The sequence below is a fragment of the Saimiri boliviensis genome, chromosome 9, assembly GCF_048565385.1.
Source record: "Saimiri boliviensis isolate mSaiBol1 chromosome 9, mSaiBol1.pri, whole genome shotgun sequence".
NCBI lineage: Eukaryota > Metazoa > Chordata > Mammalia > Primates > Cebidae > Saimiri > Saimiri boliviensis.
In genome coordinates, this window is record NC_133457.1 from 91,919,408 (window position 1) to 91,990,779 (window position 71,372).

At 47.9% G+C, this 71,372-nt stretch overlaps 1 protein-coding gene across 1 annotated transcript; it reads left to right on the forward strand.

Annotated features, from left to right (window-relative positions):
* The first annotated feature begins 32,147 nt into the window (after positions 1–32,147).
* Positions 32,148–60,428, forward strand: ADRA1D (adrenoceptor alpha 1D). The gene is made up of 2 exons (XM_010351844.3): positions 32,148–34,346; positions 58,938–60,428. Exons 1-2 carry the CDS (start codon positions 32,366–32,368, stop codon positions 59,555–59,557), a joined length of 2,601 nt encoding a protein of 866 aa, XP_010350146.3. The 5' UTR covers positions 32,148–32,365; the 3' UTR covers positions 59,558–60,428.
* Positions 60,429–71,372: the final 10,944 nt, after the last annotated feature.

Consider the following 71,372-nt stretch of genomic DNA (forward strand, 5'->3'; position numbering starts at 1 on the left):
ATGTCCTCTCCACTCAACTTCCTGACTAGCCCTGGGACCATTCACTTCTCTCCACCTCTGAAGCTGCTGTGCTAATCCAGACCTGACATCATGCCAGGTGCATGAACATCCAACAAAGTTACTTTTATTCCTTCCTTACTATCTCCCATGATCCAATTTCTCCAGGTCTTTACAGCCTTTCTGGTGGTACAAATAGGGTTCCCTTGGCAGTAAGAAGGTATATGTTACTGGTGCTGCTCATGAAAGACACCTCCTCTTTGCTTGTTCAGTGATTCTGAGAGTCCCCAGAGGGTCTCACAAGATAACCCATCAGCTACCTTTACCATGCCACATCCAGCTTGTTTTTCCTCTTCTGCCCCAGCCTCACTTCCAGGATCTACTAAGCCACTGTCTGCAGGATGGTGAGGGTGGCCCTGCCCATGGCACTGTCACAATGCTCCTTAACATCATACCTGCAGCATCTCCTTCCACCAGGTTTGACACATGCCTGAAGCAGGGCCAGCATGTGAGGGGAGCCTCTGGCCTCTCCCTCCTGCCTTCTCTGCTCTTCCTGAGTGGACCCTTTCCCTCACATCCACTCTGGGGTTCCCAAGGAGACAGCCCCTTTCCCACCTTCCTCTCCCAGTCTGGGAGCTCACTCAGAGCTCTCCAAGTAATTTCTGTCTCTCTGGCCTCGCGGGGGCTGGATCCCTACAGCCGCCAAGAGGCCAGAGTGGACAGTTTATTCCCATCGCTGCTTCCCTCTAAAGCTGAACTGTGACCAAGGGGAAAAAAAGAAAAACAGGAGAGAGAGACAAAAAACCATAGGAACAGGATGTCCTTTTCAGTTGCCTCTCCGATTCTGTCAGGGGCTTGGTCCAAAAGAGGCTTTAATTGGTCAAACTATGTGTTTTTCACTGAAAGAAAATGCCATAAAATGAAATATGATTCACATTTGTACAGAAGGGCGAAGGGAGGGGGACCCTGCCTTTGTCAGGCCCTTCAAAGGGAAATTGGAGTAGGATGGGGTGGTGAGGGCCCAGAACCCCCATGATTTCCAGGGGGACAAAGACACATCCGAAACACCCTGGAGCCTGCATACCGAGTTGGACTATGGTGGCCAGTGATGTTTATCCTCAGCTTCCCAACTGGACGTGCAGTGCTGACTTCACAGCAGCCACCTGTGCCACCCTGTGTGTATGGAAGACAGAAAGGGCATCTGCAGCCTAGGACCATGGGGCCACCATGGGAGAAGGCCAGGAGGGGCCCCCACCCCCAAGCAGAGGAGACATGTAGGGGGTGTGTCTCCTCCAGGTCCCTGGAGGAGGCCTGTGCAGGGAGCTTGAGTAGGAGCTGCTCCTCTGCCCATGTCTGCTCTCTTCTCCCATCTTTCGCCCCACTCAACAGCACCCCATTTAGATATCCCTTCCAAGATGGGAAACACACTCCATGTCTACTGTGAAATAAGAGCTGAAGATGAGACATCTCAAAATGACAGAAAGGTAATCAATCCGGTGCCACATATCACAAACCCAAATCCTCCATTTACGAATTTCAGGAGCTTCCAGATGAACTCACAACCTCACCCAAACATGCCCCAGCTGATGCCTGGAGCTCCACCACTGGTGCTGCATTTCATGACTCCAGATTGAAAAGACCCAGAGGAAGAGGTGTGTCAGTTCCCATAACATTTTGGTAAGAGGCGTGGGAGTAACCCTGAGGACACTGAAATCCACTGTGTGTGTACAACAGAGCCAGAGGAGAGAAGGAAGGTGGGTGGAGAAAAGGTGGAGAAAGGGACACTTCAAAAAAGTAGAAGGGAACTAGATGCCAGGGAGACCAGATGCTTCTGGTGGCAGGAATTCCTACCCTTGAGTGATATTCTCTAACTGCCTAGCAATGTAGGTGCAGAAGCAGAGTGGGTGGTTGGATTGATTTGATGTTAGACATGTTGAGGCTAATCTTGGTGGAGAGACAGTGGGGACAAGAATTTTGAGACCCCTCAACAGGGAAAGTGACCAAAATATGTGCTTTCCAATGATGAGGAGGGACAGCAGGTGGCATGTATCACAAGAAAAGAAATTTTTTCAAGGATATTTTCAAGTGATAGTATAAAAGTGATACCTGGAACCCAACACAGCTGTATGTTTGATGAAAACTGATATTTTACTCAAGGCAAGAAAGTCAGGGGAACTTTCTGGGAAAAACCCGATGCTGTAAGAATATTTGTTTGCCTAGAAACCAGGCTAGAAAAGGCAGAGTGAAGAGGTGAAGATGGCAGTCAGCTAAGGATGGAAGGGTGTGTGGGAGGTGAAGGGAATGGGCAGAGAGACCCTGGAGAGACCTTCTCCTGGAACAGAGCTACTGACATACAAGACAGCAGCTACAAAGAAGAATTCAGTCATGATCTTTTGCAATTATACTGGGAAAGATGGTCATTTGTTTGCTTAAATAAGTATGACCTCTCATTAAGTAAAAATATTTAAGCTTCTTATTGGAATATAATGAAGGATTTCACATTTGTTAAAATGAAAGGAGGGAGGAAGGGAGAAAGTCAAGCGTAGTGTTTTCTTTTTCACAGGCCATAAGTGCAAACAAAGAAACCACCACTACTTCTTAAAAGAGGAGGAAGAGAAGGGGGAGGAGGAGGAGGAATATAAACGAGAAGCTGGGGACCACAACCACATCAATTCAGCTTCTCAGTAAGTCACAAAAGCCCAAGGTCAGTGTGGACCAGAGCAATCAATAAAGGCTTCCCGGAGGAAGCAGGATTTGAGCAAGTCCTCCAAGGCAAGGTCAATGGGAAGTACACATCTCAGGATGACAGTTTGGGCTAAGCTGAGAGGGAGCACCATCCTGAATAGGCCCCTGTAAAAACAAACAGCTTTTACCTGCGGCCTTGGGAGATATTCTCTGGCAAACAGTTTGTTACATCCACAGAGAGCCGGATCCCAGGAAAGGGGAGATGGGACAGGGAGCTACCCAGGGGATGAGGCGGATGGAAACAGTGGGCCAGGGAGAGGGAGCCTGGGGCCAAGGATGAGTAGGAGATGTGCCTGGAACCAGTGGAGCTGGTAGAAAGGCTGGTTCTACCAGCCCCCTAGAGCAGGGAGCCCAGGAGGGGCACTGGAGACAAAGTGTGCCACCTCACAGCTATGCCTGGCACCAGCCCGCGGACATGAGGAGGTAAGATGCCCTGCAGACCTCTTCACATGTGGTACCTGCAAGCCCTAGTTCTGGCTCCCATCTCAGCAGGGGCGTGGTCCCAGGCTGGTGTCCAATGCCCTGATGTTTGCTTTCCTCTTCAGAACCTGATTCCCTGAACCCCACTGACCCTACCCAAGCTAACGTTCTGAAGAGTCTCTGACCCAGCCTCCTGCCCTGCAGGCCCCACCAGATATCCTCTCTCTTGCTCTCTCCCAGTGTGGAAAGAGCCCTGGATGAGCAGTCCAGTTCTGATCAGGGTCAGGAAAAGCCAGCGCCCATCTCTGGGCCTCTCTGTCCTCCACTGGCACAATGGGCGCCGTAATACCAATTCCGTTTATGTCACAGGGCGCTTTAGGATGGAACGAGGTAAATGTGCAGAAAAGCACTTCAGAAACTTTCGAATGCTGTGAAGGTTTATTATGATTATTATTCATGTCTGATTTCGCCGCCTCTGTGGAGCCCCAGCTCGAGTTTGTGCCTACGCGATGCCAAAACAACCAGTCAAATCCATCAAAAAGTCACTCAATTGAGTGGGAAAAAATGCAGACAGCTCTGTTGTGTATTATCAAAAAAATTAAGCTGCAGGCAGATCACTAGTGTTTTTGAGAACGTGCAGTGGGTTGTTCTGGGCACTGTTTTGAGTTTTTCTATCTAAGGCTTTCACCTCCCATGAACCAATTTTTTTTAAAAAAGATGACAATGGAAAAATCAAGGCCCTTAATTGTTTCCCATAAGCGAATATGGTTTCAAGATGTCAAGCTTAGGAGGGAAGGAGAAGACAGATATTCTTGCTGAGGAGGGCTTGTCTCTCTCTTGACCCCTCACTCACAGCAGGTCTCAGGCCAATGGGCTGTCTTTGGTTGGGAAGGTCAGCTAAGAAGCAATTTTGAAAGCTCCCCAACATGGGTTGGCATGGAGGTGGGGGGCAGTGGGTGGGAATGAGATACCTGAACAGTCTACCAAACCCACAAAGGCTGAAGGAGCCCTGGTCTTGGCTGCAAGGGGCCAGCACCCAGGAGCTGAGGACCAGTGGTATGAGGGGTTGGCAACTGGAGATGGAGAAGATTTTGAGATAAGAAGATGTTTTTAAAACACAGATGTCCCAAGGGGGTTGCTCCAAAGTGGCAGAGGAGAAACACAGGCCAGTTGATTTTGCTCCATGTGGGCAGTTCCACTGAACATTTTGCTGGGGGGAAAGATGGAATTTAATTTCTAAGAAGAGGTTTGGCTATTATTCATGAGTTTTATTTATGCAGTCCTCCCTAACACGTCATTCTCGTCAGGAGGTATCTGGCTCAAAAATGGCATTTCTAGATGGAAATGGGAATATACATGAGTGAAAACTCATGTTGCATCCTGAATTTAATTCTGTTGGTTAACAAGTCCCTCTTGAGCATCTGTGTGTTCCCAATCCTGTGCTCGGTGGGAGGTGGGAGAGGGGCAGGAGAGGGCATCAAGGAGGACAAGACAACAGACGAGAAGGACTAGCCGAGGCCATGCCACTGGACCACAGGAGTTCAGACTTGAGCGTGGGCTGGAGTCATTTCCATGGACAAGGTAGGTTTTGAGACAGTGTTTGGAAAAGAGATTTGGGGAAACACTAAAGCATCTCTATCCAAATATTATTTTGATGATGATAATTAGCGTGCTGTAACAGAACTTGAAGGATAGTTACAATAACAGATACATCACTGCTCCACCTGTATCCCATCAGAACCAACAATTTCCATGACTTCCAACTGCCTGCACCTGCAAATCCTTTCTCAGAGCTCCCCTTGGGCTGCTGGAGCTCTCCCTGCATCAGCTGGGGACAGGCTAGGAGCCACAGGGAATTAACACCTACCGTCAGCAGCCCACATCAATGACTGAGGGGAATGGGTGTGTAGATGGTGTTTAGATATCCCACCTCCCTGACCCCCCTATGGGGATAACTCGAAGGTGTGTGTTCTGTACTACATCCCAGAGTTCTGCAGTGGACAGAGCCCCAGGTGCCTACAGTGGTAACTGGCTTGAGAGCACACCTTTATCCACTGCCTTCCCTTCTGACTCCCTTCCCCACTCCCAAGCAGTACTTCCTCAGATCACCTCCCGAATAAACTACCTGTACTTGAAACCCTTATCTCACTACTTGGGGAACTCAAATTGAAATAATACATATCTTATCCCTTTGAGTGTAATTTCATGTCTTTTATCCTACTTAATCCTCCAGCTGTCTAAGGAAGCAGGAATTATTCTCATTGTTAGGGGTTGGAATCGAGATCTGAAAAGTTAAGATAACCAGCTGAAATCACATGACTAGTAGCCAGTGCATTTTGCACTGTTTAACATCTGATTTGCTAACTCCTAGCCTGTTAGTCCCTCCACCACACCCTACTACCTATGGTCATTCCCATCTCTAAATGAACCCTGCACACTAATTCAGCCCTAGAGCTCATCTTGGCAGCAACCTTAAAGAAGAGTTGTATAAAATCTTACATTGTCTAAGACTTTGTATATCTTGGCTATAACTAAATATAAATATACAAAGTCCCATTACCTTTACATATGAACAACTTAGTGGAGCCAAGAATTTTTGGGACACAATCCTGGAACTCCGCTGCTGAATAATTCCCGAAGTAGCAGTTTCTGAGATACTTTTCTATGCACATTAATAAAAGCATAACATTTTTTCTTGGAAGGCCATGCACAGTGGTTCATGCCTATAATCTCAGCACTTTAGGATCCTGAGGTGGGAGGATCTCTTGAGCCCAGGTTTTAAACAAGCCTGGGCAGCATAGTGATACCCTATCTCTACAAAAAATAAAATTAAAAATTAAATTTTTTTATTTTAAGATATGGATATAGATAAATATAAATCATTTTTTACTGAGTTAACAAGCTCTGTAAATTTCCAAAGGAAGGCTACAGGGTTTCCAGGCATGTCTGATTGATTAAGGTATCTTCCTTTCAGAGCATACCTCTCAGTCTCCCAGAACAATGATGGGCATAACATCTACCTAAGAATTGATGCTGCAGTATTCACCCCATTTTCTTGATAAAGGAGAAATACAAGTTCAGACTCAATTTCTTTTCTCATTTACCCAAAACATGAAATCTTCACCAGATGCATTAAAATATCAGATTGTTAATATTGTTTATATTTTTCAATACGTTTTATTGAAACACAGTTCAGCTCTTTTGATCATCCTTTCTCATCTCAGAAAAAAATATTATTTTATGCCTTTGCTTGTTACTTTCTTTCCATTTTCATGATGGCTTTCTGGTTTGCTCTTCAGGAATTGTCATGCTTCCTTTTATTAATTTCACCTTTTTGGCCTGTTGCTTGGCTTTCTAGAAGCTTTTCCTGTGTTCGCTCCTTCCATCACTGATTTTATGTTCCACAATGTCAGTTAGGTTACTTACTACTTTGAACACATACTGAAACACACAGGCAAACGGTGATAGGTATGTCTCTCTTCCAAACTTGCCGCTCTAGGTAAGAATTGTTACCAGTCTCTTAGAATCCTTCTAGAGATAATGTATATACAAATGTATGCATACACACAGGCACACATCAACACACGCACACATCTATATATTTATCTCTTTATATGTATTTAGTGGCAAGTCCCTCTGTTGTTGGGGATGTCAGTATGTCTGAAGATATATGTACATTTTCCAACCTCCTCCAGCCTCATGGTGTCAGTTATGACACTTACAGATCCAAATAACAGAAAGTCCAACTCAAAATAGTTTATAAGGGCATGTATTGTTTTCCATGACAAAATGGCAGCTCCAGGGCTGCCATTCATTAAGTAGTTCAATACAATCATCAGAAACACAGACTCCTTCCATCTTTTTATTCTGCCAGCCCCGGCATGCCAACCTATCAATCTGGGTTGCCTCATGGTCCCAAGATGGCTGCAGGCATTCCAAGCATTACATCAGAAACAATCATTTCTAGAAGTAGAAAACTGACTATCTTTTCCTTGTGTCTTTTTTAAACAATGATAAAATATTCCCAGAAGCCCCCAACAGATATTTTCTTACTTCCCATTGGACAGAATTGCATCAGTTGCCTATGTGTAAACCAAACTTTGGACAGAAAAACGGTATTTTCATGAAGTCTTACCCAATCAGGACTCACTCCCTAGGACTAGAGAAGGGACAAGCATAAGGCTTGAAGACAGATAGCTAATCCACCCCAAGGCTCCTTTAGGAGGGAAGGTGGCCTAGGGGAGAAGTCAGCTAGGCAGTCAACCATGTATCTACCCCGCACATCCTGATTCATATCGGCTGCCACCCAGCTTCCAGCAGCTCCCAAATCCTCAGTTCAGTACTTATGTGTACCTTCCTTCTGATAACGCACACCATGACCCCATTCTGTGCTCCAAACGTTTCCTGCAGCCCTCCCGCTCCATGAGAAGCACACAAGCCTGCACTGAATTATAGGCATAACCCATCATGCCCAGTCAAATCAGCTGTTTTCAGTGAAATGAAATAATACAAGCCATACAAAGAAGAAAATGCTGATACATGCTAAAACATGGATAAACTTTGAAAACATTATACTAAGTGGAAGAAGCTACTCACAAAAGATTATATGATTCTATTTATGTAAAAGATCCAAAATAGGTAAATTTATAGAGATAAAAAATAGATTTGTGATCTCCTAGAACTAGGGAAGATGGTTGTGGGAGGATGGGGAGTGACTGCTAATGGGTAGGAGGTTTTATAAAGGGATGATAAAAAATGTTCTAAAAATGACTTTGTTGATGGTTACACATAACTGTGAATTTACTAAAAAAATCACTGAAGTGTAAGCTTTAAATGGTGATTTGTGTGGTATATGAACCACACCAACAAAGCTGTCATTTTAAAATAAATAAGAAATAAATAAGACTAGACCACAGCAAAGAAGAGCAGCCAAAGAATGACTGTACAAAAAAGAATCATTCCTTTGCCAAATGCTACCTACCTGTCTTCTTCACACTCAAAGTGACCCTTCAAGAATTTGTAGTTATAAGCCTACATCTACCTTGACTTTATTTTTGAAGAAACTAATTGCAGATGGCCATAACCACTCCTTGCTCCCATTCAGAGTTGGCCTTCATGCCTTTGATGGAGGTCCACTGAGAAAGGGTCGCTTGCTGGTTCAAGTTTCAACATGGAACTAAAATGAAAACCAGCCAATATTCCTTTATTAATTACTTGAATAAATATTTGCTGGACACTTGCAATCAAAAAGGTTTAGATGCCCCTGAAAAGTCTCTAATGAAAAAGGAGTGAGAAAACATTCTGTTTCTTGATTTGGGCGATAGTTACACAGGTGTGTTTACTTTATGAAAATTCAGCAAGCTGTCTGCCAGTGATATGTGCATATTTCTCTATTTATGTTATAATTTTAAAAAAAGTTTACTTAAAATGTATTCCAGCCAGGTGTGATGGCACATGCCTGTAGTCACAGCTACTTGAAAGGCTGAGGCAGGAGAATTGCTTGAGCGCAGGAGTTAGAGGCAGCAGTGCGCTACGTTCATGCCTCTGAATAGCCACTATACTCTAGCCTGGGCAACATAGCAAGACTCTGTCTCTGAAGAAAAAAAAAAATACGTATTCCATTGCATGAAATATTTGAAGAGGGTGGAGGGATGGAACTGGTAGGGATGGGGTGTTTACAGGAAATGATGATGGTGAATATGGACCACTCTTTTTATTTAATTGTAAAATGTACAAAAATATACCCAAACATGTGAAAGCATATATGTACAGGTTTCAAATGATCATAAAGCATCCATATGTTTACACAAGAAAAAAATATAGGACATCATTATGTGTTCATAGGTGAAGCAATATTCATAGATTTTCTTTAAAATACTTTGCCGAAAGAGGGTGATGGAGAGTATAAATGAAATTTCCAGATAAGCTTAGATAATAATTTATCTTCTTTTTATTAAATTAGACTCTAGTTCTCTGGTGAAATTCTCAATCTTATCACTCATATTCTTAAACATGCTAACCATGATTATTTAAAACTCTAATACGTCCAGTATCTGGGTTTCTTGTGGGCTTGTTTTATTCCTTTGATTCCAAGTCAATTGCTTTGACCTCTTGATATCCCTGGTAATTTCTGATTGAATATCAGACATTGTTTAAGAAAAATTATAGACATTTTAGGATTATGTTATAACCCTTGGCTTATGGTGGACAGTAGAGAAAATTGCCTTAATCCAACCAGGGACTGAGATGCTTTGAGATCTCTGTACCCATAACTTCTCGGGTCTTAGCTGAAAGTCTGAGTGTTCACTGATGTCCCTCCCCATCAGAGGGCTTTGAAATTTTATTTTTGCCTCCTCAGCACCACGAGACTTCCAAAGGCTCTGCTTAGTTTCAGATTCAGATTCTCAATAGATGCAGAAAAAACATTTGCTAAAACTCAACACCTGTTCATGATTTTTGAAAACACAGTTAGCAAACTAATAGTATAATTTCCTTAAGCTAAAAACTAATATCAGCAAAAGTCCTACATAAAATAAAAAGCCGACGAATTTAAACCTTCCTACCATAGACTGAATCCCCTATCAAATTCATGTTTTGAAACCTAATCCCCTATGTCATGGTATTAGGAGGTGGAACCTTTGCGAAGTTATTAGGTCACAAAAGTGGAGCCCTCGCAAATGTAATTAGTACCCTTATGGGGGAAAAAAAAATCTGAGGGAGCTCCTTGGCCTCAGAGAAATTCTTGGCCTCTTCTGCCATGTGAGAACACAGTGAAATGATGGTTCTCTATGAACAGGGAAGGGAGCCCTTGCCAGACACTGAATCCGCTGGTGCCTTGATCTTGAACTTCCCAGCCTCCAGAACTGTGAGAAATATATTTCTGTTGCTTAAGGACCCCAGTCTATGGTATGTTGGTATGGCAGCTCAAACTGACTAAGACGTGTCCCTCCTGAGATCAGAAATGAGACAAAATTCCCACTGCTGGTTATCACTTTAGCTTTCTCCAGTGTGAGTTTTCTCGGTGCCTCTAGCTCTAGTGAACACACGGCAAACCTCCCCAGAAGGCTTGCTAATCGACGCGGACTAACTTTTTGTGTCCCTCCAAAATTCAAATGTCAAACCCCTAATCCCCAACCTGATAGTGTTTTGAGATGGGGCCCTTAGGAGGTAATTAGTCCAAAGGATAAAGCCCTCATGATGGGATTTAGTGCTCTAATAAGAAGAGATATGGACTGGGCATGGTGGCTCACCCCTGTCATCCCAGCACTTTGGGAGGCCAAAGCAAGAGGATCACTTGAGCCCAGGAGTTCAAGACCAGTGCAGGCAACATGGTGAAACCCCATCTCTGTCAAAAATACAAAAATTAGCCAGTCATGGTGGTATGTGCCTGGGGTCCCAGCTACTCAGGAGGCTGATTTGGAAGGACCACTTGAGCCCAGAAGGATGAGGCTGCAGTGAGCTGTGATTGCATCGTTGCACTCCAGCCTGGGTGACAGAGTGAGACCCTGACTCAAAATAAATAAATAAATAAAATATTATAAAAAATAAGGAGAGATGAGAGATGGTCTATCTCTTCATCATGTGAAGATCCTGTGAGAAGGTGGCTGTCTACAAGTCAGGAGGAAGGTTCTCAGAAGGCACTGAATCAGCCAGCACCTTGACCTTGAACTTCCCAGCCTCCATTAATGTGAGAAATAAATATTTGTTGTTTAAGCCACCCAGTCCCTGGTACTTGTTACAGCAGCATGAGCTGACCAAGACACTCACCTTGTGAGGACGCTGCATCCTACACCCCTCTCCACCGGGCATAAGTGCTGAGACCTCACACCAGAGCAGCGACACATTCCAAAGGAACCTCCTCACCCAGTCCTCTCTTCACTGTCTGGCCCTTCTTGTCTCCTTGCTCTGATTCTGGGGACTACGAGTCACCGCCCTGGGGACCATTTCTTTTTAAACTCTACTTACAGGGATCTGTCTCTGGGATGCCTCATCCGTGTCACTGGGGGTCCCAGACAAAACTTCAGTTTTAACATCTACCAAAAGACATTTTGATTGTTGGCCAATTAGATGGGTAAGAAATGGCATCTCATTGTTGCCTCCCCTGCATTTCTTTAAATACTGGTAGCCCTGTGCATCTTTTCACATGCATGTTGGCTCTTCAAGCTTCCTCTTCTGCCTGCGTGTTCCTTCTTCAGTCCACTTCAACCTGGCGCCTCCTCCAACGTGACAACCGAGATGTTCTTCTCAAGGTCCCCAGGGATGTCCACGTTACCAAACCAACGGATAATTTCCTTTTCTCAGCATCACTAAGTATTTTTGACCACATCTTCCTTTTTAAAGCTTTGTTCCCTCCTGACTTCCATGTCGCCACCCTCCAGGTTTTCACCAATCTCCCTGGCAGCTCTTCCTCCTTTATCTTGTACCTCCAGAGGCAGTTTTTTTCTATCTGCACTGTCTTCCCAGGTGATGTTAGCCATTTTCAAGGCCATCTGTGGGCCCTCCACTCCCAGATTACCTTCCCTCAGACCTCTCCTCAGGACTCTAGTCTGGATATCAAAATGCCTCCTGAGGGCCAGGTGCAGTGGCTCACACTTGTAATCTCAGCACCTTGGGAGACCAAGGTGAGAAGCTCATTTGTCCCAGGAATCCCTGGGCAACAGAGGGGACTTCGTTTCTACCCCCCTCCCCCCCAAAAAAATTAGCTAATTGTGGTGGTGCCTACCTGTGGTTCCAGCTACTCAGGAGACTGAGGTGGGAGGATCATTTAAGCTTGGGAAATCAGGGCTGCAGTGAGCTGAGATCACTCACTGGCCTGGACAACAGAGTAAGACCCTGTCTCAGGGAAAAAAAAAAAAATGCTTCCTCACTACCTCTACCTGGCTATCTCACAGTATCTCATATTTAATTTGTCCCAACACTAACTCTCATGTTCACTAAAAATGTCCTTCTTCCCCCTCTCCATTCTTCCCCATGTCAGTAAATAGTACCTCCCACCATTCAGCCAGTTATGTAAGTCAGAAATCCGGGAGTCATCCTTGACGCCTTCCATTCCCTTAATCCCCCTCCACATCCAGTTCATCAGGAGTCAGTTCACCTCCAAAATACATCTCAACTCTGGCCACTCCTCTCCCTCTCAAAACCACCATCAGCTCCTGCATGGTGGTGTACAAAGTTCTGAATGAATTTCAGTAGCTTCCCATCACATCTAAAATAAAGCCCAGGCACTTCATTACCACCCACGAAGCCCCCCATAGCTCACCCCCACACTCGTTCCTGCCCACAGCCTTGGCTTATTCTCCCAGCTCCTTCTTGTCACTCATATCATCGCTCAGATGTCACCCCTCCAAAGAGAGATCCACCTCGTTAGAAATCTCGAGATGCTGCCTCTGTGTTCTGTTAGCCTGTTTAGCTGTCTGCATATCACAAATCACCAGATGCACCCAACTTGTTCCTCCCCAAGAATGAAGGAACCTGCTTGGCTGTGTTTACCACATCCCACAGCTGAGAAGAGTGTGTGACATAGAGTAGGTGCTTCACAGGTATTTCTTTAATCAATAAGTAACTAATGAATGAGTTTCCAGTCCTATTCATGCCATTCGTAGCCTGGCACCCAAAGGAATAGGTTAAAAATAAACATCACGGTGAATTGTTGCTCCTCTTTGTTTACCTTTCTCTATTTTGTAAAATGTTTATAATGCATATGGTCGTTTTTATAAAAACAACAGTCATGACTTTGTTGTAGATGAGAGTTTATTTATTTATTTGTTTAAGACCGGTCTCACTCTGTTGCCCAGGCTGGAATGCAGTGGCGCAATCATGGCTCATGGCAGCCTCAACCTCTGGGCTCAAGAGATTGAGGAAGGTGAGGCAGGAGAATCACTTGAACCCAGGAGGCAGAGGTTGCAGTAAGCCAAGACTGTGCCACTGCACTCCAGCCTGGGCAACAGAGCAAGACGGCATCTCAAAAAGCGAAAAATAAGCCAGGCGCGGTGGCTCAAGCCTGTAATCCCAGCACTTTGGGAGGCTGAGGCAGGTGGATCACGAGGTCAGGAGATTGAGACCATCCTGGTCAACACGGTGAAACCCCGTCTCTACTAAAAATACAAAAAATTAGCTGGGCATGGTGGTGCATGCCTGTAATCCCAGCTACTCAGGAGGCTGAGGCAGGAGAATTGCCTGAACCCAGGAGGCGGAGGTTGCAGTGAGCCGAGATCGCGCCATTGCACTCCAGTCTGGGTAGCAAGAGCAAAACTCCGTCTCAAAAAAAAAAAAAAAAAAAAGCTAAAAATAAAAAAAGACAGATCCTTCCTCCTCAGTCTCCCAAAAAGCTGGAACTACAGGTGTGTGTCACCAGGCCCACACTGTTAGAGTATAGCTAATGTTTGCATTTTTGTAGAGATGGGATTTCACCATGTTGCCCAAGCTACTCTTGAACTCCTGACCTTAAGTGATCCACCTGCCTGAGCCTTCCAAAGTGCTGAGATTACAGGCATGAGCCACTGTGCCTGGCCATAAAATGAAACTACTATAAAGCCTAAATCTTGTGACACTCCTACTTAAACCCTGTGGCCTCTTGTTATATTTGCACCTTTCTGCATCTCCAAGTGACCCCAGCTTCCTCTCCAGCTGCACCTTGTGCCCTCAGTCTCATCCTCTGTGCTCTAAACTCACCAGCCTTAATTTGGTGCCAGGAATGCCAAGACTTTCCTACAGGTTTTTCTTTTGCTTGAGGTGTATTTGTCTGCTCTTCATGAACCTGGGATTTCATCAAAATCCAGTCTCACTCGACGCCCCACCCTTAGAGAGGTCTGCCCTCTCCACTCCACCTAAGTAATCCGCCCCCTCCATTATCCTGCCGTGGTCCCCTGTATGTGTTCTTCATTGCACTTTTCTTCCCATCACCTGTTTCCTATAATAGACTATGAGATTCCTGAAAGTGAAGGCTGTGTCCTACTTAAAATTTTATCCCTAATGACCAGCAAAATGCTTGATACATAGTTTACATCTGCAATAAATATGTGTGGCATGAATGAATGACGATGTAGAAAGCAATATTGGCTGGGTGTGGTGGCTCACACCTGCAATCCCACATTTTGGGAGACTGAGGCAGGTAGATCACTTCAGGTCAGGAGTTGAAGACCAGCCTGGCCAACACAGCAAAACCCCATCTCTACTAAAAAAAAAAAAAAAAAAAACATCTCTACTAAAAATAAAAAAATAAAAAAATAAAAAACTAGCCAGCGTGTTGGCATATACCTGTAATCCCAGCTACTCAGGAGGCTGAGGCACAAAAAGAAAATAAAAGAAAGCAATGTTCAGCCCAAAAGAGTAGAGCAATAATGTAGCCTCTTAGGCACTCTGGTAAGACAGTACAGTTACCCCTTAATTCAATCACCCTAGATTGGCAATGACTGAGAATTATGGATGATATTTACTCCTACAGCCAACGTTTCGTGAGAAGGAAATGCATTAAATAGCACAATGAAAGAAACAAAACCCCTTTCATTCCCACCATCTCCTTACACCCCTACCAACCTGAGAGATCTGCAGGTCACAGCATCTTAATTCTTAGCACAATGGCATGGAGGCAGTTCTGGCTTGTCAGAGGAGGGGACTCTAAGAGCACCTTCCTGTGCAGATGGGGTGATGCTTTTATCACACAGCAGGGAGAGACTGCAGGCTGCAATTTCACCCTGGTCCCCTAATATCAAAGGCATGCCACTTCCTCCCTGACCAAAGACTACATCTAAAGGAACTCCCTCAAGGGACCAGGTGCAGCTGGAGAAAGTTTCTTCATGCCAAAGGAAATGTTAAGGAAGTAGGAAGAACATAACCTTAAATCAGAGCTGGTCAGAGACAGGGATAATTGGCCAGGGTCACTGAGTCAGCCCTACACTGGTGACCCACCCTCTGAAGGAAGCTTCTGGACAATCCCCTTCCCCTACTCTGACACTCACCTATCCTCAGCCCAACGCTTCACCTGAATACAGCCCAGCCCTCCCTCTACCCACAGCCTGACCCTCAGCCTGGCCTCATGCAGATCCCTGATCCCAGGAACAGACACTCTTGTCCTTGAATGTACGTCTCATTTCCTTACCCTGACTGTGAGCTTTTTGGAGCAATGCAACAATACCTCCTCAGAGACTTCACATACAAATCCGCAATGGCCAGACTGTGCACAACAATAGAGTCTGCAGCAACCAGCCCGGGAAGCCAAACCCTTGCAGTAATCAACCCAGATCGGTGGTCAGGAATTGGTCAATGACTTTCTTTTTCTTTTTTGAGACAAGGTTTCCCTCTGTCACCCAGGCTGGACTATAGTGTCACACTCTCGGCTCACTGCAACCTCTGCCTCCTAGGCTCAGGCAATGCTCCCACTTCAGCCTCCCAAGTAGCTAGAACTACAGGCATGCACCATCAGGCCCCGCGAATTTTTGTGTTTTTCATAGAGATGGGGTTTCACCACATTGCCCAGGCTGGTCTCGAAGCAATCTACCAGCCTCAGGCTCCGAAAGTGCAGGGATTACAGGCATGAGCCACCGTACCTGGCCAGGAATTGGTCAATGACTTTCAGCTTCCCTATTTTTTGCCACTGCTTCCAAGTCAAGACAAATCAGAAAAAGTCAAATATGCTCCCCAGCCGACCACATAAGATACCCCTCTTCCAGTTAGCCTACCTCTGGTGTCCCCGTGCTAACCAGCCCCAATCACAGCACACCTGAAGCCTTCCCTTTTTTTTCCCACTGTGAATTTTTACAGTCTCTGCCTGCTTTCGAGTCCCTGCCAAATGCAAACGATGGCGGACTCCTTTGCAAGTTCTAAGTAAATAGCTTCTGTCTGTTCTCATGCGGGTGGTCTTCATTTGTTTCCACAGTTTTCCTGGAGGTCCTGCTGAGATACAGTCTGCACTGCCCATCACCACCGACCTCTGCCTCTGTCCAGGTGCAGTACTTGCAGAGGTTTCTTGTGCCTTGCTGCTTGTGGCTTGTCAAATCCACACCAGTGTGGGAAGTCAGTGCTGGGTCTGAACTCCACTCTCTTTGCATTGAGTTCTCTGCTATTTATTGTTAGTTTTGCCCCTGATCTTTATTATTCTTCCCATTTTTTTGCTTGTGTCTTTGGTAGAATGAGACCATTCTTTTTCATTTATTTTGTTCTTTCATTTTCTGCTGTGCTGTCAAAACTGTTGTTTGCCACAGGACAAGAATCACAGGGTGGAACACAGGCATACATCACACAGGCCTGTTGATCAAATCAGCCTCCTAGACTGGTGAGTTTGTGGTTCTCACTGGATCAGAATCCATTCAGACAAACTTTGCTGTGAGACACCAATAAACTTGGGTAAGGTTTGTCTGCCATCTTTTGTCCAGAGAGAATGTTCTCTCTGGTTTTCTGCAAGAAGTGTAAATTGTCAGGTCTACCTTTAGAGACCATTAACCATCAGGCTGGGGGCCCAAGACACAAAGTACCCAATGGCTCTCATGGGATCATCTGAATCAAAATCCTCTTCTCTTCCTGGAAAAACTCCTGATTCTTACAAAGACCTTCATTAGAATTCTAATTCTTGTGCCTCATCTTTCTAAATAACCTAACTCCATCAAGAATCATTTGGACCTCCAATGACCACTGTGGGGAATGTGTGACTTGAACAAAATTGTTCATTTGAGAGACACCTTAAAAAACTAAGAGAATAAGATACTTTGATCAGGGTGCAGAGGCCTGCAGATACAATTCTGATCTTAAAATTGCTTCACTAAAAGGTTCTCTGACCAAAGGTAATGAACAAGTTGGACAACTTAACAGTAGACTAGACATAGTTGCCTAGTCAATCTCCCGCTCCTTGTCCTCAAGTTGCTTCCCTGGATCCAGTCCTCCCTCTTCCCCCTTACCCTTCTAATTGCTTCCCTCTGCGCTTCTGCTGACTCCTCCCTTCTCTTCCTTTAACCAGTCTTCAATCATTTTTCAACAATTCTTGGTCAGGTATGGTGGCTCACGCCTGTAATCCCAACACTTTGGGAGGCCGAGGCAGGCAGATCACCTGAGGTCGGGAGTTCCAGACCAACGTGACCAACATGGAGAAAGCCCATCTCTACTAAAAATATGAAAAATTGGCTGCGTGTGGTGGCATGCACCTGTAACCCCAGCTACTCAGGAGGCTGAGGCAGGAGAATCGCTTGAACCCAGGGAGCGGAGGCTGCAGTGAACCAAAATCACACCATTGCACTTCAGCCTGGGCAACAAGTTCGAGACTCCATCTCAAACAAACAAACAAACAAAATTCCTAAATTCCTAAGATCCTTAAACACCAGGTGCCTCAAAGATAGAGCCCCTCCCATGAGCCACATATGCAAGCAACTGTAGAATATAAACTTTGGGCCACAATTAATAACCGTAAGTACAGACTTCCCTAAACCCAGACGAGACCAGCAACTAGTCACAAATAAATTTAGAATTATTTAGGGTACACATGACCCAGGGTTACCAGACCTCTATCAGTTTTACACATGTTGGTCAGAACCCCAGATGCTAAATGCTACTAAAGGTGATTGGACTGACCTGGATCTCTCTTTCCACAATAAACCTCAAGATGAAAAAACAGGCCCAAAAAGTAGGGCCAAATCTCCTAAAAGCCATACCTGAAATATTTCCAATAAAAAAATCTATTGGAGTATAATTTCATCATGCAAAAAAAAAAAAAGAAAAGCTAGGCTATGATGCCCCACTGTTTGCTCAAACACTAGTCTACATGTTGCTGTGAAGGTATTTTGTATTAATAGATGTGATTGACATCTCTAATCAGCTGACCTTAAGTAAAAGAGATTACCCTCCGTTATGTAAGTGGGCCTCATCCAATCAGCTTAAGAGGCCCTAAGAGCACAAACTGAGATTTTTCCATAGAGGAAGAAATTCTGCCTCAAAACTGTAACAGAAATTCTGCCTGAGTTTCCAGCCTGCAGCCTGCCCTACAGATTTCAAACTTGTCAGCCCCCACAATTGAGTGAGTCAATTCCTTAAAATAAAGAAAAAATGTTTTTAATTATATATACATATATATATGTGTATGTGTGTGTGTGTGTGTGTATATATATATATACACACACACACACACATATATATATATATCTCCCAGAGAAATAGACCCAGACCCAACAGGGGTGTGTGTGTGTATATATATATATATATATATATATATATATATATATATATATATATAATATATATATACATATAATATGTTATATATATATACACATATATATATATGTATACCCACACACACATATATATCTTGTTGGTTCTGTTCTGCCAGACAAGGGACAGTGGGAGAGCCCAACTGCTACAGCCCTGCAGATCAAAGAGCTGTAGATGGCTCACTTCCAAACTGGTCACCTGTACTAATGAGGACATATTTAGATATCATAAACAGAAGGGACACTGGAAAAATCATCCCATTTTATGAAAAAAAAAAAAGTCTCTCAATTCAGATGAATGGAGGTTCTCAAAAGAAGGAAAAAGTACTCAATATCCTGCCTTACTCTTAAACATCTAAGGCAAATTAACTATTATAATTATAGATGGTCAACCTCATTGATTCCTGGTAGATATGGATGCTGTTCTTTCTACAATGAATGCTGCCACCTTTGTTCATCCTCTTCCTTAAACACACCACACAGGTGGCAGATATGTCAGACAACTCACAAAATCTTCCTGTGTCTTAGCCGTTAAATATAACCCTTGGGCCCTTCTTAAATGATGGCCCTGAATTACTGACTGCCAAGTGGGAGTGGAGCTAAGAAAACCCAGCTCCTTTGCTCTCCTCGAGACATTTCTGAGGCATAACATATATTTCAGAGCTTCCCTGCAGGATTGGGTTAAAGCTTCCTCTATGGGGCATTGGTAATGTCCCAAACATTACCAATTTCTCCTGGAAGAATCATGGTGCATGGGTCAGGATCTGCTTCTGGGAAGCTGAAGATACACAGGGAGCTTTTTTCTAAGTTGGCCTTATCAGAATTCCACTTCCAGCCAAGATTGCTTAACAAAGATCAGGTTTACCTTCCATTAGAAGCAAAAAACAAAACAAAACAAAACAAAACAATACACTGGACATTTCAAGGCATTAGACATTCATAAGTAGCAACAGTGATCCCTGAGTGATGAAAAACAAATGAGTCCTAAAATTGCCTCACTCGTGACTCCCTTGAGAGAGTTTCCAGGCCAAGCCAAAGTGAAGGGACAACCAGCACCCAGATGGAGTCTCAAAACTCCTTGAGGTGGCCGGGCGCGGTGGCTCAAGCCTGTAATCCCAGCACTTTGGGAGGCCGAGGCGGGTGGATCACAAGGTTGAGAGATCGAGACCATCCTGGTCAACATGGTGAAACCCCGTCTCTACTAAAAAAAGTGCAAAAAAATTAGCTGGGCATGGTGGCACGTGCCTGTAATCCCAGCTACTCAGGAGGCTGAGGCAGGAGAATTGCCTGACCCCAGGAGGCGGAGGTTGCGGTGAGCCGAGATCGTGCCATTGCACTCCAGCCTGGGTAACAAGAGCGAAACTCCGTCTCAAAAAAAAAAAAAAAAAACTCCTTGAGGTGAGAAGACAGGGTAAGGAACCCAGGGAGCCAGGGAAGGTAGGATGGGTAGAATAGAGCATCAGAGAGGAGACTGCTGTGCAGAAAGAGAGCTCTAGAGATGTACAGCAAGTCCCCCTTGAACACTCAGCAAAGCAATGATCTGCGTATAAATGTAAGGAAACTATCCAAGCTGGGGGAAAAAAAAAATACCCTAAAGGATTAGACATACGATTTCTGACACTCACATATGGCCCTGAATAGTACCTGTTTCCACCAACCAGACCAGAAAACCTCACAATTCACAGACCACTAGGAATAGTACTGAAAAGTGTTTTGGCCTACATCAAGCCCTATATCAAGCATTGCTGTGGTCCCACATAAAAACAATATCTAAAACTATCAAACTATTTCCAAGTAGCTTAACTGCATCCCAGAACAAAATTCAAGAATATTTATAATAATACAAAAAATATCCAGTATTCAAAAAGGCAAAATCCACAATGTCTGAAACTTCAATCAACAACTAAAATTTACCAGGTCTTCAAAGAAGTAGAAAAACGTGACTCGTAATAAAAAGAAAAATCAGTGCATCAAAATCAACCCACAGCTGACATAGATTTAAGTGAGAAAAGAGATTAAAACAGTTGTTAACAGTATTTCACATATTCAAAAAGTTAAATAGATTCATGAAAAATATTTTAAAGACCCAAGTCAAGCTTGTATAAAGGAAAACTAAAATATCTGAGATAAATATATACTACAGGAAATTAACAACGGATTAGACATTGCAGAAGAAACGATTAACATGAAGACATGGCAAGAGAAACTATCCAAAATAAAACACACAGGGAAAAAATAATTGGAGGACAAGGAAGACAAAGAGAAGGAAGAGAAGGAAGATGGGGAAAACATACCATCAGTGAGATAGAATACAACTTCGGGTAATTGGAGTTCCTGAAGCAGGCAGGAAGGATGAGAAAAAGTATTTGAAAATATCGTAGCTGAAAAATTCCCAAATTTGATGAAAACTATAAACCCAGCAATCCAACACAACACACATCATAATCAATTTTTTGTTGTTGTTTTGTTTTGTTTTAGAGACAAGATCTCATTATGTTGCCCAGGCTGGCATGCAGTGGCTATTCACAGGCGCCATCCCACTACTGATCAGCATAGGAGTTTTGACTGGCTCCGTTTCCTACCTGGGCCGATTTACCCCTCCTTATGCAACCTGGTGGTCCCCCGCTCCCTGGAGGTTACCATATTGACACCGAACTTAGTGTGGACACCCGATCAGCATAGCGCACTACAGCCCAAAACTTCTGGACTCAAGCGATCCTCCAGCCTCAGTCTCCCAAGTAGCTGGGACTACCGGCATGCCCACCGCACCCAGCCATAACCAATTTTTGTAAATGTAAAAGAGAAAATCTTAAAAGTAGAATGCCTATAGAGGAACAAAGATAAGTATGACAGCACACTAAATTATAGGCTGGCTATAACAAATACATTAGGTTGGTGCAAAAGTAATTGCAGTTTTCACCCTTTCAATACATTCTATAAAGACAAAAATAGATTAAAGCAAAAGGATAGGAAAATATATACTTTATGCTATCATTTATATAATTAAGTTTAGATCTGTCATCTTGTTTTTAATTTGTTCCTTGTGTTTGAAATAAATTTTTGCTGGGCATAAAAGTCTAGGTTGCCATTTTTTTCTTTCAGTATTTTAAAGATATTGCTTCACTACTTTCTTTGCTGCATTGTTTCCAGTGAGAAGAAAACATAGGAGAAAACCTTTGTGAATTGGAGCTAGACAAAGATTTATTAGTTACAACATCAAGTACATGATCCATAAAAGAAAATTTGATCATTTGAATGTCAACTAAATTAAAAACGCCTGCTCTGTAAAAGACACTATCAAGAGAATGAAAAGACAAGCCACAGACTCAGAGAAACATCTGCAAATCATTTATCTGATAAGTGCCTTGTATTCAGAATATATTAAGAACTCTCAACACCCAATAATAAGAAAACCAACAACTCAGTGTTTAAAAATGGGGAAAGGTTTGAACTGATACTTCACCAAACATACACAGAGGGCAAATAAGCTACTAAGATAACTTACCATCATAGAAAATGCAAATTAAAACCACAATAAGATATTATCACATACCTATTGGAGGAGCTAAATTTAAAACATCAGAGTAGATGTAGAGCAACTAGATTACCCACACATGGCTAGTGGAAATTTAAAGTGGAAAAGCATTTTGGAAAACAGTTTGGTAGTTTCCTTAAAAGTCAAACAGCTACCACATGGCCATGCTACTCCTAGATAATTACCCAGGAGAAACAAAAGCCTGTGTCCCTACCAAAACTTGTACATAAATGTTCACAGCAACTTTGTTTGTAATAGCCAAACATTGGCTATGTCCATCAGCAGGTGAATGGGTAAATGCATGGTGGGATCTACACACTATGGTATACTACTCAGCAACAAAAGATGAATTATTGATACATGAAACAACATCTCAAAATAATTAAGCTGAATGAAAGAAGCCAGACAATAAAATAGTACTTACTGTATGATTTCATTTACTTAAAATACACACCAATTTATAGTCAAAAAAAGCAGATCAGTGAAGGATTACAAAAGGGCATAAGGAAATCTGAAGGATATTGTTGATTATCTTAATTATGGTGATGGTTTCACAGATGCACATATAAGTTAAAACTAATCAAATCGTACACTTTAAATGTGGACAGTTAACTGAATGCACATTATCTTTCAATAACGTTGTTTCGGAAAAAAAAAAAAAAAAAAAAAAAAAAAAGTCAGTCTTACCCTAGAGATAACAGCTCAGTCACTCTGATTGGAGCAATAGAGGGAGACACCTCCAAGGCCTCGCCCACTGCCTTAAATAACTTCTCAGATCCTCTAGACCCACCAGGTTCTGGGGCATCAATCTCCTTTTATCACCAAAACGAGTAGGAGTGTTGCCGGGTGTGATGGCTCACACCTGTAATCCTAGCACTTTGGGAGGCTGAGACAGGTGGATCACTTGAGGTCAGGAGTTCAAGACCAGCCTGGCCAACACAGTGAAACCCCACCTCTACTAAAAATACAAAAATTAGCCAGGTGTGGTGGTGGGCACCTGTAATCCCAGCTACTCAGGAGGCTGAGGCAGGAGAATTGCTTGAACCCAGGAGATGGAGATTGCAGTGAGTGAGCTCATGCCACTAGATCATAGACTCTAGTCTGAGTGTCTCAAAAAAAAAAAAAAAAAAAAGAGTAGGACTGTTGAGTCCAGCATGTGTTCTTCGCACAGAATTGCTAGCTCCTCGGGCTTCTCTATACCCTAAAATCCCAGACATAAAACAGGCCAGTCTCTTAACTTCATAGTTCCTATATCCGTGTTGCTGAATCTTATTAGAAAGCACGACAATTTCCTGTTCTCCAACCCCTCAGCTGGACTTTTGGAACTGTTTCCCAATCATATTTGCCCCTGGACAATTTTACTGACTCCTTTCTCATTTCTCACAATGGTTATTACAAATTCTTATTATTCTATTTAATTTATCTAACTCCCCACTACCCATATTGGGCAGGACCCTTCTGGATTTCTGATCCCAACAACCTACACACATCTTCATCTTCCTACCGTCTGTTCCAGTTTTCTCTCTGACGTCAACTCCTGCATCTGGGCTTAGAATTCCACACCCTGCTACCTGTCGAACACCTTACTCCATCCCTCTGCACTTCCCCCTGAACCTTCAACTTCTACCTCCTATTGAATCTTCTCTCAAAGCTTATAAACACACTCAAAGCTCTTCCATCGGGAAGAGTCCACCCCCCTTGTTCTTTCTTCTCTCCTTGCATCCCCAACAACTTTCTGCTTCTCCTTTCTCACTCCCATTCCCTCCCTGGCCTTCTGTGCTGTATTGGAGGACATCTGAGTTATTTCCAGGTCTAGTATTATGGCCGAAGCTGCTATGAATATTTTTATACATGCCTATGGGGGGACAAAAGCTGAATGTCCCCCTATACACATTTCTAGGTCACAGACTATATGTATATTAAACTTTAGTAACCGCTGCCTTGCAAATTAAAGGCAGTAAATAATTTCCTCAACTGTCAATGTCAAAAAGCCTGAAATTTAAAACACTGATTTTGCCTTGTATCAGTCAGCTTTTGCTACATAACAAACTACCTTGATATCTCAATGACATGCAGCTAGAAACATGTATTTCTCATTCATAGGTCTGCAGATTGGCTGGTAGAGCTTCACTCCAGTGTCTCATTTTGGTATCTGACATAAGCATGCAGTGGCAACCTGAAATATGGCATTTTCATGGCAATGGCAGTAGCACAAGAACACAAACTCAACCACACAAGCAAATTCAAGCTCCCGCTTTCGTCACATCTGCCAACATCCCCTTGGCCAAAGCAAGTCATAGGGCCAAGCTCAATGTCAAGTGGCAGAGACAATTATTGTTCCCACCATGAGGCTATGGAAGGGGTATGGATGTATAATATTATTGCAGGGGAGTGAAATGAGGTCCCAGTGACTCCATTTTCATGTACTTATAGACCAATCTTTGCCTCAGCCACAATTGCTTTGGGAAAAAAAAGTGCACTCACATAGTATGCTGTAGCATCTTCTTTGAGGTGAAAATCCAGTGTGCTAGGCTCCAGCCTCTCTGCTAAATCCCAAGCCTGATGAGCCATAAGCCTATTAACTGAGCCCCAGGCTTAAGCAGACTTATCACCCCACTCCCAGGCAACACTATTCCTACCCAGGCCTATCTACATGGAGGTAGGGACCACTCCCTAAGGAAAGGATTCCTAGGTAGGGCTCATGGCATACATCAGAGATAAGTTCTATTCCATGGGCCAGTCACCCCCACATTGACAGCAGGGACATATACTCCTCTGATCCAGCTCCCTATTCGTGCCTCTCAAAGTGTTCCTCCTGTGAGAAAGGTGCCCAGTCCTGCCCTAGACAAACTAGGCTCCTTGGGATGAATGAAGGCCCTCTCCAATCATCTCTTGCAGAAGGGCTGACACCTTGGCACAGAGACATAGAGTGTAACCCTCAGTAACACTCAGGTGCACAGTCCTTCGTGCCTTCATTTGTTTACTCGTCTGTTGATGCATGTTTTCATCGGCTGACTCAAAAAACATTCACTGAGCCACTTCATGAGGAGAGCACTGCACTGGCTGCTGCGCATAAAAAGATAAATATGTTACAATCACTGAAAAACCCAAGAAGTTCACTATCTCCAGATAGGAACAGGACAGGTAGGCAACTAAATTACCAGACACGACTCTGCAGAGGAATAAATCAAAGACAATGGGGACACAAAGGAGAAGATAAATGGGAGCTTTGAAGACACTTAATCCCCAAAGGGGGCAGGTTTATTATCACCATTTTACAAATGGGAAAATGGAAGATCAGAAAGATTAAGTGACTACCGACAGAGAAGAAAGGAAGGAAGAGTTGTTGGAGCCCAGAGAATCAGGCACAGAGAACTTCAGAGTAGGGAAGGCCAGCCTCACTTCCTAATTTTTTTCCTGGGACAGTTGGAATTTTTTGCTTTCTCCATCCTTCCATGCCTCCAGGGAATCATTATCAAGGGAAGTCCTCTTCACTGTTTCTCCAGAGATTGAACCTTGGCCCAGGAGAAAGGAAATGGAAAATGGCTCTGGGCCATCTTTTTCATAAACTGGAGGGTTGACATTTCAGCAGGAGTTGTCTCAGCCTCCTTCATTGGGATTGGAGTCACACAACCCTGCCTGGCTTCTCAAGTTGATTATAAGCCACTTCCTCTGAATGGACTGGCCTATTTTAATTCCATGTTAGGAAACCTCCCTAATTAGCACTTGCTGCTCCATTTGGGAGCCAGACCACTTGTCAGGTTTGCAAAGCTTATCCCTGGAACCTTCTCACCTTTCTTTCCATCACCACAGAATATCCCCATTGGATGGCTTCACTACCCCTCCTAGCCCACCACCCCACAATGGCTGAGCAGATCTAAGGGGCTGGAGGAGATAGTGACCTTGTATGTCACCTCTACTAGCAGATGAATTTAATATAATGAAAAACACACTGGTTCTTGGAGTTAGCTGACCCAGCGTATAGGGGTGGGATTTCAGTCACTGATAAAGGAAGGTGAGAGATTGTCATTGGCATGAGGTAGATTCCATAGGGAGGGATTGCTTACTCTCTATGGAGGTTAGAACAATATTAGCTGAGCCCCTGATGCCCACCTTAATTTTCCCATTGCATTCCCAGAGCTGAGTGAGTTGGAATTGTCACCTACTGTCACCAGCACATTCCCAAATGACATTACCAATTCTAGCCCTCTTTTAGCTAGCCATGCTAGAAATGTATATGTTGGGCCCGGTCTATAAGAAACAGCCATATGAAAAGTCATGGAAGAGTCCACTGGGGCTGGGTAGAGTTCTAGTAGGAGGATTCAGGGCAGCCAATCTCTCTGCTCTTTTCACGATGCATCTATAAGGCATTTCCTAGCCAAGACCCAAATTGAGTATTCCTGGGACTCTTTCCTGCAGCATAGACAGGCTGTATAGTTGCCAAATCATTCCCTATTCCTAGGCACCTAGCTAAACCCATTTCCCCTTGCAAGTAAGTGAGGGCATGGGACTAATGGGCTTAGACACAACTGTTGTACTTGGCTTCTGAAATATCCACGTAATTCTCCACACTCTCCCTTTCTTCTTTGGCTATCTTTTCTAAACAATCCAGAAGAGATCCCCAGGGCACTGGAGCACTCCAAGTCTCTAGAAAACAATGAAGTCACACACTGAAAGGAGCCTAGATCCCTGAGTTGCCCCATGAATGAGATCTGCCCAGGACAGCTGTTCAACCAGATACTTTCACGTCGGCCTTTGAATAAATTAGAAATGAAGGTTTATTGTGTTAAGTCACTGAAATATGCTCATTACAGGTTTTTACATATCCGGACTAATCTTTGCCCTGAGAGTTTTCCACTCTAGTGTGTTCTCCAATTTTGTTAGCTATCCTGCTTCCCAGCTTATCTCCTCTCCTGAAGAAAGTAAAAAGAAAAGAGTATCTCTTAGAAGCAGAAACAAACACAGCTGCAAAGTAAAGAGCCACCGCAAGGGTCCCCAGAGCAGTGGGCTGCTTGCCAGGTTCTGAATAGGGATTCCATTTCAATGCCCTCTGCTACCATTTCCATTAATTTCCAACTCTGTTAATTTTAGGCAAATATTAAATCATCAAATTATAACTGGCTCAAGTTCCCTCCAGCCTCTGCTGACATAGGGATGGGGCTGAGAGGTGAAGAAACTCTTCCTGCAGAACCACATTCTTTCTCCAGATACTCCCTGACCCATGACCAGCCCTGAGCACCAAACTCTGCTGTCCTGAAGGTATGGGAAGGTGGCACTGAGACCTTACCCTTCACTCAGTGCCCTTGCTGACCACAGCAAGGATCTAGGGAAGAATGGCCTAATTAAGGGGATCGGGAAGGTTATGGGTCAGTCAGTATTATGGGTTAGAATGTAGCCAGGGTTAGGATCAGGCCAGGGCTAGAGATCAATTTGCAGCTGAAGAATGGAATGGATGTGTCTATTCTTCATAGGAGCTGATCCCAGGAATTGGCAGCTTTAATGTAGTCTTCCAACGACACGCATGAATTTGTACGCTTTGGTCTGGCAATCAGCTCCCACTGCTATTCTAGGATGGGAAGATCCTGGAAAAGAGTTCTTTTAGATTTGGATTTTCTTTGGAGATTTCATTGCAAAGAGTCTTCAAGACCCAGATATCAAACCCAGAGAAAACTTCTGTCCATAGCAATGGGAAACTCTCCTCCTAACTCTTCTGGGTATCACTCTCTGCCATTTGAATGCAAGGCCCAGGATGGCAGAGACTTTGCTTATTTAACATTATGAGCTGGGCTCAGTGGCTCATTCCTGTAATCCCAGCACCTTAGGAGGCCAAGGCCAGAGGATAGCTTGAGCCCAGGAGTTTGAGACCAGCGTGGGCAACATAGCAAGGCCCTGTCTCTACAAAAAAAACATTTTTTTAATTAGCCGAGCATGGTGGAACATGCCTGTGATTCCAGCTACTCAGGAGGCTGAGGCAAGTGGATGGCTTGGGCCTAGGAGGTTGAGTTTGCAGTGAGTTGTGATTATGCCACTGTACACCAGCCTGGGTAAACAGAGCGGGACCCTCTCTCTCTCTAAAAAAAAAAAAAAAAAGTATATAAATATACATATATATATTGCTCCCTATGCCCAGAATAGTTCCTTGGCATATAGCTGGTGCTTAGTTAACTTGAGTTGAATGAGTGAATAAAGGCTGCCCAGGCTTGATGGGGTGGGAGGAAACTGGGGGTTGACCAGCTGGTTCTCACAAACAGGATACATCTGTCATGAATTTCTTCTCCACCACCGTCTCCCATTTGGCGTCCTGACTCTGACAGTGCCAACCAATCTATGGCATCTTCACAGGCAAGGATGCGGTCCTGAACTCCTCAATGCCTTCATGACCTCTTGCAGGGTTCCTTCAAGTCTCCTCTTTAGGGGCTAGAGTCCAGAGTTTCTCTGTATAGGAGTTAACTTCTCAGTTGTAAGAAAACTTTTTCTTTGCTGTCACTCTAAAGAAGTATCATAAGGGAGAAGAGATAATGCAAGTGCTTAGTCTTGCATCTAAATGGGGCGCCATACTGCTGCATCACAAAGAACCCCCAGACCAACAGGGTCTCCAGGGCTCACTGGTCTAGCAGCTTGCCCACAAGTCTCCTGGACCCACACGCCATCAGAATGCCTCAGGGAACAGGATGCATCGTGAGAGGGATCCTTGAGGATCTCAGGGCTTTGCCTCTGATCCAACTAAAGTTTCTTCACAAATACCTGAATGTTTATATTGGGTTTCTTGGGTTTTTTTTTTTTTTTTTTGAGACAGGATCTCACTCTATCACCCAGGCTGAGTACAGTGCCGCCATCATCACAGCGCACTGCGGCCTCAATCTCCCAAGCTCAAGTGATCCTCCCATGTCAGCCTCCAGAGAAGCTAGGACTTCAACCTGCACCACCACAGTCAGCTTTCTTTTGTTTTTTGTTTTTTGTTTTTTGTTTTTTTCTGGTAGGAACAAGGTCTCACTATTGCCCGGCTGGTCTTAAACTCCTGGGCTCAAGCAGTCCTCTCGCCTTGGCCTCCTTGCCCCATACTGCCTTACTTCCTTACTCCTTGGCTACCATACTCCAGCCTATCTTGGGCTTCTATGAAGGCTTCACTTAAAGAATTTCTTTGCTTTAATCTCTGTTCTAGTTAAATCCCATTTGCCCCATTTTATAAAGGAGACAACTAGGTCCAAAAATTTGGCAAAGACCATATAGGGAGGAAGCACAGAGCCAGAACATCAACATTTGGCTCTTACATAAGAGTTCCTACCAAAACCACTGATGACTTGCCTGCTGCCCCAGGAAAGGCTCTGCATTTAGAAAACATACTGCCTGCTAGGGACTTGACTCTAACGGGGACAGCTGAGAGGATAATTGATGGGATAAGGGAGAGGAGTTCATATCATATCACAATTGATGCTACCAGCAGTCCCAACCACTCTTCCTCTACCCACTGTGGCAAATATGTTACCCAAAGGAATAACCCAGCAGTATCCTTCAGCCAAGAACATTGACAGACCATACACATGGCAGTTTCAGAAAGCCTTCCAACATTTCTTTAGAGAAAGATGACCCCACTTTCACAGGCGAAACCAAAGTAAGAAATGATGAAGAATGGAAGATAATTCTTGAGCCAAAGAATATTTAAGCTCTCCCTGAAATCCACTTCCTCCAGGAAGCCCTTAAGGATGATTGGAGGGGACAGACTCCAGATCAAAATATTTTGGAGGCCAGGTGCCACGGTGGCTCAGCACTTTGGAAGGTCAAGATGGGAGGGTTGCTTGAGCCCAGGAGTTTGAGACTAGCCTGGGCAACAGAGTGAGATCCTGTCTCCACAATAAATAAATAAATAAATAAATAAATAAATAAATGCTGTAGAGATGTGCCTAAGAGTCTTGGTTTCTGGACCTTGAGCTCCAATAGGAAAGGTTCTAGCCATTTTTCAAGAGGATATCCCTCTGAACAAAGTTCTACTCATGTATGAGATGCTAGAGCATAAATCTCATGTAAGAATCATTTCAGGAACGAAAGCCTTTGACTCATATTCATTCATTTATAATCCACATAAATCCCAGGGTCCCATGTGCCCCAGATTCAAAGCAGCATCCATTTTAAAGAAACAACCTTATCATGCTTCCTGCAAGTAGCCTTCCAAACAACCTACTTTGAGCATTCCCCAACCAAAAAAAAGGTAAGAAACAGGAGAGTCCAGTCACACAAGACTAAGTGTGCTATGAACTTAAAGCACGGGTGAGTTATCAAATAAATATTTTTAAAAGAGTAAAATGGTCATATTTAGAAGGTCCATATGGCAACAGACTGGGAGGCATTATTAGAGTATGAATGAAAATCGGAGTGAGGCGTGACCGGGGCCTGACCTTCAGCAGAGACCTTGGAGAGAAAGGGATGTGTTCACAAAGTCAAGTAGGCAAACACAATCAACACTACTCTAGGACTGGCTAGATTTGGGGTGGAGAGTAAAACAGAAGGAGGAGTTTAGGTTTCTAACTGCAGCAATTGCATGGATGGTGGTTCCATTTTCAAAAGTGAATACAGTAAGTTGATTTTAGCATCAGAGATGGTGAGTAACTTAGGAACATGTTTAATCTGAGATGCTCATGAGGCATCCAAGCAAAGATCTGGCTATGAATGGTGTGTTTGGAGTGATATTGAGCTTTATCCCAGCCCTCCACCTCTAAGACCTCCCTTCAGAGAGAGACAGCTCTTTCTCTTGCTGCCCCTGCCAGCAGCACATGCTGTTGACCCCTTCCCAGATTTTAGTGTCTGATAAACAGGTACAGGAACCTACAACAATCTCATAACCACTGTCCTTCCATATTCATTTCCCAAGAGCTCCAGAACCTCTGGAATCATCTTGCAGACCTTCTGAGGACCACCAAGACCTGAAATGGGGAAAGACTTCCCCATCCTCTTCCAGGCATTCTATTCCACAACTCTTCCTATCCTGCTGGCAAGGACACCTCCAGCCAGCCTTCTGCTGGCTCTCCACACCAGAATCAGGCACAGATGTCTATGTGACACCAGTCCAGTAGCCCCCTAGACCCCAGCCCCAGCCTTAGGTTTAACTGTCTCCTCTTCCCAGTCTTCTTTGAAAACTGGCCAATCACACAATCAAATGGATTCCACCAGGATTGCACCTATCCCACATTATGTGACGGCAGCCAGCCACGGACACTGACCTGCCATGTAACACCTACTAAAGAGGAGCACCTGGCCTCCCCTTTAGGTTCCCACTGTCCCTTCCCTCTCAGAGAGGAAGTCCAAACCCAAGATTTTGCTTTTGGTCAGCTGCTAGCTAATCCTGAGAAGCCACCTTGCTTTCACTTCAATTCACTATGGTAAGTTTCCAAAAACCAAAATAAAAGAAGATGTAATGGGGAAGGCCTTGGAAGAGCTGCTTCCAAGCTATGATTATAAAAGCCTTAGCTTCCTGGACTGGGTAGTGGGGAGGAGGGAGGCCATCCGTCTCTCAACATTTCTCGGGTGTTTTACTTTTTCTCCAAAGCAACCTCTCATCTAGGACTCAGACGTCCTGTACCTGTGTCATCCCCAGTCTGTGGACACCGAGGCTATGGGCTTTCTGGCCCCTCCCAGACACTTCTCCAAGCAGGCCCTCATGTCCCTGGTAGGGCTCAAGCCCTCCTCATTCTGCAACTATGAGATGGCATTATCTGCCTTGCAGTGTTTCCAGCTTGGTGCCTGCCACGTGCCACTGCCGATATTTTTATGTCGGCTACCTGAATGATTTCTGTGTGCCTCTCCCTACCCAGTCCTGCTACTGCTCAAGAGGCTTCTCATACCCTCTCCCACACCTGCATTGGAGGTCCATATCAGCCCCACACCTCCTCTGCCTTCCATCCTCCCTGTTAAAAGCCTGCCCGGAACAAGCCCTACTGCCTTGATATACCCAGGCACTGCTCTGGGGCCCTTGCCCATATTTACTCAGTTACCCCTTAGGCCAGGAGGTAGACACCACTTCTTATTCTCATTTTACAGATGAGGAATTGAGGCACAAAGAGGTCCCACGGTTAATATGGGCGGAGCCTGGATTCAGATTCGGAGCCAGACTGTCTCACACCCGCCCCGCTTAACCATGTTGCCAAGTGCCCTTTCCCACCCTCTGGCACTTAAACCCTCCCTCTTAACAAGGCCAGAACAAGAACAAGGCCCCTTATTTAGGGTAGCTATAGAAAGATTTATTTCCGCATCTGATACAGAGAAAATTAACTGTGGCTAAGTTGGTGTACGTAAACCAGCGCGTCTTGGGCAGGGTCCGAGGTCTGAAGTCACAGCCTCCGGCTCCTGCGCCCATCGTACCCAGCCTCAGCTCAGCACAGGCTTCCGACCCTTCCTGGGCTTTCTTCACGCTAACGCACTGGACAGAGGTGTTTGAAACTCTGCCCTGGCCAGTGGCCTGAGAAGAAGAAGGTGCGGCAGATCCATGCGGGCAGTCCCAGGAGGCGACACGCAGCGGCATTGCGCCGTCCGGTCCGCAGTCCGCAGATCCCAGGCGCTTGCTGCTCTCTGGCGGCCGAAGTCGGGATCCCGAAGACCCAGAACTCACACCTTCTACGCACCGCGCGACCAAGGGCACCAGCGAGTGACCGAGAGACTCGGGAGAGAAGGCGGGAGGAAGAGGGACGCTGTTGAGGGCCAAGAAGGAGGGGGTCCGGGAGAGGAGCCAGAGGGAACGCGAAGGGCATCGCGAGGGGAGAGGGCGGGCTTGGGCACCTGCGGAGAAGCGTGGGTGGCTTCTGCAGGACCCGAGCGCCCGCCAGCGCCGCAGACCCCCTGGACCCCAACACACACGCTTGCCCTGCGCGAAGGGTCCCTTCTCTCCTGGAGTGTGGCGCCCCTGTCTCGGCCCGGATCGCCCCCTCCTCCTTCCTGGCGGTGCCCCTCCTCGGTCCCGCCCCCCCGCGCCGAGTTGGGAGCGCTGCAGCGGCCGCTGCCTGCATCGCCCGGTCCCGGAGCCGCCGCTTTGCCCGCTCGCCCGACACGCTCAGAGCGCCGCGCGCGTCGCCGGCCCCTGTTCGGTGCGACTCCACCGCCGGCCTCGAGGAGCCCGGCCGCCGCCCGAGCCAAGCAGCTCCGCTCTCGGACAGCTGCACTCCGCGTCACAGGAACTTGGGCAGGACCCGGACAGGACCCGCGAGTGGAGCTGCATCTGGGGACCCGCGAGTGGAGCTGCATCTGGGGACCCGCGCGCGGAGCTGCATCTGGAGCCCCGCGGCTATGCCAGGTGCTCCCCTCCCTGCGGGTCGTTCGTACTTCGCCCTGGCCCGGCCCCCGACGGCCGCGCGTTGAGATGACTTTCCCCGATCTCCTGAGGGTCAGTTTCGAGGGACCCCGCCCGGACAGCAGCGCAGGGGGCTCCAGCGCTGGCGGCGGCGGGGGCAGCGCGGGCGGCGCGGCCCCCTCAGAGGGCCCGGCGGTGGGCAGCGTGCCGGGGGCCGCGGGCGGCGGCGGCGGCGGCGTCGTGGGTACAGGCAGTGGCGAGGAAAACCGGAGCTCCGCAGGGGAGCCAGGGAGCGCGGGTGCAGGCGGCGATGTTAATGGCACGGCGGCCGTCGGGGGGCTGGTGGTGAGCGCGCAGGGCGTGGGTGTGGGCGTCTTCCTAGCAGCCTTCATCCTTATGGCCGTGGCAGGTAACCTGCTTGTCATCCTCTCAGTGGCCTGCAACCGCCACCTGCAGACTGTCACCAACTATTTCATCGTGAACCTGGCGGTGGCCGACCTGCTGCTGAGCGCCACGGTGCTGCCCTTCTCGGCCACCATGGAGGTTCTGGGTTTCTGGGCCTTTGGCCGGGCCTTCTGCGACGTGTGGGCAGCCGTGGACGTGCTGTGCTGCACGGCCTCCATCCTCAGCCTCTGCACCATCTCCGTGGACCGGTACGTGGGCGTGCGCCACTCACTCAAGTACCCAGCTATCATGACCGAGCGCAAGGCGGCCGCCATCCTGGCGCTGCTCTGGGTCGTAGCCCTGGTGGTGTCTGTAGGGCCGCTGCTGGGCTGGAAGGAGCCTGTGCCCCCTGACGAGCGCTTCTGCGGTATCACCGAGGAGGCTGGCTACGCTGTCTTCTCCTCAGTGTGCTCCTTCTACCTGCCGATGGCGGTCATCGTGGTGATGTACTGCCGCGTGTACGTGGTCGCGCGCAGCACCACCCGCAGCCTCGAAGCGGGCGTCAAGCGCGAGCGGGGCAAAGCCTCGGAGGTGGTGCTGCGCATCCACTGTCGCGGCGCGGCCACGGGCGCCGACGGGGCTCAAGGCACGCGCAGCGCCAAGGGCCACACCTTCCGCAGCTCGCTCTCCGTGCGCCTGCTCAAGTTCTCCCGTGAGAAGAAAGCGGCCAAGACGCTGGCCATCGTCGTGGGTGTCTTCGTACTCTGCTGGTTCCCTTTCTTCTTTGTCCTGCCGCTCGGTGAGTGACCCCTCTCCCACCAGCCCCTCCTGTTCTCTCTCGGCCTGTGGCGGTGCCCTCCTGGCACCCAGACTTGAACATGGAGGGTTCAAGCGACCCCCACCTGAACATGGAGGGTTGACTCAGCAAGTCCTGGGTCTCCTAAGAGGCAGGTGTGCATGTACCACTTTGTGGAGGGCCAAGGTGAGGCTCTTCATGCTTGCCAGGTTTGTTTCGCAGGCTTCTACCTTTTCTGTCCTTCCCTTCTTCTCGTCCAACTCCTGGACTTATGCTACTAGCCCCTCTAAAAATAAAACGTCTGTGAAAATCTGGGCGGGCAGCTGCCCATGTGTGGTGTGCAGCGTATGTGTCCCCCAGCAGAGACCCCTCCCAGGAGGTGGGTGCATAGAGTGGGTGGGCCTACATGTGTTCATTCATGGGCCGCAAGCTCTGGCCAGCCAGCAGGTACATCAGCAGATGCCAGAAGCCACCTGCTTTTCCCCAGCACTCATTCGTTTTGGAAGCTGGCCCCATTCTGAGGCCCTCACCAGTTGGTGTTTCTGAGTGCTCTGGGCCCTCATTTCTGAAATCTCCTCTTGGAAAGGAGGAGATTTTGCTTCTCTTTTGAGAAGCAAAGGGATAGGGATAAATTGTCAGACGGAAAGTTCACATCGTTAATCGTTATTTCTTGAGCTTACTGAGTCCTTGAGCTCTTCCAGGGAGCTTTCCTGCTTCTTTCACAAGCTGCCCTGCAGTCCTGGGATTTGGGCAGCAGTTTTTAGAGGCTTCCTCCTATCTCTTGAGCCCTCTCTTGGAAGCCTTGGGTCTGGGACTGAGGGCTGGACCAGTGCAGGCAGCAGAGGGGGAACAGCATCTCTGGGGACTAATTTGCTTGGAGTCAGATCCACCCATGGCTGCAACCTCCACCGGCCCAAGCCAGGCCTTCTCTGGCTTTCCCAGGCCTGGACACTGCCACACTGCCAGACTGAGTCAGGAAAGAGACAGTGGCCTCCTTCCTGTGCCCCTGAAAGCCCTCTCCACAATACAGCCACAGTGACCTTTATGCATTATAAATTAGATGTGTCACTCTCCTATTAAAAGCCCTCAATGCTTTCCCACCGTCCTGAGAACAAAATCCAAACTCTCTATCATCACCTATGAGAAGGTGACCTTCAAATTTATTATTGTTCATAACAAAATAGGACACTATGAATATTTACACTGGGACCACAGGCTGGAACTGAGGCCATACAGACATGTGGTCCCCCTTCCTACAATGGAGATCCCAAATGAGAACCACCTCCGCCTCTGCCTTCACGGCCTTCCTGCTTTTCTCTGCTCATGCTTGGCCCCTCTGACCTTCTCCCGGTTTCTTGCCAAATCCCAGGCCTGTCCTCAGGCCTTTGCACTTGCTGCTTTCTCTGTCTTTACTGCCCTTCCCAATCCCCCCTGGCCAACTCTACCCTTTAGGTCTTGGCTTAAATGTTCCCTCTTCAGAGGGACCTTCTTGGACCCATGACCCTCAGTCATGTCCTTGTTTTCTCCCTTGAAGCACAAGGTTCTCCTCCTTCACTAGATCATTGGTTGTAATTACATCTGTGTGCTGCTTGGTTTGTGTCCGGGACTTGCCCAGACAGTGTGTGAGGGCAGGGCTGTGTCACCTGTGTCATCACTGAGTCCACGGCACTCAGCATGGTGTCCTGGCATGTGGGAAGCAATAGAGACCACTGCAGTGAGGACCACAGGCTCTGGGCCACTCCCAGCTCTACCTCTCTCCCCCTAGCTGTGTCACTGTGGGAAAATCCTTTAACCCCTCTGTGCTTGCTTTTTTATCTATAACATATAGATGGGATGATGGTAATAATGCCCATCTAGAGGGCCATCGTGGAGCTGTAGCTTTTGTAACAGATACTCAATAGAGGGTAAGGAATAAATACGTAACCCTTGAAAATCATCCAGCCAAAGGTTGTTGCAGGACTGGGCAAGCAATGGACTCTAAGCAACACACGAGGAGGAGGAGGCAAGTAAGCAGGGAGGATAAGGTTGGTGCCCTCCCCTTTAGACACGCAAGCCTGTTCCCCAGGCCCCTCCCCCCAGCCCCTGCTCCAGCCTTGCCCGGCTGTGCTGGGCTCCTGGGTGCCCTCATTCAACCCCTGTCCCTTGGTTCACACTGGGCTCCTGTAGGGAACGCCCAACCTGTGTAGAATGCCAGCTCCCTCTTTTTTTTCTTCCTTGTAACTTCCTTTAAAATTTTAGTTTAATGCACAAATAAGGAGAAAACAATAAAACAAGCACCCACATACCTGTAATCACCTACATTGAACAGACATTAACATTTTGCCATATTTGCTTTAGATCCCTTCCTCTGTCTTTTCAAAGAAATAGAACAAGCCACACTAGATCCCCTCCTCCTGTCCCTTCCTCCTTCTCTCCCTCCCTCCCCAGAGATAAATCTGGGGTTTATCACTCTCATACAGATGTTTATACTCTAAGTACAGACATCTGTATCCATAACAATATATTGTTTTGTGTGTCTTTAAGATTTACACGAATGGCACCATGCCATGCATGTCACCATTTTTCAATTTGCCATTTCACCCAACATTATATGGCTGAGGTTTACCCATGCTGGGCCATTTTCACAGCAGTACATTTGAAAGTATTCCACAGTGCGTTGATCCAGTCCCCTGCTGAATGTTAGGTTTTTCTAACTCTTCGTTGCTCCAAGCAACATTGCAAAAGGCTACTGCTTTCTTTGAGGTCCACATCACATGACTCCCTCTTCCAGGAAGTCATCCCTTAATTTCCATGACCCTTGCTCCCTTCTGGCACGCACAGCTCTGTCTCAGTCTTTACATTTCTGCTGCGCCTCACATGTGGTGTAGGGAGCTGGGGGGTGGAGGAGGCCTTGCAACCTCCTTCCTAATGGTCTGTGCTGCACCAGGCTTCTCGGGCACCTCTCTGAGTGTCCTAGGGCAGAGCCCAGGGACACTGATGGAGTTGAATTGAGTTGAATCTGGCAAAGATGAGCAAACAGGACAGAGGCCAAACAAGGAAACAGGGAAACAAAATATTCTGATCTGCCCCAGTACGGCTTGGAGGGCAGCAGCAGCAGACAGGGAGGGCAGAGCCCGTTTGGGAGCAGGAGGGGTCTGGAAGCTGTGAAGGAGGGAGAGGGCGCCAGGAGGTCCTGACACTCCCAGCACAGGGCCCAGGGCTGGGAGGAGGGAGATGCCTTTGAAGGAACAGGGAACACCGAGCAGCACTTCTGGGGGGAATGTAGGCCCCCAGGGGCTAGCATATGTCGGTATGGAGATGCCAGGTATGTGGTAGGGGATAGAGGACATTGGGAAGTCGGATGCAGGGATCAAGGATGGGGATGGTTGCAGGAGCGTGGGGTGCAGTCTCCCAGAAAGAGAATGGGAAGAAGACAAGAGAGGACCTCAGAACAGAACTTTGGAGAGCACTGACATTAAAGACCCAAAGGAAGCAGAAAAAAAGGCAGTCAGGAAGAGCAGGATGGCTGTTCAGGTGGCACCTGTCTCCTCCCAGGTCCTGGTCATCACACCAGCTGTGATGAGCACCAGAGATAGAGGGATTGAGAAGGAGTATGTATGCCAGCAGGAAATGGGCCCCGGAAGTGAAGGCACCCAGCAGAGCCAGAGGAGACCTGGGGTTCCCTCACTCACATTTCTGCACACAAAATCAGGTAGAAGCAGCAGCAGCCTAGAGGGCATCAAGAACCTCAGGGAAGGGCCCAGAGTCCCAGAGGAACATTGGCATGGTAAGCCATGGGCTATCACCTGTAAACCTGGAATGCTGTGGTCAGGCCAGAGAGGCAGCACCACAGGCCAGCTGCCCTGAACTGTGGGGGCTTCTAAGGACCCAAGTCACTGCCTGGGAGAGACTGGGACACAGATGAGGGTACCTGAAATCCAGAGAGTCCCAGAGAGTGGCTGGGGATCATCCCCCACACCTCCAGCTGCCCCACTTTCCCTGCAGGGAACAACGGTAGCACATGTGCCTGAGGAAGGCAGAGGGTCAATGGGCAGCTTAGACCTTAAGTGCCCCAATGCTGCGATTTCAGGCAGCAAGGCCAAGGAGGGCAGCATCAGCTCCTCTGGGACCCCCAGGAAGCTGCTGGTGCTGGAGGTGTGGAGGTGCAAGTAGAGAGGGCACCCTCCCGCCCGCGTTCAGTGTGACGCCCATCTGAGCCATCTGCTCTGTGCATAGTGACCCAGAACAGTCCTGTTCCCTGCCTGTGACCGTTGGGATAGCTAGTAGTACTCCCCTTTCAGTCAGAAGTGCTCCACTTTGGAGAGAGAACATAGGGACACCAATCCTTGGGGCCTATGGAGGAGGCACTCTTGGCAGCCCTGCCCATGCCAGGTACAATCCCCTGTCCTCACCGCAGCAAGCCGGTGCAGGGCTGGGTGCCATGGAAAATCACAGGGAATTGTCTAAATCTGCCCTCCTCATAGAGATCTTTTAGCCAGATGCCCAGAGGAGCCCAGACTTGTGTGGGAGGGGCCACAGTGAGAGCCTACTGCCTGCAGACTTTCAGGGAGGACCCCGAGAGAGGGGATGTGGCCAGGGCAGGGCTGTGTCATTGGGACACGTGGGCTGGTTAGAAAAGTTCCTGATAAAAGCCTCTGCACCGAGATGCTTTGTGCAAGAATCCCCTGACCCTAGAGGTCTGGGCCAGTTGTTTGGCATAGAATGCTATTCACCCTCCCCTCGGGTGTGAGGGGACAGGAGGGGCTGGGGAAACCCCTGAGACCCAAGCAAGCACCCACCAGCAGAAAAGCTTCTTCCTCTCCCAGGCGCCTCCAGAGGCCTTGTTTTTCCTACGTGTTTTTATGGCGGCAGCATCTCACTGGGTTTGGCTTTGGGCTGCCTGGCAAGTGCCTTCTAGCTATGCCCAGAGGGGGACAGTCTGCCAAGACCTACACACACACACACACACATGCACAACAGCACCACCCCTGTCGTTCCTAGTGACCACTCAGACCCTAGGCTTTCACTCCCAGCTCTCTCTTTTTGGGCAGGTCACCGAGCATCACTGGCCTTGGGCCTCCAAATGTCATCCACTCAAAGCAGCCCAGACACTCAGAGCCCAGGGCCCCTCCCAAATGCACCTCAAGGCATACAAGCTGGACAGAAGCTCTGATATTAGAAGTCCCAGGACAGTCCAGCCAGTGTCCCCTCCAGCCATCTGTGAGCCACATCTGAACCTCTCTCCTACCTTGTCAGCCTGTATTCTGTGATAGTGCCTGCATCCCAGACCACCCCCAGACTTAGATATCCCATGTGCTCCTGAAACACTCTGCATGTACTTTTGTCACAATGCACTGTCATTGTCAATATTCATATATATCTCATGAAGTGTGAGGGCAGAAGGCCCTACACAAATCAGCACAAAGAAGTAGCAGTATTGGTGGGTTACTCTGTGGTTTGGGAAACCTAAAATGTGTAGCCTATGAGAAGAGGGGTCAAGAGAGGAGGCCAGATGCCATCTGCAGAAGAATGGATAAATAAACCATGAATCCATAGACTGCACAGCTGTACAACAGTACAAGGAAAAATAGCAAGCTACTGATGTGCACAAGGGTAAATTTCATGGACATTACACTGGGCAAAATAAGCCAGGTTGAAACTAAAAATGTATATAGTTTATGATTCTGTGTAGATGAAGTTCAAAAACAGGGGAAACTAATCAATGGTGATAAAATCCGGGATAGTGATAACCCATCTGTGTGTGTGCAGTGAGTGGTATTAACTGACAGAGCATGCTAGAAAACTTTCTGAAGGCCTGGGACAGTTCCACACCTGGACCTGGCCAGTGATGACATTGGTGCATGCATATGCAAAGCCATCGGGCTGTGTGCTTCAGATACACATGTGACTGTCTACATGTTATGCCTTCGTTACAGCAAGAGAGAAGGCAGGAGGAGGCAGGAGGGAGGCTGTGAGCCATGCTGGAAGGCAAACTTTGGTGGCCGCATGTGGAGAGTAGATTAGGTATACGTGTCTGAGAGTCGGCCAGGTGCTAAAGGACCCACCTTCACAGGCTGCCTGAGGTTGTGCAGGGGTCTGTGGATGAAGGGGAAGGGCGAGGGGTGCTTTGTGGTAGGCTCTCAGTAATAGCATCATTGTCTCCTGGCCCAAAAGCCAAAAGAAACAGCTGGCTTTACACCTCCTATCTGTGCTTTTGTGGCACCTGGCACATAATAGGTGCTCAGTAAATGTGTGCAGAGGAAGGAAACGGCAGAACCCATGTTCTGTTCCCATCCTGCCATGCCAAGGGTCTGGGTAGCAAAGCACAGTCCTCCATTTATTTATTATTTTCATTTTATTTTACTGTGGCAAGAGCACGTAGCTGAGATCTACCTTCTTAACACATTTTTAAGTGTAAATATCATATCATTAACTACAGCACACTATTGTACAGCAGATCCCTAGAACTTACCTATCTTGCCAAACTGAAACTTTATGCCCATTGATTAGCAATTCCAAATTTCCTGATCCCCTTTCTCCCTGGAAACCACCATCCCAAAAGTCCTACAGATTCTCTGTGAGCTCTGACTCTTTCTCTCAATCCTTTTTCCAAGAAGCCTTACTCTTTCAGTTACTGCTCAGCTCTCCTTGTCTCCTACCTCTCCTCTGCCCACACACACAGCATACTGACATGTCCAGAGCTTTCTTAAAGAGTATTCTCCCTCAATCCCATGGGGCCCTTTATCCTCAGCCTTTCCCCACTTAGCACTGAAATCTTTCCTCCCTTTCACTTACTTGTAAGCATATTCTTTGCTACTCACCATCTTAACTCTTTTTTTAAAAGATTAGTAGCTACTTTTTAATTTTCTTTTATTTTATTTTTTGAGACGGAGTCTCACTATGTCGCCCAGGTTGGAGTTCAGTGGCATGATCTCAGCTCACTGCAACCTCCCTCTCCCGGGTTCAAGCGATTCTCCTGCCTCAGCCTCCTGAGTAGCTGGGACTACAGGCCCCCGCCACCATGGCTGATTAATTTTTGCTTTTTAAGTAGAGGCAGGACTTCACCATGTTGGCCAGGCTAGTCTCGCACTCCTGACCTCAGATGATCCTCCCGCCTCAGCCTCCCAAAGTGCTGGGATTACAGACATGAGCCACCTCACCTGGCCAGGATATTCTTTTAAAAGTTAAGAGGGTCGGCCAGGTGCGGTGGCTCACGCCTGTAATCCCAACACTTTGGGAGACCGAGGTGGGCGGATCACCTGAGGTCATGAGTGTGAGACCGGCCTGGCCAACATGGAGAAACCCCGTCTGTAAAACAAAGAAAAAAAAATGAATATCCTAAAGGCCGGGCACAGTGGCTCACACCTGTAATCCCAGCACTTTGGGAGGCCAAGGCAGGTGGATTACCTGAGATCAGGAGTTTAAGACTAGCCTGGCCAACGTGGTGAAACCCCTTCTCTACTAAAAATGGAAAAATTTAAATGAGCTGGGTATGGTGGCAGGTGCCTTTAATCCTAGCTACTCAGGAGGCTGAGGCAGGAGACATTGCTTGAACCCAGGAGGGGGAGGTTGCCATGAGCCAAGATTGCGCCATTGCACTCCAGCCTGAGTGAAAAAAAAAAAAAAAAGAAGAATATCCTGACAGGCCAGGCCTAGTGGCTCAAGCCTGTAACCCCAGCACTTTGGGAGGCTAAGGAGAGTGGATCACCTGAGATCAGGATTTTGAGACCACCCTGGCCAACGGCAAAACCCCGTCTGTACTAAAAAATAATAATACAAAAATTAGCCAGGCATGGTGGTACACACCTATAGTTCCAGCTACTTGGGAGGCCGAGGTGGGAGAATTGCTTGAACTCAGGAGGTGGAGGTTCCAGTGACCGAGATCATGCCATTGCCCTCCAGCCTGGGCAACAGAGCAGGACTCTGTCAAAAAAAAAAAAAAAAGAATATCCTGACATTAGTCTTAATTAGAACGCCTTTTTCCACCTGCCACATGCATCAGCCCCACTCAGGGTAGCTCCTCCCATTCACACCCCCACCCAGAACTAAGGGCACACACTTCTCTAGGTCTGCCTTTGGCACTGTCACCCGTGGCTGCCAGATCCTCACACTCAGAGGGCTCTTTTTCCTTTTTTTCTTTTTTTTCCCAAGAAACAGGTTCTCTCAGAGCAGAATAATGGAGTGAAATTTTTGTTTAAATTGTTTTTTAAAAAAGAAACAGGGTTTTACTCTGTTGCCCAGAGTCTGTTGCCCAGACTCTGTTGCAGTCGTGTGATCACAGCTCACAGCAGCCTCAAATTTCTGGATTCAAGCAACCCCCGACATTTCAGCCTCCCCAGTAGGTGGGACCACACCTGGCTAGGGATCTTTTTTCCATCCTTTCATTCACCCCTGTATGTCACTTTGTCCCTCTCCTCTTTCTTCTTGTGATCCTTCAATCTCTCTCCCATCCCCCTCCTAGTCCTCTGGCTGCTCCCTAGTCGTCCTCAGAGACCCCTCTCCCCTTCAGACCCACATTTCCAGACAAGCCCTCTTCCGCTCCAGCCCCAAGTCCAGCTACCACGGTCCCAGCAGCCCCTCAGACGGCCTGTATTCGTTTCCAGTTGCTGCTGTAACAAATCACCATCACTGAGTGGCCTCAAAGAATGTATTACTTCCCTGTTCTGAAGTCAGGAGTCCTAACATCCAGGCCTCAGCAGGGCTGCATTTCCTCTGGAGGCTCGGGAAGAATTCTCTTCCTGGCCTCTTCCACCTTCTAGAGGCCACCAGCTGCCTCGGCTCGTGGCCCTGCCTCCATCCATCCGCCGAACAGTCCCACTGCCGCTTCTGTTGGCCTCGTCTCCCTCTCTGGCTCTGGGCCTCCTGACTTCCTCCTTCCTATCTGAGGACCCTTGTCATTACTTTGTCCCCACCTGGATTCTCCAGGAGAGTCTCCCCATCTCAAGACCCCTGTGCCATGGAAGGTGACATTCACAGATCTGGCCGTCTTTAGGGCATTATTCCATCTACCACATTCCCATGCCCCAAGCACACTCCTCTCCCAGGCCCACCTTTCTGCTTCTCCTCTCAAGCCTGCCATTCCCCGCAGCTTCTTCATCTTGGCAAATGGCATCTCTGTATGTCCTCTGGAGTCCAAGCCAGCCAGAAACCCAAGCATCAGCCTCAGTTTCTCCTCATGCCCCACTCAGACACTCTGACCTCCCAAACACCCCTTCAGTCTTGTTTTTCCCATTCCCACTCTCCCGCCTAAATTAACGAATTAATCACAAGAACAGATATCCTGCGTGACAGGTGCTATTCAAATCATTTTATCCCACTGACAGTCCTATAAGGTAGATGCTATTAGCAGCCCCATTTATAGATGAGAAAACTGAGGCACCAGAGAGGTTGAGTAATATGATCAAAGTCCCCCCCCCACCCCGCTTATAAGTGGCAGATCCGGCACTGGAACCCAACCACTTTAGCCCCAGAGTCCATGTTATTTCTTGCCTGGGTCAGAGGTGGGGCTGAGGCCAGGGTTAAGTGTTAGTTGGAAGCCATGTTTTCAGCTTCCCATCTCACCGAAGTCCACAGCCCCTACACACATCCCCCAGGCTCACTTCCATGCCTTGGATGCTGGCCACAAGGGGATTCTGAGGACTGCCATGGGACATGGCCCCTTCCTGCATGGCTTGATCCTCCCACAGACCCTGGCAGACCCCCAGAATCCCTGAGGAAGTCTCTGAGTTCCTAAGCCCATCTCCGGCCCTGCCTGAGCCCAGTCCCACCATGCACCCCACTGCCCCACCATGCACCCTGTGTATGCTCGAGACTAGGACTTGCCTCACTTTGCAAGTGGTCACCTAGGAGAACAGGGTCTTGAGTCCCTGAGAGCCAGTGTGGAGCACAATGGGCAAAGCCCAGGCAGCTCGGTGCTGGGACTCCTGGACAGCGCGGTCACTGCCTGGGAACTTTCTCTTGCCTGGTATTAGTGCTGCTTGGCTCACGCTCAGGAGCCATTTGTCAGTGTGGCCCCAGAGCTGAGAGGCTCATGCTTGGATCAGGATCCAGCCTGGCCATGGGGCACAACTGCAGCCTTGCTCACTTAGAGCTTGGGGTGTGGTCATTCAAAGACCACGGATCAGGAAATAAGTGAGTTAAGAAGTGACAACAAAGAGGAGAAAGAAGGGGGAGAAAGAGGGAAGGTGGAAAGAGAGAAGGGAGAAGAGAAGAGAAAGAGTCAAAGAGAAATGGGTAGGGCCTGGTGCAAGCCTAGAGGAGGCAAGAGGAAGCGGGACAGGCCTGTGGCTCATCTCCCTAACTTGAGCTCCACCAGGCACCTCCATGGCTCTAGGAGCTGCCCTCCCTTCACCTGCTCCTCAGCTACAGAAGGGAGTCCGGGGCCAGCCCCAGGTAGCTCAAGGATCCCGAGGTAAACGCGGGGGCACAAAAGGACTTCTGACCTACACCTGGTGCATCTCAAGTGAGGTGCAATTACTTGTCAGTTACCTCTCACCACAGAAAACTGGTGATGCAAGGAATGTGAGAGACTTGGCTTGGCACAGTAGGCCCCACGGTGCCTTCTACTCAGCCCTTCAAGTCCTCACCATCTATCTGAGATTTGGATGGTATCCAGATCACCCCTTCCTGACAGCCTTCCATGATTGCATCCCCTTAAAAATAGCCTTATCTCTCCTCCTCCTCCCCTTCTCCACTTTGGCAGTCCTAACTTTCCAGGTTTCTCTCCAACTTGTCAGGCACGCTGCTGCCTCAGGGCCTTTGCACATGCCCTTCCCTCTGCCTGGAATTTTCTTTCCTCAAATAGATGCATGGCTCACTCCCTCACAGGGTCTTCAGGTCTCGGTTCAAGTATACTGTATTAGAGATGCTTGCTGACCCTTTATAATATAGCAAAGAGGCCTGCGAGCGGCAGAGGTCCCAGCCTCTCCTGGGGACGGCTGCTACTGAGCTCCAGGGTCAGGGCCATTGCATGAGCAGCTGAGAGAACTGGGGGAGAGGAAGGGAGTCCGGGGCTGGGAATTCCTTCTCTCCTAGCCTGCTGACAGGGTGGGAGGAAACCTGAATATCTAGAAGGATGGGGTATTTTTACTCCTCTGTATCTCTGTGGCCAGGGGAATGGCTTCCTGCGGATTGAAAAGTCCCAGTGGAGGAGAGGGTAGGAAGATGGGGGAGGCTGGGGTGCAGCATCTGATATTTCATGGTCGTCTACAAGTTATGAGCAAGGCTGGCTGTGAATTCTGACAATCTGCCAAGAACAAGTTCCTTCTGGTGATGCCAAAAGGGCGCTATTAATCACACAGTCCGCCCCTTGACTTCAGCGCCGTCTGTCCTCAGCGAGGCTTGGCCAGTTGCTCGGCTCTAGCCATGTCCCTCCCTGCCTTAGTAGTGTCTCAGCAGCTCCTGCAGGCCTGGACAGTCCTGTTCCTTAGGAAAACGGACTGGCTGATGATAATCTGGGCTGTAAACAACCCGTTGCTTCAGTTTCCCCAACAATATGTAGGCCAGGCTGAATGTTTACAGAATGATGGCAAGGTTGGTGTGGACAGAATGCAGTGATTGAGAGCAGAGAGGAAGGAGATGAGGTTAGAACTCAACCACCCACCCACAGTGTACCCTCCCGTCCTGCTGAGACACCGTCATCACTTGCCTTGATGAATCCAGCAGCCCCCTCACTGGTCTCTTGCTTGTGCCCCTGCCCCCAGAATCTTTTCTCAACCTGGCAACTAGAAAGACTTCAAAGACTGGTCACATCACTCCTCTGCTCAGTTTCGCCAACAATATGTGGGCCAGGTTGGCCCAGCCAACGTGCCAGAGAATGGCTTTTCTTGCTGACACAGGAGAGGCCCCACCTCTTCTGACCAGAGGATGCCCAGCCCCCGAGACATTAGGTTAGACTCCTGACACAGGCACCCCAATAGAGGGAATGGGGAAGGCAGACAGGAGTGGCCCAGCCACCTCAATGGCTACTCGCCACATGGGAGGACAAGAACAAGGAGCAGAGAGGAGCAGGCGGGAGTCCTGTTTTGGACCTTCTCCTCCCTGCGTCCTTACTACCCCTCTTCAGAGGCAGGTTTATGCAGCCACCCCCACCCCCACCCCACTATAAGCTGCCTGTTGAATGGGGAGAAATGAATGCAAATGTGCACACCCCACCGCCTTTCCCAGGAAGGGGTAGAAGAGTTATGATGGCCACTAAGGACCAATTCCTGGTCCCAAGGTTTTGGGTATCGAGCAAAAACATTTGAAGACAAGTCCATGCACTGACAAAGAATGTCTTGGGTTGGGTTCCCTAGAAGCAGAATTTGAGATGGCGGTTCTTCTTGAAGGGCTTTTTTTTCTAACAGATCTCATGGTGTTAGGTGATCTTTTTTCTTTTTGAGACAGGGTCTCAAAAAAAAGGCAGTTGCCCAGACTGCCTTTTTGCCCAGACTGGACTGCAGTGGTGCAATCATGGCTCGTTGCAGCCTCAACCTCCCGGGTTCAAGTGATTCTCCCACCTCAGTCTCTGTTGCCCAGCCTGGAGTGCAGTGGTGCAATCATGGCTCATTGCAGCCTCAACCTCCAGGGTTCAAGTGATCCTCCCACCTCAGTCTCCCAAGTAGCTGGGGCTACAGGCATGCACCACCACGCCTGGCTAATTTTTATATTTTTTATAGAGATGGGGTTTTACCATGTTGCCCAGGCTAGTCTCAAACTCCTGGGCTCAAGAGATTCACCCACCTCGTCCTCCCAAAGTGCTAGGATTTATATGTGTGAGCCACTGTTAGAAATAGATGCTCCGTCCCGCAAAGAAAAATTAGCACTGAGAAAAAGGATCTTTTAGCAACACAGTTTTTACTTCCTGGATGCAGGAAGGGTACCCTCGCTAGCCATTGTGCCACAAGAATACAATGAACAAAGGAAAACACACAAATTTACCCCTTACGCATTTGGGGTCATCCTTACTGCTGTGTCTGATCTCCGTTGGCTGGAGCCAGAACTTGCAATCTAAACTGAAACCCGATTGAAATTGAAACCCTAACAACTTAAGACTTTTCTGAACAGGTAAAAGCAATAGAGAGCTGGTACATGCCTGTGAGCACGTCCAGCACAGATATCTTGGTTAAAGTACAAGGACCTGGAATGTACTAAGTCCCTGTAAGCATGGCATATTTAACAGCTACATAGGATACAGCTTAACAAAGTTATTATCACACTTACTCTTTAACAAGAAAGGAAACTTTAAAAGGAACTTTTCTACTTCCCACAGCCACCATACCCAGCCTGTATGATTTTTTAAATAAATATTTTATTTTATTTTTTAGAGTCAGGGTTTCCCTAAATTGTCTAGCCTGGGTTTGAACTCCTGGGCTTAAGCAGTCCTCTCGCCTCAGCCTCCTAAGTAGCTGGGACTACAGACGTGCACCACTGTGCCCTGCTAGGAATTTTTTGAAGGAGGGATTTCAGGAGACACCTGTGAGGGAGGTCAGGGAGCCAGAGGGGAAGAGTTAAACCCAGGGTGTGGTTGAGGCAAAGCCTGGCCTTAGCCCGACCCCACAGGGATCCCTGAGGCAAGAAAGGCAAAACTGGGCCCCACTGAGGCAAGGGGGCCAGCCTTCTCTATCACCACATCAGTCTGTCATTGGCTACAGGTGTCCCCGTGGGAAGCAGGTGTCATGGCCCCAGTTGAAGCAGCTCCCATTGACCAAGGGCAGTTGTCCAGAGAAGGGGCAACGGCCACCCTCTGGTAGCCAACACAGCACCTGGGGACCCCTGGGCAGGACACCAACAGCATCTGACTTCAAGCCTGAAAGGGACTAAATGAGCAAAGACTTTTAGTTGGTAAGAGAGATGGCCAAGCAGCTCTCTGGGGTTCCCCCCAGGAGTTTGGGGTCGTTCTGACACTCTTTTCAGCTAGCAAGCCCCAGCCCAGCCTCTCTGAGCAGTCTGGACAGATGGACATGGAGCTGAACCTGATGTGGCAGGCCCTGCAAGGCGCCCTTGAGGACATGCAGGCCAACAAATGCCACACAGCCTGGTGAAAGCAGAATGAAGCACACTCTGGGCACGCACACTCCAGAAGCTGCTATCTCCCCCTCAAACTCCAGCAGAGCAGGCAATCACAGGAACACCCTTGGAGAAGGTTCTAGGCTGAGTCCAGGCTGAGCTCCGGGGGAAATGCCCCCTATGCGGAAAGGAGGAGGACTAGCCTCCTCACCAGACCAGCCTGTGAAAACCCAGAGGCTGCTGGGCGAGGTGGCTCATGCCTGTAATCCCAGCATTTTAGGAGGCCGAGGTGGGTAGATCACCTGAGGTCAGGGGTTTGAGACCAACCTGGCCAACATGGCGAAACCCCATCTCTACTCAAAATACAAAAAATTACAGGCGTGGACGCCTGTAATCCCAGCTACTTGGGAGGCTGAGGCAGGAGAATTGCTTGAACCCAGAAGGCAGAGGGTGCAGTGAGTCGGGATCATGCCATTGCACTCCAGCCGGGGTGAGAGAGAGATACTCTGTCTCAAAAATAAAAATAAAATAAAATAAAAACCCAGAAGTGAGATGGGCTCACTGCTGGTGAGGCAGCTGCCAGGAAGAACTGAGGGAGTGGCTGTGGCTCCTGACCCGAGGGCCCCCAGAAGCCTGGGGGAAGTTCTGTTTCTATGTTTAGGTGATGTCAGAAGAGGACTAGGAGCTTAGATGTTAGGACTAGACCAGCTCAGATGCAGGTCCTGACCCTAAGTGCTACTTGCTCTCTGGGTAACTAGAATTATTCTGCAAACTGGGATGCCATGAGGATTCATTGAGAGCCACATAAAAGGCCCAGCATGGCGCCTAGAAGGTTCTGAACACTCAGAAAGCATCAGCTCCCTTTTCCTTCCTCTGCACATTAGAGGCCACCTATTCAAGTGCCATTTACTTGTTCATTCAACAGATATTTCACAGTCCCTGCTCTGAGTCGGGCATTTGTGCTAGAAGCTGGGATAAAAAGAAAAACATAGACAGTGAAAAAACATACCTTTTAGAAAATTTCTCAGTCCAGACGTGGTGTCATATGCCTGGAATCCCAGCACTTTTGGAGGCCAAGGCAGGAGGATCACTTGAGGCCAGGAGTTCAAGACCAGCCTAGGAAACATAGCAAGACCCTGTCTTTATTAAGTAGCCAGGTGTAGTGGCACCTGCATAGTCCCAGCTAATTGGGATGCTGAGGCAAGGGGATCACTTGAGCCCAGGAGTTCAGTGAGGCATGACTGCACCACTGTACCTTAACCTGGGTGACGGCGAGACCCAGTCTATAAAAACTTCTAAAAAGAAAAAAAAAATTAATCCCTTCCCTGCCTTCAAGAAACCAAGAGTGGCATAGAGTAGATGGAGCAATCACAAATTGTATGAACCTGTAGTTAAATGGGAAAGAAAAGCTAAGCCAAGCTGGGTGGGGAGACACCTGACCTGGGGCTGCAGGGACTGGGGGAGGAGGGTCCTGGGAGCAGCAAGATCAGGCAGAAAGGCAGAAGGATCACAGCCCATGTGGGAGGAGCTGCTTGGGGCTTAACGTGTCTGAATTTGGAGGAAGGCAAGACGAAGACTAGTCTAGAAACCTTGCGTTTCCCTGTGGGCAGCACCATGTTTCACTTGATTCCTCCGAGCCACACGAAGCCACTGACAGTTTTCAGAAGGGAAAGGAGAAAAACCAGCTTTTAAGGAAAAGTCTCCAAACAGCTGTGTGCAGAGTGGAGAGGACATGGGTGGAGGCCAGAGGCTGTGAGGCCAGGGGCTGTCGGGGGCCGCTGCCGCCATCTAAGCAAAATGAGATGACAGAGCAGGCCAAGGCTTAGGGAACACGGTAAAGTACCGGGACCTGCTAGAAAGGACGTCTACCGCATAGGACATGGTGACTAGTTGGATGTTTAGGATACTGAAGAGGGATTCATTCAGCAAACTCAGCAAGTGTTATGCACCTGCTGTGTGCTTGGTTTGCCTGTGAGGTTTTCTTGGCAGTAGGAGCACAGAACCAATCAAAACAGATCCCCCAGCCCTGCCCCAGGGATGTTCATTGCAGGGAGAAAGACAGTGGACAAATGAATTGTGACTCAAATGGAACAGTAGAAGGTGACAAGCACCATAGGACACAACAGAGCCAGCTGAGACAGGCAGGAAGCACAGGGTTAGGGGATATTGCAATTGTAAATACCAAGTCAGGGTGATCGCATAGAAAAGGTGGGGGTCTGAGCCACGTGGATATCAGAGGAAGAAGATTCTGGGGGAAAAGTGCAAAGGCCTGAGGTGGCTGTACATCTGGCATGTCCGAAAAGCAACAGGGAGGGTAGTGTGGCTGGAACAGAGTAGGCAGGGGAAGGAAAGGAGAGGAGAGATTTGAGGGGACATGGTGAGCTGTATAGGTCATAGGCTTTTGCTAGGAGGGGGCAGAAGAGCTGTTGGAGGTTTCTGAGCAGAGGAGTGACGTGACCAGTCTTTGAAGTCTTTCTAGCTGCCAGGTTGAGAAAAAATTCCGGGGCAGGAGCACAAGCAAGAGACCAGTGTGGGGGCTGCTGGATTCATCAAAGCAAGTGATGATGGTGTCTGACAGGGTGAGAGGGCATATTGGGGGTGGGTGGTTGAGTTCTAACCTTGTCTCCTTCCTCTCTGCCCTCAATCACTGCATTCTGTCCACACCAGCCTCGTCGTCATTCTGTAAGCATTCTGGGGCCACCTCAGGGCCTTTGCACTCGCTGTTCCCTCTGCTGGAATGTTCCTTCCCAGATGTCCACACACCTCATTCACTCACTTCATTCAGTTCTTTACTTAAACGTCGCATTCTCCTCAGGAATTTCCTGGCCACCTTATCCAGAATGTATACCGCCACCCCAGTCATGAATCATATGTGTAAGGTTTATTCCCTGTGAGGTCTATTGCAGAGTTTAAAATGAGGAAACTGAGGCCTGCATGAGAACAATTAGATGCCAATTTATCTGGGCGACGTTCCGGGGAAAGAGGCCAGGGAAGTCTCACCTGACTCCTCTCAGGCCTGTGGAGGGAAGGCACTCCTTGGCTGTGGAGAAACAGGACGTGGACGTGACAAGCTGCTATAGGTAGGCAGGATTCGGGCTGGACAGGGCAATACACTATTGGGCAGGTCTTGGTGGGGCTTCTTTTAAGTTTTGGCGGGGTTTTCCAACGGCTGGCTAGGTGCCGAGTGCAGAGTTTAGTGCCGAGTGCAGAGTTTAGTGCCGAGTGCAGAGTTTAGTGTCGAGTGCAGAGGTGGGCGTGTCCGAGCTCCCAGCGAGGCAACCGGCCTTACAATACGCACACTCATCCCCTATCTTCCTTCCCGCTTCATTTTTTTTCTCCTTAGTACACCTTTACTCTTTGATACCTGTATATTCTCCTTATTTGTTCTGTTTATTTCCTGTCTTCCCCAATGAAATGTAAGCTTCATGAGGGCAGGATAAGTGTAAGATCCACTAGACACCCAAGTGGAGATGTCTAAGAGGCAGCTGGATCTATGAGTCTGGAATTAATGAGAGAGGTCGGAGCTGTAAAGTCAATATTTAACAAGAGGAGCCTGGATGACATTGGCAGGAGAATCCAAAGACAGGAAACTGCAAGACTAAATGAGGTGCTCCTACATTTTAGCAGTGAGGACAGGAGGAAGGAGTAGCAAGGAATTTGACAGGGAGTAGGAAAAACCAAGAGACTGTCATCCTGGAAGCCACAGATGAGATAAGCGGCATCCAGGAGGATGAGGGTAGTGTCCGAGGGTTGGGGGCCTGGGAGGGGTGGGACATGAGGGGCAAAGCAGTGAAGCAAAGAGTGAGGTCAGGTGGGGAAGAGGAGACTGCAGGTGTGGGATGGAGAGGTGGAGAGAACGAGATGGTAGCCAGGGAGCCAACAGAGAGGCAGCAGCTATAACCAAGGCAGGCTAGCAGTGGCTTAAGGGTCAAGGGCTCCACCATGCAAGTGGGGACACTAATCTTGAGTGGGAGGAGAGACCCCTTCTTTACCAAGGAAGAAGAGAGGTGAGGAAGGCTGGGCGAGTGCCTGGCTTCTGTGGCCTCTGCTTTCCATGTGAAATAGGGGGTGAGATCAACTGCTCTGGAGAAGAAGGGTCAGACTGCAAGGCTTGGAGAGAGGGGTAAAGGTTTAGTGCAGGAAAGTTTAATTGCAGGTAAATATCAGTTTCCTCTCCATTTCACCTTTTAAAGCTAAGCTCCCCACACCATTCTTGGCACATAGCAGGTGCCTCACACATTCTTGGACTCCTCTTTGTATCACACCTTGCACCTCATCCATTACCAACTCCTTTTGGCTGCCAAACTCCCCCAAATTTGTACCACTTCCTTGATGCCACCTTGATTAACACTTCTATCACTGTCTACCTGCAATGCAGTAAAGATTGATATAGGAAAAAGGAGATAGCTGGCAGAGGACAGGAGCCTAGATCGCTGGAAACATGGGACATAGAGCTGAGGTCAGAGACCCCAAGCATGTTCAGCGAGCGGTTAAATTGCTCCAGAGTCAGGATCTGGCTGGATGAGTCCCCACACATCCGGAAGGATGAGGAGGTGGAGTGGTGGAAAAGAGAACAGTTGAGGAGCTGGTGAGTAGGAGTCTCAGCTAAGCAGAGAAGGAGATGACAGGAGGAATCTAAGGAGCTGGCAGGAGGTCAAAGTACAGATAAGGAATAGAGAGAGAAGACAGACAGTTACACTCAGTGGCTAATGGGTTTTAAGTGAAGAAATGAAATGCTCAGGCTTGTATTTTAAAAGGATCCCCAGCTGTGTATAGAGAACAAGCTTGGAGAGGGGAGGGTGAGGACACAAAGCAGGAGCAGGAAGGCGGCTTAGAAAGGCATTACAGGGGGCCAGGCGCAGAGGCTCACGCCTGTAACCCCAACGCTTCAGGAGGATGAGACAGGCGGATCACTTGAGGTCAGGAGTTCAAGACCAGCCTGGCCAACATGGTGAAACCCCCATCTCTGAAAAAAAAGAAAGAAAGGCACTGCGGGTAGACAATGATGGTAGCCTGGACCAAGGTAGTAACACGAAGGTGATACAAAATTGAGGGTACTTAGGGGCCAACAGGAGTTGGTGATGGATAAGGTGCAAGGTGCAATACACAGAAGAGAGTCCAGGAATGTATCAAGTACTTACTAGATGCCAAGCATGATATGGGGAGCTTAGCCTTTAAAGGTGAAACAGACAGGAAATTGATTGTTACCTACAGTGCTCTAGGCACTTAAAAGGGAGTGTGATGTGCTGGGGGTGGGAGGGGAGTAAAATAGCTCTGCTGGGTCAGGAGAGGGTGGTGTAAGAGAGGCTTCCAGGAGGAGGTGCCACTGGAGCCGGCACTACCAGATATAGAGGAAGGGCATTCCAGGATAATCATGTGCAAGAACCCAGAGGCAAGACTGGGGAGCGCCTTGTGGCCAGAGTGCAACGTGAGTCAGCATGGCCACTTGGCTGTTGCACGTGAAGACAGACTGCAGAGAGACACTGGAGCCACAAGAGGACAAGGCCCGTGGGCCAAATGGCCATGCTCAGGGGTCTTGGGGCAGTTCCCCATTTCACACTCATGGTATTGTATGTCGAAGGAAATGCCCAGCTGCCCTTTGGACTCCCAGAGATCCCTGCATGAGGCTCTGGGCCATGAGAGAATGCTGAGGGTTGCAGCCAAGAGAGTGGGGAGGTGCAGGGAGGTGTAGGCAGTGGACTGGAGCAATGTGGGCAGAGGCGGGTGTGAAGTGTAGACCTGCCATCTGTGAGTGGAACAGGAGAAGTCTCTTGAGAGCTGCCGCCTGTGGAATCTGGAGCCCAACGCACAGATGTTTGTATTTCCAGGCAACATGTCTGCATGCGGTGGGCAGAGGGCACGTAAAACAAAGTTGTGGCAGATGCCACTGGTTACCCACCCATCTCCCCCAGAGCTTTAGTGCATGAGGGTCAAATTCTGTTGAAGCACCTGCGTGCATTTCTTTGCCTAGGGACTTTCTCTGCACACTCATGTGGCAGGCAGAAAGTTTGGAACATTAGCACCCAGAGGGAGCAGCCCAAACAATGACTGATGGGGAATGGGTGTATAAATGCCCCACCTCCCTCACCCTACTGATGTGACAACACTGAGATTTGTGCTCTTCACAGCCACCCAGAGCTCCCCCATTGCCCATAGTGATCAATAAGTTGATAACACGTGATTTATTGGCTTCCTTCTCTTCCCTGTGTCTTTTTCCCACTACACTCAAGCTGTTTCATTTACCTCCCAAATTAACAATTTGTATTTCTATTCTTGTCAGTCTGCTCTGGGAGAGCTCAAAGTAAGACAAACCCTCACCGGGTGGGAAACCCTCAGGCTCAAGTTGGAAAACCTTGGGGCTGAAAGGCTGAGTTTGCATTCCAGCTCCTTGTGTAAGGACTTCCCAGCTCACAGCAGACTTCAGGTTGGTTGAGCATAAATTACCATATTAATGTTTACAGCATACTACAGTACACCATGTTGCCCACCAGTCTGAATAAAAACCAGGGTAATAACAATGCCCTTTGGCCAACTTGAGGCTCACCACTGAAAAGCATAGTCCACTGATTTGTCATCCTGGGCTAAATATAAAAGAATTGTAGCCTGAGTCAGAAAGCTATTTTCAGCACTCTGTCTTACTTCGCAGCCCTTGAGCGATGCTGTTCTTGAGGGCCACCTTCCTGGAGGCTGAGGTCTACACCGATAGCCCCCACATTCCAGGGATGGCCCAACTCCTCTCCCAGGGAAAATTATTTCCTTCACACATCCTGACTAATGCGCCAGTGGCCCCCAAACCCAGTAGGTCTCAGCTGCTATTTCTGGCTATTCTCCAGAGCTAGGAACTGGGTCCTTTCCCAGATCGAGTTCTCTTCGCTCAAAAGCCACAGAAATGGGGGTAAGTAGTAGACACCAATAGGCCAGACACGGTGGCTCACACCTGTAATTCCAGGACTTTGGGAGGCTGAGGCAGGCAGATCACTTGAGATCAGGAGTTCAATACCAGCCTGGCCAACATGGCAAAATACTACTGAAAATACAAAAATTAGCCAGGTGTGGTGGTGCATGCCTGTAGGCTCAGCTACTCAGGAGGCCAAGGCAGGAGGGTTGCTTGAGTCCAGGAGGTGGAGGTTAGAGTGAGCCAAGAGCATGCCACTGCAGTCCAACGTGGGCAACAGGAGAGAAACGCTGTCTCAAAAAAAAGGCACCAATACTTATTAAGAGCCTGCTAAGAGCTGGGACCTGAAATATATAAATCTTCACAAAAGTCCTTCTAGAAAAATGATGTTAAAAGGAAAGTAAGACTTAGATGGTCACATAACTTACTCAGAGCTACATGACCAAGGTTTCAGAAGCCTGTGCTATGTAATGCTATGGGACCCTCCTCCTCCCCTGTGGTGTCTCTCTTAGCGCCAGGAACTGTCTCTGTATGGTGGGGTGTCGGGTAATAAGCAAAGTTGCTATTCCCCACGTCAAAGAGAGGGGAATGGTGCCCCTGCCTCCTCAGTATGGATTCCTGCTCTTTTTTCTTTGATGGCAAGAGGAAGAGAGAGAAGGTCCCATAATTTGTCAAGGACCCCCCACCCTTGGCCTGCTTAATCTCATAGGCACCTGTAACCTCTATCCAGGATGGAACACCCCTGCGCCCACTGCTCTCTTGTCCCTACTGCTGCTGAGGGTGAGTGAGGATGAAAGAGTGGCCTCTGCTGCCTAGATGGTGCCTTTGCATTGGGTCATGTGCCTTGCTGGAAAAACAGCCTTTTCTGGGCCCATGGTAGGGATGTCAAGGGAGACATTTGTGGAAAGGAGGGTCTTCCTGGCACAGCTCAGATCTCAGTGCTCCTGCCCCATCCTGCCTTGCCCTTTCCTTTTTCAAAGCCATCCCAGAAGTCTTTCCTGACCACTTCCCCTGGAACAGCCCCATTGCCTTGCATTTCAACAGCCAATGGGCATTGTGTTTATGGAGGCTTAATTCCAGGCCCTATCTCTCACCAGCTTAAAGATACTCATGGCTCCCGAGCATCCACAGAATAAAAACTGAACTTCACAGCATGTAAGCCCCTCCACTATTTGTCTCAAATGAGATTTTTGAGTTTATCCTATAGGATATTCCCAGGATCCAAACTTGGCATTTTCTTTCCCACCTGTCCCTTCCACCTGTAACACCCTCTGCCCTGCCTCATCCTGGCTGACTCTTGTACATCCTCTAAGACCCCTAAGCTGTCTCTGAGCCTATGGCTCCAACCCTACATGAACACACAGCTGTCAATGGGAAGCTACAATGGAGGTTATGTTCTGTTAAACCTGTTGTAAATTGAAAATATCAGAGGCCAGGTGCAGTGGCTCATGCCTGTAATTGCAGCACTTTGGGAGGCCTAGGTGGGTGGATCATGAGGTCAGGAGATGGAGAGCATCTTTGCCAACATGGTGAAACTCCATCTCTACTAAAAATACAAAAATTAGCTGGGTGCGGTGGCTGGGTGCCTGTAATCCCAGCTACTCAGGAGGCTGAGGCAGGGGAATCACTTGAACCCTGGAGGCAGAGGTTGCAGTGAACCAAGATCATGCCACTGCACTCCAGCCTGGTTACAGAGTGAGACTCTGTCTCAAAAAAAAAAGAAAGAAAATATCATAGGTCAAAATGCATTTAATACACATAACCTACCAAACATCATAGCTGAGCCTAGTCTACCTTAAGCATCCTCAAAACACTTATATTCACCTACAAATGGGCAAAATCATCTAGCACAAAACCTATTTTATAATAAAGTGTTGCACGTGTCACGTAATTTATGCTGAAAGTGAAAAACAGGATGGTTGTTTGGGTACTTAAAGTGTGGTTTCTACTGAACACATATCACTTTTGCAGCACCGTAAAGTCAAAAAATTAAGTCGAACCATCGTAAGTCAGGGGCTGTCTACACTGAGCACCACCATCATCACCCCACCTGCATCTCAATGATATTTACTCACATTCTAGGTAGGAAATAAGGGCCATGTGTAATGCCTCCTCTTGTGTGTTAGCCCAGCACAGCGCCTGGCACAGAGCAAACCTTGGCCAACATTTAACTCCAGGGTTCTTATCCCTTTTTGTTACAGACTACTTAGGCATCTGGGGAAACCCTACCGGCCCCTTCTCAAAGTCATGCATTCAAAAACATGAAACAAAATACAAAAGATTACAAATGAAACAGATTTTATTGAAAAAGCCATCAAAATATTTTTACAGGAAATGTGTGACTTAGTAATGAATGTGCTTCTGCATTAAGGTATTACATACCAAGATCTAGTTCAATTGTTCTGGGACCATTTGTTGAAAAGACTACCTTATCTCTATTAAATTAACTTTGTACCTTTATAAGAAATAAATTGACTCTGTGGGTCTAAAAATAAAATAACAAGATCTAGTGGTGCATTCTAATGACTGTCATTTCCCAAAAGTGAGGAGCATGGAGACTATTTCAAAACATCCGCAACAACTGAAAGTGATAGGAAAATATCTATGGGGTCTGCTAACATTAGTTTGAATTATATGATCAATTAAAGAAAAAAAAAGCTTTTAAAAAATTAATGTTAGTTTTATTTAGAAGTCTTAATGAGGACTACAAACTAAGCCCTGTAGGCCAGCCCTTCAGAGAGGTTGTCTCAGACTGCTCCTGCACAGTATCTTAATCTACTGTTTATATATAAGTAGTGGGGGTAGTTCTATTAAAGCAGAATTATATTGAGTTTTGGGTGTAAGAGCATATCTGTTCATAGCAGCATAATTACTAACCTGTTCAGACGTTATCTTATGTGCAGGAAGAGGCAAGGACTAGCGTCATTTATCATTTCAGGAATACAGTGACTCAGACAAGAGATGTGGCAGGGAGGTAGGGGCATAATTCTATCCTATTTTATCTTGAAAACATCTTTCCAGAGAGCTGTACTTTGTCACAGAGTCAGAGACTTTAGGAAATTATGCTGGCGCACAGAAATGAGCAAACAGGCCGGGGGCAGTGGCTCACACCTTTTATCCCAGAGGCCGAGGAGGGCAGATCACAAGGTCAGCAGTTCGAGACCAGCCTGGCCAACAGGGAAAAACTCCGTCTCTACTGAAAATACAAAAATTAGCCGAGCATGATGGCAGGAGCCTGTAGTCCCAGCTGCTCGGGAGGCTGAGGCAGGAGTATTGCTTGAACCTGGGAGACGGGGGTTGCAATGAGCCGAGATTGCCCCACTGCACTCCAGCCTGGGCAGCAGTGTGAAACAAAAAAAAAAAAAAAGAAAGAAAAGAATTGAGCAAACATGGCTTATGTTTGCTACTTTGTGTCATAATAGGAAATTGCCAATATTGCACCAGTTTTGAACTACAAAATCAGCAATTGCACGTGGTTTTGTCTAACTCTACTCTGGTTTGTTGCCTATACTCATTGAAGGAAATCCTCAATATAGGTAGAGGTAAGTGAAACCAATTATTTTTCCCTATCCAAGTTCATAGACCTCCTGATTTACAGCACGGATCCCTTGAGAACTCCGAGGCAATGACTCAGCCAAGGATACTCAGCCAAAGTATCTCCCCTTTGTGCCCAGGGCCTGCCCGGCCTCCCCCTACCCAAGTAGCTAACCAGTGTCGGCCTCTGCCTCCTACAGGCTCTCTGTTCCCGCAGCTGAAGCCATCGGAGAGCGTCTTCAAGGTCATCTTCTGGCTGGGCTACTTCAACAGCTGTGTGAACCCGCTCATCTACCCCTGTTCCAGCCGCGAGTTCAAGCGCGCCTTCCTCCGCCTCCTGCGCTGCCAGTGCCGTCGTCGCCGGCGCCGCCGCCCCCTCTGGCGAGTCTACGGCCACCACTGGCGGGCCTCCACCAGCGGCCTGCGCCAGGATTGCGCCCCGAGCTCGGGCGCCGCGCCCCCCGGAGCGCCGCTGGCCCTCACCGCGCTCCCTGACCCCGACCCCGACCTCGACCTCGACCTCCCAGACATGCCCGAGATGCAGGCTCCGGTCGCCAGCCATCGAAAGCCTCCCAGCGCCTTCCGCGAATGGAGGCTGCTGGGGCCGCTCCGGAAACCCACCACCCAGCTGCGCGCCAAAGTCTCCAGCCTGTCGCACAGGATCCGCACCGGGGGCGCGCAGCGCGCAGAGGCAGCGTGCGCCCAACGCTCAGAGGTGGAGGCCGTGTCCCTAGGCGTCCCCCACGATGTGGCCGAGGGCACCACATGCCAGGCCTACGAGTTGGCTGACTACAGCAACCTACGGGAGACTGATATTTAAGGACCCCAGAACTAGGCCGCGGAGCGTGCTGGGCTTGGGGGTAAGGCGGCCTAGAGAGGGAGGCTGGCTTTGTTCAAGAGGCGCCATGCAAATCAGAGACCCGGAAACTGATCGAGGTAGCTGCTCTGTGGCCTCCCTGAGAAACTGGGCGGAGCTTGAGGCGGAGCCCTTGAAAGGTGAAAAGTAATGGGGCCCCCTGCTGGACTCAGGTGCCCAGAGCTCTTCTCTTAAAAGGGAAGGACTGCGGGCTCCGTGAGGCCGTTTGCTCCCAATCCGTGTTTGAGAAACACTGCCCCATCCCCCATGCCCTGAACCCTGAGCAAACAGCGCCAAGCATGGCCAGGAAAGCCTCCCTCTCCTCTTCTGGGGAATTGGAACAGAAGCTTTGTGGCCAGTTGCCCCAGTGCCTCCCTTAGGGAAAAAGTCAGTGGGGCCAAGGCTCCTTAGTGGACACATTCTTACTGCCGACTGGAGGAACCCAGTAGACCTACCACCACCACCCACAAGCTTTGGTGGCAGATTGGCCGTCATACAAGTCTGTTGTATTTATCCATGGGCCCTCTGTCCACCGCCCAGGCTCCTCCGTGCACCCCCATCACCTGGCCCTGCCCCTCATTACTTCCCCTCAAGGGCCTTACTGTTTACACTCTGTACATAGCTCATTGTGCCTGTGCCCATCACTTCTTGCTGGGATTCCGAGCCACCAATTGGAGAGCTTTATTTGTCATTTTGAGACATATTTATTGGTAAGAGTACTTCTATTTTGTCCACACTGTGCAAACTGTCCCTCTTTAGCCCGTAACCCATAAAAATCTACTTTTTTCCCCTAAAGTCTTTCAAGAACTAAAGGCCCACAAAAGAATAGATTGGATCTACATTTGCCTTTCTGGTTAACTTAACTGACTCTTTAACTGATGGCTGCTGGGACTTTTAGCATAACCAAAGGACTTGGGAGTTTGCTGGGCTTTAACACTCAGATGATCAGTCTTGTGAACCAAATAGTAATCCTAAGCACAAATATTCCCTTTGTCAGTCTCCCCAGATGCTTATGTGATGTTCTGAAGGCCTCAGTGAGGAAGGCAGCCATCAGGTAAATGGGTGAAACATAACTTTACATGAAAAGATATACAAGCTCAAGTAAGTAGATGTACATGGCTAGTAAAAGAACCCATACCTAGGAACCATATTTGTTAGCTTTGAGTAAAATGTCATATTCCCATTTGTCGTATTCCCATGAGGTTGCAGGCATTTTGGCTGGATAGTATCAACCACATATATCCAACCAACATGGAGGGTGATGGCGTGGCCCAGTGGACCCTTGGGAGGAGAGTGGGTTAAACAATACACTGGGGTGTCTGGGGGTGCTCTGAACTGGATGACCCAGCTGCTGGGGCCACATAGACCAGTATTTTGAGCCCAAAATTTCCATTTTGTACTAGGCAGGTAGTCTCTCTGAAAGATCACCCACAATTTCAGGCATCTCACCAAGTTTTAGGGTTAAAAAGGCAGCCAATATCAAGGCTTTGAAGCAGACATTTCACATCATGAATCTACAGTAGGTTCTGAGCTTTCAGGCCTGGCCCTCCCCCGCTCCCCACCCCACCCCACCCCACCCCAGCCCCTGAGGCGCAGGAAACCGGGAAGTTTATGGCTGGGAGCATGTTGGGTGCTGACAGAATGTCACATACTCCAAAGAGGCTCCACTTGGCAGCCCATTGGCTGCCCTAAAGCTGGGGACATCAGGGGACAGCCCTCACTGTCTTCTGGCAGAAGGGGACATCTGTCAAATCAGTGGTCAGTAAGGGGGCAGACCCCAAGTGTCAAAGAATTGAACATTGACCTCTGGGACAGGGGTGAGCCACACCTGTTTCAACAGCAGCCTTGGGTTTGTGGAGGGTTTCTAAGCAGATCAAAAGTTGGTTCTGTTGCCAGAAAGGGGTCCTTATCGAGACCCCAAGAGAGGGTTCTTGAGTCTTGCACAAGAAAGAATTCAAGACAAGTCCATAAAGTGAAGGCAAGTTTATTAAGAAAGTAAAGGAATAGGCCAGGCACGGTGGCTCACACCTGTAATCCCAACACTTTGGGAGGCCAAAGTGGGTGGATCACCTGAGGTCAGGAGATTGAGACCAGCCTAACCAACATGGTGAAACACTGTATCTACTAAAAATACAAAAAATTAGCTGGGCATGGTGGTGGGCACCTGTAATCCCAGCTGCTTGGGAGGCTGAGGCAGAAGAATCACTTGAACCCGGGAGGTGGAGATTGCAGTGAGCCAAGATCACGCCATTGCATTCCATCCTGGGCAATTCCATCTCAAAAAAGAAAAAAAAAAGGAAAGTAAGGGAATAAAAACGGCTACTCCATAGGCAGAACAGCAGCTTGGGCTGCTCAGCTGCTTGTACTTACTGTTACTTCTGGATTATATGCTAAACAAGTGGTGGACTATTCATGAGTTTTCCAGGAAAAGGGTGGGTAATTCCCAGAACTGAGGGTGTCTCCCCTTTATAGACCATATAGGGTAACTTCCTGGCATTGCCATAGCATTTATAAGCTGGCATGGTGCTGGTGGGAGTGAATTTAAACATGCTAATACATTATAATTGGCACGTAATGAGTGGTGAGGACAATCAGAGGTCACTTTCTTGGCCATCTTGGTTTTGGTGAGTTTTGGTCAGATTCTCTCCTGCGGTCTGTTTTATCAGCAAGGTCTGATTTTTATGGACCTCCTGTCTCATGCTGTGACTAAGAATGCCTAACCTCCTGGGAATGCAGCCCAGCAGGTCTCAGCCTCATTTTACCAGCCCCTATTTAAGATGGAGTCACTCTGGTTCCAGCGCCCCTGACAGTCCCACATGCCAGGGCAGCTGATCCCACAGAAAGTCAACAGTGGGGGCAAGAGGGGAGGATGGGAAGAGAGCCTTCATTAGGAGGATTTGTGGGCCTCCCTGCCCCAGTTAACAGAGTGGGAGTGGAAGCAGGAAGGCCACAGCTTGCCCTGTACTTGCTCTAGGCATGGTAATCAATCTGCAAATCACATCTGATATTGGAGCCTCAGCCCCCTGTCTCTGGGTGCAGGAGCCCCCTTGACACAGCTATCTCCTCTTGTATCCCGGCACCAAGTAGTGAGCCTACGGGAGGGGCAGGAGGGCTTCAGAGCCCCCAGCAAGAGCATGCCACAGCAAGGGCATCCAGGGACCTTGTTCTAATCATCAGTAAAGCACTGTGCTGCTATCATTGGTTCTGGGATGTGGCAAAGGGTCATAGTGGCCAAGAGGAAGGGAAAAAATAGCAACAGCCCTTCTGGAGGAGACAGCCTCTTGGGAATGATTTGGGGACCATCTGAAAGAAGTGCACTCACTATGCCAATTCCTGGGTCCTCAGGTGCTCAGACCCCCAGCCCAGCCCACATATCTGATTATAGAGACTGTCCCTGAGATGCAGTTAAAAAAAAAAAAAATGGGGCCATTGTCTCCAGCTAGTAGAAATTTCTTTACATGATCCTCAGGGGATGGGGTGAAGCCTGAGGGAGTTTGTGAATGGGAGAGGGATGGTCCTGTGAGATGTGACCAGGACAGAAGCAAGCCTCCGAGGATACTAGCATTCACCCAAGTGCCCACCCTCCATCCTTAAGGAGCCTCGTTCCTACTTCCCACCCAAGGACCCCAGCTCCAAACTGCCCTTCCTCTCCAGCTGGGCTCTCACTGCCCACCTTGCTTTCTTCCCACACTCTTCCCGGGACCTCTGTCCCCAGCATCCCCAGGGCTGCTTTTGCAAGTCACCTGGGACCTTCCATTTCCCTGCTCTCCTCCCCGCCTTCTGGGCTGCAGTCCACACTGGTGGCCGCCCCTGCTTCCTGGAATGTTCCCGCCCTGCCTCTGAGCACACCCGCTGGGATCTCTTCTGACCTGCTGACCCTCCTCTTTCTCCGCCTCCTCCGCAGGCTTCTCACTCCATTCTTAAATGCTCCCCAGGGTTTTATTCCTCTTTTTCTCAACTCTTCACACAATTTCATCCACTCCATGTCATCTCAATGACCACTTGTACAGAAATGACTCCCAAGAGGCTGTCTCTAGCTCCAGATGTACATGTTCACCCTTCCCCTTGGTGATCCCCCACACACCGCAAATATCCAAGGCCACTCACCTCCTGCAATATCTCCTATCTCTTCTGTTCCCTTGGGCATGATGGCGCCTCTGACCCTGTGGCCCTCTCCACTCCCTGTCTTTCAGAGTCCTCACCTTCCCCACAGACCCCCTGCTAAGCCCTGCACTTCCTGCAGCCTCCCTCATAGCTCACACCCAGTCATCCTGGGTTGCGACAGAATCTGCACCTGCGTTCCCGCAGGGGAGAGGGCTCTGTCCCCAGGGCTGCTTGGGGCTGCGCTTAAGTGTGTACTGAATGTTGGATCTGGGGAGTTGGCCCACCGACCCTTCTCTGGGAACTGCCCCATTACCTGTCTGGCGGCTGACTCGCCATCACCATCCTTGCAAGGCCCTCATCCCCGCTGGTCCCGCAAATCCTCTGAGGGCTAGAGGCTGCAAGGAACCAGCTGTGCCCTGGACTTTGGCAGGAACATGGGCTCCACACACCCTCCAGGTCACCTAACCCTCCCATCTGGAGCCCTACCCTGCCCCCAAAGGCTCCTCACTGCTATGCTGCAAGCCAGCCCCTTAGTTCCTCCTCCTCCGGGTGCTGACAGGTCCTGGAGAAAGTTTTGGGACCTCAGTCACCCTCCCCTCAGTGACCTGTCAGAGCTTTAGCTCCTCAGAGCCCTCCTGACCCTTTTCTATTCCCATCCCACTACACCCCCAGGGGTTACATGTTCACTGTCCACTTGGAAAAAAAATCCTTTTTTTTTTTTCTTCCTTCTTGTGGCTTCAGGAAAGCATAAAACCAGATGCTTGTAAAGGCTAAACTGCTCCTGCAGCCTCTGCTCAGAATGGCTCTCTGGGGAGCCCAGTGGACCGGTGCTCGCTGGGCCCATGTGGTGCTGGCGCCTTTGGGCAGGGGCACATTGCACTGCTGTCAAGGGTCTAGGCAGGACTTTCTTCCCTTCCCCAACCCCCAGCAGTGACACAAAGGGAATTCGGAACAGGACGCCAGCTACATTTTAAAATTGCTTTGGCCTGGGGAGGTACTAAGTGGAACTTGCAGGATATGCTTGGAATGAAGAAGAAATCAGGAGCTAGGGCCACAACAGGCTGAGCTGTCAGAGCTGGGAGTCGGAGGTAAGAGTACATCAGAAGCATCTGCAGACACCTCAGCCGTGACATTTGCAGATGTTTCTTCCAGGATTCACAGGACTCCACCATATGGTTTTGGCCCACCTCCTTCTGTCCTGCTGGAACCGGAAAAAGGAATCTCAGTTCCTTTTCCTGAGAGAAGGAATCAGCTTGGTCCCTCCCATTTATCTACTAAGCCAAGCCACAAAGGTCATTGGTCCCTGGCCAATCTATAGATTGGCTAACTTTGGATCAGGTCTGAACAGTGAGGGTGGGCACATGGGAGCCAGATGGATCATGTGAGGCAAAACACAGCTATCTGGGCACCAGCATCTGAGGGCGGGGGCGGGGCAGATAATGGTGACATTGCTAGCACACCGGATCAGCTAAGAGCACAGCTGCAGGCAATAAGCAAGTAGATCAGTAGCTGCTTAAACCTGGGGCATTATTTTTCTTACTTGATAAGTTATATGGTAGGTGGTTGCTGGTATTGCCAGTCAAGGACCCAGGCTCTTTTGTTTTGTTTTTTGAGCCAGAGTCTCACTCTGTTGCCCAGGCTGGAGTGCAGTGGCACTATCTCAGCTCACTGCAACCTCGGCCTCCTGGGTTCAAGCAGTTCTCTTGCCTCAGCCTCCCAAATAGCTGGGATTACAAGCATGCACCACCACGTCCGGCTAATTTTGTATTTTTAGTAGAGACAGGTTTCACCATGTTGGCCAGACTGGTCTCAAACTCCTGGCCTCAAGGGATCCACCCACCTCCGCTACTAAAGTGCTGGAATTACAGGCATGAGCCACCGTGCCTGGCCAGATCCAAGGTCTTTCTAACTGCTTACTCTGTGGTGTGTTGGCTTTTGACCTCTTTTTTCTTTTTTTTTTTTTTGAGACGGAGTTTCGCTCTTGTTACCCAGGCTGGAGTGTAATGGCGCGATCTCGGCTCACCGCAACCTCTGCCTCCTGGGTTCAGGCAATTCTCCTGCCTCAGCCTCCTGAGTAGCTAGGATTACAGGCACGTGCCACCATGCCCAGCTAATTTTTTGTATTTTTAGTAGAGACGGGGTTTCACCATGATGACCAGGATGGTCTCGATCTCTCGACCTTGTGATCCACCCGCCTGGGCCTCCCAAAGTGCTGGGATTACAGGCTTGAGCCACCGCGCCCGGCCAGCTTCTGACCTCTTTATTGTCTCATCATGACCATCATGTTCTTGTTCAAGGCAGAGAAAGGAGAGGGATCTGGGCTATCACATCCACCTCCTTTTATCAGCTTGCCCGGAACCGCCTCTCCCCCTGCACACGCAGGGTCTTCCGGGCCAGAACTGGGTGGCATGACCACTCTGCCCAGGAGACTGGTAAAATGAGAAACAGGATGGTGTGGTTGGCTTAGAGCAGAGGTGCAAAAATTCTACAGGCCAAATTCAGCCCACCACCAACTAAGAATGGGTTTTACATGTTTTGTTTTGTTTTGTTTTGTTTTGTTTTGTTTTGTTTTGTTTTGTTTTTTGTTTTGTTTTGTGACGGAGTCTCACTCTGTCGCCCAGGCTGGAGTGCAGTGGGGTGATCTCAGCTCACTGCCACCTCTGCCTCCCGGTTCAAGCAATTCTCCTGTCTCAGCCTCCTAAGTAGCTGGGACTACAGGCACATACCACCACACCTGGCTAATTTTTGCATTTTTGGTAGAGATAGAGACAGGGTTTCACCGTGTTGGGTCAGGCTGGTCTCAAACTCCTGACCTCAAGTGATCCACCCACCTCGGACTCCCAAAGTGCTGGGATTACAGGTGTGAGCCACCATGCCTAGCCAAAAAAAACAATTTTTCGTTACACTGAGGAATGGCAAAGTTGTACAGATGCTGGTGCTCCCGTATCCCAGTGGTGGGCGTGTAAATTGGTAAACCTCTTCCCAGGGTAATTTGAGAGTGTCCCACGTGGCTCACACTGATTGCAGGTTGCATCTTATATCCCTGAAGAGTTCATATCTGTAATATGGGTGCAAAAACTGTTTATTAAATGAAAGGCAACAGTATAATTGCTGGAAAGTACAAGTTTTTTTTTTTTAAATTAGTATTTAGTGGCACAAATAGTCGTAAAAACATTGCTTGGAGGAAAGAAAGAAACTTTAAGACCAGACGTGGTAGCTCATGCCTGTAATCCCAGCACTTTGAGAGGACAAGGCAGGCAGATCACTTGAAGTCAGCAGTTCAAGACCAGCCTGGCCAACATGGTGAAATCCTATCTCTACTAAAAATACAAAAATTAGCTGGGCTTGGCGGCACATTCCTGTAATTGCAGCTACTTAGGAGGCTGAAGCAAGGGAATCGCTTGAACCCAGTAGGTAGCGGTTCATTGTATGCCATGTAAGTATCCACTGTGTACAGTATGGAAAGGAAAGAAAAATAATAACTTTACAGGGAAAAACCTGATAAACACTATTTTAGCCAGTTGATCAAGTTCAACATCAGCAGTCATAAATCACATCAATAGTATGTACCCTTGGTATAAGATGAAAAATCACTTTACCTCTGTGACCTTCCTTCCAAAAAACCTCATTACCCAAGTCTAATTATGAAAAAAAACATCAGAAAAGGCCAGCCGCAGTGGCTTATGCCTATAATCCCAGCACTTTGGGAGGCCAAGGTGGGTGGATTACCTAAGGTCAGGAGTTTGAGACCAGCCTGGCCAACATGGTGAAACCCCGTTTCTACTAAAATACAAAATTGGCTGGGCGTGGTGGTGCATGCCTGTAATCCCAGCTACTCAGGAGGCAGGAGAATCGCATGAACCTCGGAGGTGGAGGCTGCAGTGAGCCAAGATCACTCCAGACTGGGCAATAAGAGCAAAACTTTGCCAAAAAAAAAAAAAAAAAAAAAATCCAGTAGAGGGAGATTCTATAGTATACCTGACTAATAGTCCTCAAAAATTTCCAGGTCATCGAAAACAAGGAAAGCCTAAGAAAATGTCACAGTCAAGAGGAACAAAAACCGTTTGTTACCCAGGTGCAGTGGCTCACAGTTTGTTTTTTCTCTCTACTCTCACAACAACACAGAACACTTCTGTGATCAGATGTGGTGGGCTTCCCTCCACACCAAGTAATTCTTCAGCTGACACCAACTGGCGTGTGTAATTCAGCTCCACTCTGGCACTGCCTACCTGAGATGGTGTCAGATCCCACAGATCAAGGGTTCAGTCCCGCAAGATGCCTCCATTTCAGACGCCAATTGCAAGTCCCAGGCTGAGGCCCGTGTTTCTGACTGACTGACTATAAATCAGGGTTCCCACGACCTCCTGCCTCAGGTTCAATAATTTCTCTTTTTATTTTATCTTTTTAAATCATTTATTTATTTATTTTTGAGACAGAGTCTTGCCCTGTTTTGCCAGGCTGGAGTGCAGTGGCAAAACCTTGGCTCACTGCAGCCTCCACCTCCCAGGTTCAAGAGATTTCCTTGCCTCAGACTCCCGAGTAGCCGGGACTATATGCACATGCCACCACACCCAGTTAATGTTTGTATTTTTAGTAGAGACAGGGGGTTTCACCATGTTGGCCAGGATGGTCTCAATCTCTTAACCTCACAATCTGCCCGCCTCAGCCTCCCACAGTGCTGGAATTACAGGTGTAAGCCACCGTGCCCAGCCATCTTTTTTTTATTTTTATTTTTTGAGGCTGAATCTCATTCTGTCTCCCAGGCTGAAATGCAGTGGCATGATCTTAGCTCACTGCAACCTCTGCCTCCCAGGTTCAAGGGATTCTCCTGCCTCAGCCTCCAGAGTAGTTGGGACTACAGGCATGCACCACCACACCCAGCTAATTTTTGTATTTTTAGTAAAGATGGGGTTTCACCAAGTTGATCAGACTGGTCTTGAACTCCTGACCTCAGGTGATCTGCCCACCTTGGCCTCCCAAAGTGCTGGGATTACAGGCATGAGCCACTGCACCTGCCCTCAATAATTTCTTAAAATGGCACACAGGACTCAGGGAAACACTGTACTTAAGTTTATCGGTTTATTATAAAGGATACAGATGAACAGCCCAGTGAAGAGATGGACAGGGCAAGGTGTGGGTGGACTCGGAGCTGCCATGCCTCCTCTGAGTGTGCCACCCTCCCAGCATCGCCATGTGTTCAGCAACCCAGAAGCTCCTCAGAGCCTGTTGTTCAAGAGGGATTTTTCATTTTTGTTTTGTTTTAGTTTGTTTTAAGAAAGGTTCTAACTCTGTCACCCAGGCTGGTGTGTAATGGCACAAACACGGCTCGCTGCATCCTCGACCACCCAGGCTCAGGTGATCCTCCCACCTCAGCTTCAGCCTCCTGGGTAGCCAGGACGACAGGTGCATGCCACCATGCCCAGCTCATTTTTTCTATTTTTGTAGACATGGGGGTCTTGCTATGTTGCCCAGGCTGGTCTTAAACTCCTGGACTCAAGCAATCCTGTAACCTGGGCCTGCCACAGTGCTGGGATTACAGATGTGAGCCATCATGCTCCACCCAAGAGCTGTAATAGAGCTCAATCTCTAGCCACCCTGCTTCCTAGGAATTGGTGGGTGGGGATAAATATTCCAACTCTCTATTCCTCTAATTACTTGGTCTTTCTGGTGACTGTCCCCATTCTGAGGTTATCTAGGAGTCCAGCCCTAAGTCACCTCATTAGCATTAACTCAGGTATGATCAAAAGGGGCTCATTATTAATAATACAGGACACTGAAGTCACTCAGGACATTCCGAGGGTTTAAGGAGCTCTGTGAGAGGAATCAGGGACAAAGACAAAATACTGTGTGTATTTCCTATTATACCCCAGAACCCAAGGAGACATGACAACTAAATATAATGTGGTATTCTAGGAGAGAAAAAGGACATTAGGGAAAATATAAGGAAATCTGCATGAGCGATGGAGTTTAGTTAACCATGAGGTATCAATATTGGTTCATTAATTTGGACAACTATATCATACTAATGTAAAATGTTCATAATAAGGGAAATTGGGGGGGGTGGGAGACCCTATCTTCTCACTTCTTTAAGTCTAAAACTGTTCTAAAAATAACATTTATTAACATAAAAAAACAGAACTGAAAGACAAAATAAACAAATACACAATTATAGCTAGAGACTTCTACACTATTCTCTCAACAATTGATAGAACGAAACAGGTAACAGGTAAAATACCTCCAAAAGTAGCTAGCTACTCCGTGTTCCCCGTATCTTAATGATTTACTGAGCATGAGATGAATACATAATTGACTCTTCCTCTACTCGGCTCCTTTCCTCTTGTGACACATGAATGACTGTCACAGGAGGAAAATCAGCAAGAATTTAGAAGAACTTAACATCACCTTCAGTCAACAGTATCCAATCAACATCTGTAAAACACTCCACCCAACAAAAACAGAAGACATGTTCTTTTCAAGCGCCTATGGCTCGTGTACCAAAATAATGTAAACTAAAAAGTATCTCAGACAGGCCTCAATCAATTTAGAAGTTTATTTTGCCAAGGTTAAGGACATGCCCAGAAGTAGTAAACTCCAAATCACAGAAACAGTTTGTCGTCTGTGTCTTTCACTAAAGAAGAATTTGAGGGTGCCAGTATTTAAAGGGGAAAGTGGGCTGGAGGGGAACAGTCGTCCACGTGCAGCAAGAGGAAAGGAGCCAAGTAGGGGAAGAGTCAATTATGTATTTACCTCATGCTCAGTAAATCGTTAAGCTAAGGGTAACATGGAGTAGCTGCTTTTGGAGATATTTTACCTGTTTTCTGTAGCTGTCTGCTTAGAAACAAAACGAAAGGTAACTTCTTGCATGATTCAGCTTTCAGCTTAATTTTTTTTATTTTGGCCTTGTGAATTGGGGTCCCAAGTTTTTATTTTTCTTTCACAATCACATACCATATCCTGGCCTATAAAACAAACCTGAACAAATTTAAAGGAATTGAAATCATGCCCAGTGTGTTCCCCAACCCCTGCGGAATCAAACTAGAAATCAATCAGAAAGATCACAAGAAAATCTCTGAAACCTAAGAAACTAAAAAACACACTTCTGAATAATCCCTGAGTCACAGAGAAGTCTCAAAAGAAATCAAAACATATATTGAACAGAATGAAAATGAAAACACATCAAAATTTGTAAGATGCAACCTAAGCAGAGATGAGAGAGAAATTTATTACACTAAATGCCTACATTAGAAAAAAGGAAACAGCCCGAATTAATAATCTGATCGTGCATCTGTGAAACTGATATAGGAATTAAAAAGGAATTATTTAGCAGATAGTGACCATAAGGAAGTCCTCGGTAAGGTTTCCCTTTTAATACAAAGTAGCCCACAAATCTTTTTTTTTTTTTTTTTTTTTTTTTTTTTTTTTTTTTTTTGAGGCAGAGTTTTGCTCTTGTTGCCCATGCTGGAGTGCAATGATGCAAACTCGACTCCCTGCAACCTCCACCTCCCGGCTTCAAGCGATTCTCCTGCTTCAGCCTCCCAAGTAGCTGGGATTATGGGCACCTGCCACCACGCTGGGCTGATTTTATCTTTTTAGTAGAGGTAGAGTTTCGCCGTGTTGGTTAGACTGGTCTCAAATTCCTGACCTCAGGTGATCGTGATCCACCCACCTGGACCTC

Coding starts and splice junctions, on each gene's coding strand:
- ADRA1D (XM_010351844.3), top strand. CDS start 32,366: ATGCGGGCAGTCCCAGGAGGCGACACGCAGCGGCATTGCGCCGTCCGG. Junction 34,347..58,937: donor CTTCTTTGTCCTGCCGCTCG/GTGAGTGACCCC, acceptor TGCCTCCTACAG/GCTCTCTGTTCCCGCAGCTG.